Here is a 71754-nt window from a genome sequence, read left to right on the forward strand (position 1 = left end):
TGATACTTGGTTTTGCTCTATGACATACAGTATCAAGAATTTGTAAAGCGTAAAGAAAATGATACATGTGTTTCCAAATGTTTGCACATTTGTAGGACCACCTTTGCTGCAATGTGTCAAGGAAATGCCTCTATAATACAGTTTTACAACTCACCAATATAGCAATGAGGAACATGTTTCCCATGCCCAGGTGTCAAGAAGTTTCCTGGAGTGTGTGTCTGTTGCAGTGTTCTTAATGTATCTTTGCAAGACTAATATTTTCTTTAAATTCCACCTTTTCTACCCCCCAATCTTTGCCCATGGTGCCTGCAATTGTCTCAAAAAAGAGACAAATGCAGGCACAAAGATATAGACTATATAGATGCTTATATCACAGGCAACCAGAGCCAAAGATGCATACTGTCCAAAGACAGAGCAGAAAACAAGCACACAAGGAAAGCCGCTGACAAAGATACATGTGCCCCAGTTGCATACAGAAGCGTCATTATCCCCTTGAAAATGGATCCTAGCCGCCTTTAAATTGGGTTGCTTTCTGCTGGACTTGAGTGGCCTATTGGGTTAGGGTTTTAGTACAATGGAACCTGTCAACATGTCAACATTAAAAATGACCAAAGGAATCAGATTTCCTAAGCAGCAAAGCTCCCAACAGTTCTGACAGCCATGCAGGTCTGACTACATAAAGGCTACATTTGTGGAAACTGGCTTTTCCTGGCTTTTTATATTTATGATCTACTAGCTGTAGCTCACGGCATTGCTGCCATAGTAAATAACTGCTCTTGGCTACAACAAAATAGAATGGGTTAACAAAAAATATTTTATATGCATCTATAGACTGTCTCTGACCATCTCTGTCGCCGAGTCTCATTGCAGTGACTGTCTGTCCCTGGCACTCTCATTCCAGTGACTGTCTCTGTCACTTTGTCTATGGGGAGATTTATCAGAAGTGTCCGAGAGCAGAACTGCTCAAGTTGCCCATGGCAACAAATCAAAGCTTAAGTTTCATTTTTCCACAGCTGTTTATAAATTTACAGCTGATCTCTGATTGGTTTCCATGGGCAACTGGAACAGTTTTACCTCAGACATTTTTAATAAATCCCCCCCCCCCCATTTCTGTATCCCTATCCATCTTACCTCACACATAAGCGTCTTATACTCATTGCCTATAGCAATGATGGCGAACCATTTAGAGCTTCAGTGCCCGAACTTCAACCAAAAGCCACGTATTTATTGCAAAGTGCCAGCACAGCAATTTAAGCAGTAATTTATTTCTCCTTGTTCATTGACAACTTTCAATTCTTCAGCCTCCTAAAGACACCAACCCAGTTGAAATGAGGAGGGCAAATTCATCTATTATTGTAGGAAGATTCTGCAGGCAGATTCTTTGAGTCCTGTCTGGTGAACTTCATTCTGGGGTGATGGCCTGGGTGCCCACAGAGAGGGCTCCGAGTGCCGCCTCCGGCACCCGTGCCATAGGTTTGCCACCACTGGCCTATAGTAACCGCTCAGAGCTCATATGAATGACCTGTGGCAGAACAGCAACCAACCACGGCTCAGCTTTCAACTGTCACAGCAGCAGCAGTCAATGGCTTCTGTATATGGTGGTTAATAAGTGGATTTTGTTCATTGTAAACACGACGGTACAGATTCCTTTAGCGGACACACAGACACACACACTCCGCTTTATATATTAGATCTGTAAGAAAAATGTGCAACTCAATTTGTTCAAAAGATAAAGTCAGAAATTCATAGCAAACTTGTAGGCAACAAATTAGCCCTTGAGCTTGGCTTAGAATTCCCTTTTAATGACCTGGCCATATTGTTATAAAATTAAATTTTCAGCCAGTTTTTTTTCTTGCATAATAAAAAGCTACACTAAGGATGCAACACCCAGTTTATAAGCCAAAGTTATGATACACATGCTTTAACATGCACCTGTGTGTCGGTTATATTAACAAGATAGAGCTTTCATCCCCAGAATGTAAGGTTTCTACTGCATAACAGCAAGCAGTGATATTGGAAACTGATACAGAAGTATATTGGAAAATGAGGATAAAATGTATATGCTCACAGCAGAAAACCTCTTTAAACTTTTTGGTCTACAGGGACTAACTTGAAACTTGGGTCTCCTCTGCAGAACATGCTGATCAATATTGTGTTCACAAAGTCATGAATCAAAGTAGAAGTATTGGGTTGAGTAACTTCAGACGTGTAATAACCAATTGGTGCGGGGGGAAGGATTTCAGTAACTTGTGGTCGAGAGAGTTTGTTTCTGAATGTTTTAAGAGAACTTGTGGCTACTCACTGACATGACTTCTGTACCAAGTACAGCACAGCACGAAGCGCTATAGGACTTTGTACCAAGGAAATAGGGGAACACAGGATACCAATGTGAGTATAGAGCTCTTCCAGTGCCCTGCTACCATTGACATTGATGTATAGACTGAGGTGTACATGAATTGTTCCAATCCTTAAACTTAAAGGGTTTTATTTACTGAACAGATATGCATTATTTTGCATCCTCGGCTCAAAAAGACTACTTAACTTCGACTATTACTGCGAGTGCAATTCCAGTCTAATGTTATTTGCACATGAACGTGTTCTGCCTGTGGAAATGGAACCGTGCCAGATGCCACTGATTGAGAACCGTGCACTGGAAGGGAGTCCTTGCATCATAGACAAATGTGGTGCAAAAAGACCCTGTATGGTGGACTATTACAGTGCGGGTACTTGGGATCTGACAGCACATGGGTCTGTTTCCATGGGCTAAGCACAGGGTGTGCAAGGTGCCTAAAGATAAATGATTCTATAACAGCACAACTTCTCTGCTATTGCTGCTTTTCTATATTGGTATTGCAGTTGAGATGCTAAGATACACACCTTCTGGATACATTACGACACTTGATATACTTTGATACCATGGCGCAGGAGACAACAATACACGGGACATCAATGTGCAGTATGAAACTTAGATACAATAGACTGTGTTATGCATGAACATCAAAAATTGCAGCACTTGGCTGCTTATACCTGGAGATGTACTGCCAACAACTGGGCATCTTTTGTTTGTTGGTTAAATGCAAACAAAACCTGAACCTGTCTGTATGGAGAATCACACCTGATAAACTTATCATTAGATATTATCACACAGCTCAGTATACCATACTACATATGCTAGGCTTTGCCTTCACAGTCAAATAAAACAGCCAGCAAACAACAGGTTAGACAATAGGCAAGTACAATATACTGTATACAAATATCTTTGCATATTTAGGTGGCATTCTGTTATTTTGGCCAAAAATTGTTCCTTTTACCGAACTCTAAGCACCAGCCTGTACGGTCTGTAAATATCCCCCAGTCACATTTTGCTCTTTCTTCCACAGAGTCACCATGTTCTTTGCTCATATAATCTTCATCCTCATTATAGCAGCAGGGACCTTGCCGGTAAGTCTTCATATACATTTTTTTGTCTTTGCTAGGAGGGGGCTGTTTTTTCTCTTTTTTTTAGAGGGGTTTGAAGATTAGTCAAGAATATACTTTCCATTTAATGTACAATCATTGTGGGGGTGTCAGATCCTCAGAATGAAAGTCTGACTATAAAACAGTGCAAAGGAAGAACAGCTTTATAAGACAATAAAAAGTAAGCTCATACAACCCATTCTATAAAAGTACAATATACAATATATTTGTCATGTAGATATAGATACACTTTATCATTTATGTGTGCTCACAGCTTTTGGAAATAGTTTTCATGTGGCAATGTGCCTGCTAAAAATGCCCCTACCTTCTCTTTCTCCTAAGTGCACTCCCATTAAGAAACTAGACACAAATGTCTCTTAATTCGAGAGGTTACTCCCTACTAAAGGATACAAGCTGGTGCATTGTTGTGATGTCAGTGGATTCTTCAGGAGGTGCTATAGTCATTTAGTGATAAATTGTACACTATATCCAGTAGTGGATTATAATACATAGGCGCTCACGGGATGAGATGATGAGAAAGTTCCATGATTCTTTGGTTTTGTGTTGATTACATTATGTGTTTCCCCCCTTCCTCTTTTCCCCCTATCCTTTCCCTGGAGGGGAAAAACGGCTGGAGAGAGCTGGAGTTGCCATTCTGAATTAAATGGAACCTAGTGACCTAATAGAACCTCTCCCTTCCTCATTCTTCCATACCCCTTCCTTTCCCTGCCCCTCTCTCCTGTGGGTCCCAGACCCAATGTTTGTATTGATGACCCTATGTTGAGGTCTTGTTCTCTTATAAAATTGGAAAAACTTTCAATAAATACAGTTGGAAAAAAAAAACATAGGCGGTTGGGGCGGTAGACCGGGTCTTTTCAGGGGGCCCATGGCCACCCAAACCACCAAATTTTGGATTGAGAAGTACCCTCAACCATGAAATCCTCATACATATATTCCTGCTCTCAGTACACATGTACTTAAGAGCCATTGAAACCACAGATTGAAAGCAGACAAAAGGGACACATTCTCCATTCTCCACAAAGCTTGATTCTAATACCATATGGTGGAAGTGAATTCTGGACTTGTAGGTGCTATAATATTAATACAGCCCAGAGCCCATGGCTGTCTTAATCTTCCCCGACTATATTGTACACTGTATCCTATATTTTATTGCTGTACGATGTCCCTTTATTTTATATATTATCAAGCTGCCAGTGGTAGCTCTTGGTTTTAAATAGCTGGAGACATGATTGTGAGTTTTTGGTCCATGTCATGTACAGATGGCTTCAGTTTTATCTATTATAAAATAGTAATAAAATGGTCTGGACAATTAAGCAATATTGACATTGGAACTCCATCATAGTGATGAATGATCCAAGGAGTCACTTCTTCATCAAAGTTATCATGATAACTATTTGGTGCTGCTGTTCTATCAGGAAGTAGGGACTCCTTGGCAATGATCACAGGTGTAAAGGTGGTGGCACACATCAGCGCTTTGAACCCATTTTTAGTCCGTCTTTAAGCAGTCCGTTAAAAGCTGCATCCGTTTTTTACAGTTTTTGTCCGTTTTTCCCAATTAAAAACGGATGCATTTTCAACAAAATTCTTAAAAAAGGGTTCAAACCGCCACATGTGCCACCTTCCTTACTAGCAGTGGTGTTGAGCCAAACCCGGACTGAAGTACTTGTTCGGGCCTGAACTAGCATAGTTTGGTAGGGACCCAAGCTTTGCGACACGGAGCCACTCCACACTATCTGTTACAAATATTACAAAATATACAGTTACGATAATAGTAATAGTAATAGCTGCGCAGCAATACCAAACCCAGCCTGATGACGGACGTGACAGTATATTAGTAGAGGTAGCACTAGGCTTGCTGTGCAGTATCCTGGAGCATGCCATCCTCTGTGGGTGTGTTAGTGCTTTTAATATGTTAAATGGAAAATGTGACCACTATTTTTTGTGTATTAACTTAGCTCTATAGAAACCACAACACACTTTCAAGGCTTAGAGGGGCTTCTGATGCAGAGTGATTCTGATCATTGATGTAAACCCGCCCTTGGGCTCAGTCATTTCAAGATACAAGTATTTAAGATGGGGGGAAACTTCTGATTGTTGCTCATGTAGCAAATGTATATCTTTATAATATTGTAATAAAACCTTTTTAGTTTAAATAAGACCTAGACTTTTGATACTGGGTCACATTTACTAAGAGCAGTGCAGTCCGTACTGGTTGCAGTGTGCCTGTGTATAGTGCAGAGGGCTCTTCGTGAAACTGGTGCCCTCTGCAATGCCATAACAGAGAGCACCACTTTTTTTTTTTGGTGCACCTTCAACAGAATTCTGTCAGACTGTACATGATGAATCTGGTGCACGGTCTGACTGAGTTCTGGAACCCCTCCTTCAGTGCAGAAACTTTGTTGCAGGAAGAATAGTGCAGCCGCGCCATTGAAGCTGCTCCGTACTATTCTTTACGGTGAAACTGCGAATGGCTCATTAAATCAGTTTTGGTTCCTTAGATGTTACAATGTTAGTGTTATCGGAAACCTCCGATAACGCTAACTAACACCGTTGCGCTATACACTACAAGCGTATTCATGAGGGTCGGGATTGGGGACGGGATTAGGGGCAGTGACTGCCGCATGATGCGCAGCAGTCATCGCCGGCCTATAGAGAGGGCGGGGTGGTCCAGGGAAGAGGTGGATACGCCGAACCGTTTTAAGAGTGGTCCGGTGTTTGTAGTGTACAGTGCATACTAAAGCTATCATTGTAACAGTGTTTTACCCTTGGAGCTTCTTACTTTAGTAAGCAGCTTCTAGTGCCGTTTTTCAGGGTGACACATCCTCCATAAGGTACATATAGATATTATATAAAAAAAATGGTCATGTTTAGATACATGTACTCATTTACTGAAACCTGAATATCCCTTTAAAAATGTTTTTAACATTTTGCCATTTTTTTCACATATAACAGAAATTCATATTCTTTGCAAAACATGACATTAAAGCGAGACTGTGGTCTTACTCTTTTCTTTGAATGTCAGTCTGGGAATTTTACAATGTGTTTTTATCATGTTAAATGTCAGTCTGATGAAGCTGAATGACGCTGTGGTCTGTCATTGGCTTCTTTGACTATGGTGAAACCTTCCACCAGGGCTGAGGGTTATGTACATTAAAGGACTCTTCAGGCTGCTTTCTGGTGACTGTGGTTTCTAGAGTGACACATGTTCTTGAGTTTGTCCTTCTGAGGGAAGAAATAATGATTGAACTCAAAAGCTGCACAAAAGTTAATGAGATAAGTGATATTCCAGAAAGTGTAAGCTCCTGCAGCTGCCGCCTCACTTATTTCCCCCAGCATTATGTAAAGCACTTCTTTACTAGTTATCGCCATGTGCACAACCGGGCCGCATACAGGGGAAAGTTTATGGCCTGTTTTGGCTGTGTGACGATAAGGGGCTTCTCAGTAGGAAAAAGCAAAGGCAACACCACAGATTGTGGCACGAATAGGATCTGCTCTACAATTGTGGCGCAGTCGTCCCGCTAGGTCATAGTGCAGTGAGATATATAGGGTTTGTGAGCTAGCTGCCATTTTTGCAGCTAGCACACGGCCCTCGTTTATGATCGTGTGCATGCAGCAAATTGTTTTTGTAAGGTGACATTGACAACTGAATTTCCATATATTTTATAGCATTATTTATCAGATTGAGAGCAATGCGTCCATGTAAAGGGATTTGTACTGGGGTTTTCCTGTTTGTGCTGTTTATGTCCAGTCTTGATGATAGTGTACTGGAAATGTGATTGCTATCCGTGTTTACTGTAAGCAGCTCTGGTCTCCACATCTCATTCATTCCTGAAGCTAAGACCGGTATACTGGTTACTTGTAACATTTCTGATATGATCAATCTGAGCTCAAAAAGGGAGTTGAGAATGAATGTACACATGTACCTGCATAGCAAGGCTGCTGACACAAGTCCAAAGTCATTGCTGGTCATGTATATTCCTGGGTCTGAACATTGTGGCTCTGCAGTACGTACCCCAGCAGAGTATCTATAATGTCATAACTTTTTGCATTCATTTTGACCATACTATCTTACATGACATAGAGGAGTAAAATTGCAAAATTGAAGAATTCAAGCATTTATCAAACTAAATCCAACATACAGAATGCATTGAAATCTTTATGAAAAATAAGCGGTGAGAGTACACCCAAGACAGCAAATCAGTTTACTTACACAATATGACAATGTTACACAACTCTCTAAAGTCTAAACTGATCTGACACACTAACCTATATAACAATTTGACAAGAAAATGAACAACTTAAATTGCAGTCACAGCAGAAAAGCTGTATATGTGCCGAGAACCGAGCAGCAAGAGAAGTGGCTCTATAATTGTATACAATGTCATTCACATTCAACAGGCATATCAATTCTTTAGGGATAAGGCCTGATCATACAGCAGGGTTTTGGTCAGTATTCTGTATTGGGAGCCAAAAACAGATCTGGGTCAAGAATACAGCAAATCTTTTCCTAATATGGTCTCCACTCCTGATTTTAAAACACTGCTGGAAAATATTGACCAAATTGGTAATGTTTTAATATGTCCTAGGGATTATATTGACTCATCTGTAATATTGTGTCCATGTGCTATACATTGATTCCCTGATAGTATCTGGACAAATTATTTTTTTGGGCTCATATACACGGCAGGTGTTTACACAGCCTCATGTTCAGAACAGGACCTATTCCTGCCCATGTTTCCATCTCGGGAAGTTACAATACAGTTGCAATTCCAGTGATGAGTCATTTGTCACTTGACCAAAACCATCTCAGAATACTTAGGATGGTTTGGGACTATACAGGTAGTCCTTGATTTAAGGACACCCGACTTACATAGGAACCTCTGGATGCTGATAATTTACTGTAACTTCGCCCCAAGTTGTAATCAGCTATACGACTTAACAAATGTGTCTGCAATTAAGCTTCATTGTTAATACTTGTGCCCATGACATCCCAAAATGTTAAAACCCAATTGTCACAGGGATAAAAAAAAATTTGGTCCGGAGTTACAATTATAAAATAAACCTGTTCTGACTTCCATATAAAATCAACTTAAGAACAAACCTACACAGCCTATCTTGTATGTAACCCGGGGACTGCCTGTACAAAGCTTGATTGCTTTGTTGACTATAGTACTGTATACACAATAGGTAATAGGTGTAGCTCTTTTGTAAACTCCATGTGGCTGGATATCTTTAGCTCTCAAAATCTCACCCCCAATCATCCAAGTAATACCTACATAACTTAGTCTTCCTTACCAAAATAGCAAATCTAGTAGAATCGGGGACCTTGCAGTAGAAGACAAATCTATAGATTACAACTCAATGTGAAAATAAAAACAAAAATTACCTTTACAAATGACATATAAACAAATTCCCCTTGAATATTTTGCTTATCACTAGAACATTGTTATGACTGCTTATCACTAGAACATTGTTTTATTTTAGGGAGCCACTGGTCAACTGAGATGCAGAGGAAAACAAAACTACAACAAGGAGGAGAATGACTGCTGTTTCACATGTCCCAAAGGTCAGTCTTAAACGGAATCTGTCACCAGATTTTACCCCATTAAACTACTAGTCCCTTCAGGTAGGGTATGTTCTTACTAAAATTCCCATTTTATGTGATATCTCCCCCTTTGGCCTATAAAAATATAATTCAATGTAAATGAGCAGAGAAGAGTCATATTTTACCTGAGATGCGTAAGTTTAGAGGCTGGAGTGTCACTTCAGATGTCCCTCTTTATATAGTTGTAGTACTGAGAAACATGCCTTTGGTGTCATATTAAAGATAATAATCCCATAATTCACACAGCATCTGGCTTGTGGATCTGAACCAAAGATGCAGAGAGTTTCTAGGCATGGCAGTTTCTCACTCATGCAGACACACACACGGATACAGGAATGCACACGTACATGCAGACACATGCATACAGACATGTACATGTACACATACATACATACATACAGTGGGTACGGAAAGTATTCAGACCCCTTTACATTTTTCACGCTGTTTCAATGCAGCCAGTTGGTAAGATCAAAATAGATTTTTTTTTGCTTATTAATGTACACTCTGCACCCAATCTTGACAGAAAAAAATAAGAAATGTAGATATTAATTGGTAATTTATTAATCAATTGAAATATCACACGGTCATAAATATTCTGCCTCTTTGCTCAGTATTGAGTAAAAGCACCTTTTAAGCTAGAACAGCCATGAGTCGTCTTGGGAATCATGCAACAAGTTTTTCACACCTGGATTTGGGGCTCCTCTGCCATTCTTCCTTGCCTATCCTTTTGTAACCTTAGCCAGATTTATGCCTTGCCACAATTCTTTCTCTGAGCTCCTTTGGCAGTTCCTTAGACCTCATAATTCGTGTATGCTATGACATGCACTGTCAGTTCTTATACAGACAGGTGTGTGCAGTTCATAATCAAGACCAGTTTTATTAAACACAGATGGACTCCAATGGAGGAGTAGAACCATCTCAAGGAAGATCAGAAGGAAATGGACTTCATGTGAGTTAAATGTGAGTATCAAAGCAAAGGGTCTGACCATGTGATATTTCAGTTTTTCTTATTTAATAAATTAGCAAAGATATCTACATTTCAGTTTTTTTCTGTCAAGATGGAGTGGAAAGTAGAGCAAAAAAAGTTTTTGTTTTTTTTTATCTTAACAATTGGCTGCAATGAAACAAGGAGTTAAAAAATTTAAAGGGGTCTGAATGCTTTCAATACCCACTATACATACAGACACTTGTATACAATTTTGAACTCTATGTATTTAATAAAGGCTATATACTGTGCATTTATTTATTCACACATAAACATTTCTCAGATGTAACGTCTAGCAGTGAAGTCTGTTAAGCCTGCAGTCTCGTAAATGGATTTATAGAGGCAGAGGGGCACATACAGAGCACTGATCCCTCTTCTTGACTGAAGCTGTGTGTATGTGTGTAGGAATAAAGTTTCCATGCACCAATGCAATCACAGTCCCTTCCCTCTACCACAGTGATGGCGAACCTTTTAGAGACCGAGTGCCCAAGCTACAACTAAAATCCACTTATTTACTGTGAAGTGCCAATGTGGAATTTTAAGCAGTAACTTATTTCCTACTAGTTCTTCCACATATTTCAATCGTATCAGCCCCTAAGGCCACCAATACAGTTGAAAGAAGGGGGAAAATTCAGACTCTCATTGTAATTTTTTTCCAGAGAAAGAATGAAGGGTCCAGCAGGATGACCTCCAAAGATAATGCAGCCCCTTCCACACCTTCTTACTTTCGTCGCAGTTCCAAAGAGCCAATGGAGTGTTTCTTTAAAATAGTGCTGAGAGCAGCATCTCTTAATTTTCCTGGGACTACAGGAAGATTTGATGGATTTGTTCCTGTCTGGTGAACTCTGTCCTGGGGTGAGAACCTGAGTGCCCACAGAAATGGCGCTGAGTGCCGCCTCTGGCACCCGTGCCATAGGTTCGCCACCACTGCTCTACCATGTGCCATTTCCAATACACACACTTTTTAATAATAATAATAATCTTTATTTATATAGCGCCATCAAATTCCGTAGCGTTTTACAGATTCTGGGGAACATACAAATAAAATAAGACATTACAGAGTAACAACAGTCATGGGAAACAATAGGAGTCAGGGCCCTGCTCACAAGAGCTTACAGTCTATGAGGATGAGGGGGTGACACAAAAAGTATAAGAACTTGTATAATGGTCCAGCCATTTTTATCGGGGAATGGAATAAAAATAATGTAATAAATAAAAATGCTGCTGCTTCAAACAGCCATCAGCCGCATATTATATACAAAGCCTAAGGTCAGTTGGACTGCAGAGAAGCATTTTCTGGATAACAGACAGGGAGTACCCAGAATTGGTTAATAGAGTTATAGTTGAATGCAGTTAGCAAATGTGATAGGACTGCCTAAATAAGTGAGTTTTAAGAGAACATTTGAAGCTTTGGGGATTGAGTATTAGTCTGATAGACCAGGGTAGGGCATTCCAGAGAATTGGTGCAGCTCTGGAGAAGTCCTGTAGACGTGCGTGGGAAGTTCGAATCAAGGAAAAGAATAATCTAAGATCACTAGCAGTTTGAAGAGCACGGTTTGGACGATAGACTGAGATAAGAGAGATGGTAGGGAGGTGCAGCATCATGCAGAGCTTTGTGGATGAGGGTTATTAACTTAAACTGTATTCGTACGGAGACGGGCAACCAGTGCAGTGACTGGAATAGACTGGAGGCATCCGTGTAGTGTTTGGTCGGAAATACAAGCCTGGCTGCGGCATGGACAATAGATTGTAGAGGAGAGAGTTTAGTAAGTGGAAAATCGATTAGTAGGAAGTTGAAGTAGTCTAGAAAAGAGTGAATCAGAGCGACAAAGTGTTTTAGAGATTTCAATTGTAAAAACGGCCTTATTAGAGAAAATTTTTTAAGTGCATCCTGCAAGAGCAAGCAACAGGTTGAATATACGGTGCTAAGGAGAGGTCAGAGTTCAGCACAACCCAAAGACAGCATGCCTGCTGCCTCTGGGTTAGGTCAGTTAGTAGATGATGGAAAGACAAGAAGTTCCGTTTTCAAAAGATTCATTTTCAAGAAGAGAGAGGCCATGATTTTAGTGATGGCAGGAGACAGTCACTGGTGTTCTGCAGTAAGGCAGGGGTGATGTTACGTGCAGAAGTATACAGCTGGGTAACCTCAGCATAAAGATTATACTGACAACCATATCTGCTGATGGTTTGTCCAATGGGGGCAGTATAGAGGGAGAAGAGTAGAGGACCTAGGACTGAGCCCTGAGGAACCCCGACACTGAGATGAAGATGAGAAGAGAAAGATCCAGAAAAGGAGACACTGAAAGTGCGGTCAGAGAGATTGAAAGAAAACCAAGAGAGTGCAGTGTCCTTCAGGCTAATGGAGCGAATCATCCTGAGGAGGAGCTGGTGGTCCACAAAATTAAAACACTGCCGAGAGATCCAGAAGGATGAGGAGAGAATAGTGCCCTTTGGATTTTGCAGTGAGGAGATCATTGGAGACTTTAGAAAGAGCAGTTACAGTGGAATACATAGAGTGGAAACCAGATTGTAGGGGTTCAAGGAGGGAGTTAGCTGAGAGATAGCGGGTTAGTCAAGAATAAACCTGGGGTTCTAGGAGTTTGGAGATCAAAGGGAGATTAGAGACTGGTTGGTAGTTAGCAGCACAGGATGGGTCTAGGGAAGCTTTCTTTAGTAATGGAGTTACAACTGCATGCTTGAAGGAAGAGGGATAGACACCAGAAGAGAGAGAGGTTGAAGATTTTAGTAAGGTGAGAAGTGACCACTCAGGAAAGATACTGTATAAAATGTGAGGGGATGGGGTAACTAGTGCAGGTAGTGGGCCGGGCAGAGGAGAGGATCCTGGACACTTCTTCCTCTGTTACTACCTGAAAGGAAGAGAGCGAACAGTAGCAGAGGGAAATGGATTAATGGAGTTGGTGGATTGGGATAAGCTTTCCTGTCAAATATACTTAATTTTATCTTTAAAGTAGGTGGCCAGGTCTTCAGCCCCAAGGTCTGTGACAGGTGGCTGCACTTTTGCCATTAGTAAGGAATGAAGAATATCGAAGAGCCTTTTAGGATTGTTAGAGAGAGTGGATATTAGATTAGTGAAATAAACCTGTTTGGCGAGATTTGGGGGTGGTATTATAAGTTCTAAGCAAGATTTTGAAGTGCAGAAAGTCTGCAGATGTGCGTAATTTTCTCCACAGACGTTCGGCACTCCTGGAGCACTGCCGAAGGAAACGGGTTTGGGGTGTGTGCCAAGGTTGCTGACGACTGTGTTGAAATGTTCGGACTTCATCCAGGGCACTTTTAAGGTTGGGATTATAATGGTTAGTAACTAGGTTAGGACAGGAACATACATGAACTTAAGACTCGAATTGACAACACAGAGTCAAGAGTAGAGGTGGTGGAGAATAAAATTGAGGTGTTAACCGCAAAAATTAAAAAAATGGAAAAGTCTGAACAGGGCCTAAAAGAGAAGGTGCTAGACCTTGAAAATCGCTCAAGAAGAAATAACTTACGCATAGTGGGATTCCCGGAAGGAACAGAAGGGAGTATTATGGCCAAATTTGTTTCAGACTGGATTGAATCCACCTTTCCAGAGGGGGTACGCACAAAAATGTTTATGGTTGACAGGGCACATCGTATTCCAGCAAGACCCCCACCCACAGGAAGCAGGCCCAGGAATATTTTGGTGAGATTACTATCCCCAAGAGATAGGGACAATATACTGAAAAGCATAAGATCCTCACCCCCACTACAATATAACAACAACCCAATCATGATTTTTCCAGATTACCCGCAAGATATCCAAAAAAAAAAGAATGAGTTATGTAGGGATAAAAAAAAGACTACGAGAAAAAGGGATTGTATATTCACTAATGTACCCGGCAAAATTAAAAATTATGTATGAGGATAAGTCTAATTTTTTTGAAAACGCTGAAGAAGCAAATGAGTGGATAGAGAGAGTTTTGAAGACATAAATTCATTGATTTGGTATCCTTACTCCGGTGCGGAATATGCTCCGGGAAGAGTCTAGGGATGTTCAACCCTGGACAAAGGTATGGGAGGTTCGGGGGTGGGGAGGGAGGGATTAAGTGGTTGTCGAGGAAAACGTACTTCAGGAAACATTGGGTAGGAATAATGTACACTACTCTTGACAATGGTTAAAATTATATCTTGGAATGTGAGAGGGCTAAATGATAAATTAAAAAGAAAGGCAATTTTCGATCTATGTGGGTCATACTGTCCGGAGGTAATATGTTTCCAGGAAACACACCTTGTGTCGGATACTTGTAAAGCTCTAAGCAAGGCTTGGATAAGCCGATATTATAATTCTACCTTCTCCTCGTATGCTCGCGGAGTGAGCATTTTGATCCATAGAAAGGTGTGTTTCCAGGAATTAGAGATAAAAATAGACCCTCAGGGCAGATATATTATACTTCATGCCATACTAAACGGGATAAGATTAGTGCTGGTAGGCCTATACCTCCCACCAACAGCTTGTCTGGAAGTTCTAGTTAGCATAGCAAAAAAAGTCGAAAAATTTGATAACGCCCCCATCTTTTGGATGGGAGATTTTAATCATGTATACAACGAGGGACTAGATAGAAATAATCGACCTCCCACTCAGACAATCTCGGTATTTGGCAGGTTGATGACGGAGCTGGGCCTTAGAGATATCTGGAGAGAACTAAACCCGAATAGAAGAGCTTATACATGCCACTCTAAGTCATCTAATTCTTTATCTAGAATTGACCTTGTGTTAGTAAATGACACAGGGTATGAGCTAGTGGAAAAAATAGATATGGGAGCTAGAGGTCTGTCCGACCATCTACCAGTGTGGTTCTCGGTGAGGGAAAATGGGGTGACTGGTTTGGTTTTTTACAAAATTAAACCTTTCTGGTTTGACTTGGTAAAAGATGATAAAGAGATCCTCAGGAACATTCATCTGTTTCTGGACATGAATATAGGATCCCAGGACATTGACATTGTCTGGGATGCCCTGAAAGCAAACCTGAGAGGACTTGTGAAATGCCAAATCAGCCGCTTCAAAAAAAAGAAACAAAAGAGGTTGGAAGAGCTCCAAGAAAAAACCATTGCCCTGGAAAGGGAATTTATTAATTATCCCACAGATGGGAATAAAAAGCTCTGGTTGGAGGCCCAGCAATGCCTAGAAAGATATTGCACAGAAAAAGCGGTTAGGGACAAAACAATACAAAGTCAAAAATTGATTTTGGGACAATATACTTCAACAAAAAGATTAGCTAATCTAGTTAAAAGACAAGATGAGAACAACACTATTAGAATAATTAGAGGAAAACAGGGCACACTAGCCACAACCCAGGAAGAAATCAGGGAAGAATTTAAACAATATTTTGAATTACTCTACACCTCAGAGAGGGTAACAAACTTAGAGGAGATCAAGGATTCCCTGACAGGGATTGGGATCCCTCAACTGTCCCATGACGAGGCACATTCATTAGATCAACCGATACTGTTGGAAGAGCTATCAGACGCCCTTAGAAAGATGCCAAAGGGTAAAGCGGTGGGAACAGATGGGATACCGCCGGAAGTGTTATCCCATTATGCCGAAATATTGCTGCCTCTATTGTTGAGGGTTTATAATCATTCACTCACTAAGGGCCAATTACCTGACTCTATGAGGGAAGCGATTATTATTTTAATCCACAAGAAGGAAAAAGACCCACTGGACCTAGACGCCTACAGACCGATCTCCCTGCTGAACACCGACTATAAATTGTTAGCAAAAATCTTAGCAACAAGGCTACTGAAAGTAGTCAGGACAGTAGTTCATGACGATCAGTCGGGGTTCATGCCGGGGAGGTCGGTCCGGAACAACATTTTACGTCTATGGTGGAGCATACAAACACCAAGTGACGCAGAAGGGGAACGGATGGTGGTCGCACTCGACGCGGTCAAAGCTTTTGACCGGGTCGAGTGGGACTTCATCTGGTGCACCCTGGAAAGAATGGGCTTTGGACCCCAGTTTATTAACTGGGTGAAAATCCTCTACAAGGGGGTATCGGCAAGAGTAAGTGTTAACGGGCGGGCCTCCGCACCATGGCAGCTATATCGGGGCACAAGACAAGGATGCCCCCTTTCCCCACTACTATTTGCATTGGCCTTAGAGCCGTTGGCATGTGCTATAAGATCATCCAACCAGATAAAAGGATTTAAGTGGGGGGATAGAGAGTCCAAGGTTCAGCTATACGCGGACGATATGTTGATATATCTTGATAACGGTAGGGAAGGTATAAAAGAAATTATCACTCTAATAAAAAAACATGGCAATCTATCAGGCATATGTATTAACTGGAGCAAGTCCGCATGCCTCCCTCTAGAATCATTTGGCCCCCTAGGGGAAACAATAGACCAACTCCCTGTAGTCGAGAGTATGAAGTATCTGGGGATAATTGTAAGTAAAAATCTAAATGACTATATCTCTCTTAATATCAACCCCCTGATTCGTAAAATAAGACAGAAAGTAGCAGTATGGAGGAAAATGAATTTACCTATGGCAGCTAGATTAGTTTTATTCAAGATGATTATTCTACCACAAATTCTCTTTAAGTTTCAAAATAGCCCAGTAGTTATACCAAACAAATTTAGTAAAATAATTAATGCACTATTAAGGGAACTTTTATGGGATGGGAACAGACCATGTATAGGTTTAGGAAAATTATATTCACAAACAGATAAAGGAGGACTTGCGATCCCGGATCTATCATCCTACTTCATTGCAGCACAGTGGCAAAATTTACTAGATCACGATATATATATGATAAAACACATACTAGCGGGAAATTACAAAATTTTAGGGGTCTATGACATTTGGTCACTATTAGAATCAGGGGTTTTTTTGAATAAAGAATTGAAAACACCGTTCCCTATGTTAAGGCTAACACAATGGATATGGGAAAGGACTAAGGATAAAATGCACTACAAGGGTTATATGGACACAACACCCTTATGGGGATTCACAAATAAAAATTTAAGATTAGAAGAGTATTCTAAGTTTTGGATAGGGAAAGGGGTATGGTTCCATAGTCAAATATTGAAGCAAGGACTATTAAAATCTTTTGAGGATCTGGCTGTAGAGTTCAACCTGCATACAAGAGATTGGTACCCTTATATGCAACTTAAGAATGCTTACAAAGAGTTTGCTAAGAGGGAAAAATTTACCCTGGAAGATCACCCATTAAAGCCATTTATAAACCACGAAGTAGCTAGAAAGGGTTTAATGGCACGTGTATACAAGCTACTTACTGAAAATCGTTCGCTGCCTCCGGCTAAAGAGAGATATATACAATGGAAGAAAGAGATCCCCGAATTATCTAAGGAAACATGGGTAGATGCTCTGGCAATGGTAAAAAGCAGCACTAAAAACATGTCACATATAATTTCCCAGATATTTATAATATATGGTGTCCACTACACGCCAAAACGGCTGAATCAATTTAAGAAAAGCAAAGAGGAAAAGTGCCCAAAATGTAATTTGTTTGATGCAGACCTGGTACATATGCTCTGGCGATGCCCGAAGCTTCATATATACTGGGTTAAAGTCATAAGTAGATTAGAGACAACATTTAACTGCAATATCCCAATAAAAGAAAGTGTCTGCATCTTAGGATCAAAAATGGGTGTGAAAGGTTCAGTGGGGGCGGTGATGCATGTAATGAAGGGCTTATTACTGGCAAGGAAAGCAATCCTATTCAAATGGAAAAGTAAAGCAGCTCCGAGTCTGCAGGAGTGGGAAGGCAGAATGGACCTACTCTTATACGCAGAACAACAGGAGGGAATAAGAAAAAATATAGAGGCCGAAAAAATAAGGAAATGTTGGTTTGAAATACCAAGCCCAGAATAGAATAAAGTAGAAATAAAGCCCACATCACAAGACATGGTAAATTAGGGGATTAATAATATCCCAACTATTGACCCCAATGTTTCCCAATTGTATATGTTCTTTATAGGCAACGTATCGACAACCACTCGGGGAGGGTTGGGGTGGGTATTTATAAGGAATAAAATGTTAAATTATATATGACTGTAATTATAAATTGTGTAACCAAGAGCATTTTATACGATTGTATATTGTATGTTAAGTTAATTTTGCAAATAAAAATATTTAAAAAAAAAAAAAAAAAGGTTAGGACAGGAAAGAGAGGAGATGGGGGACAGTAATGACCGCAAAGTTTTTGTGAGACCTTGAGTATCAATGGCACGTGGGTTCCGGTATATCTGATAGGTGGGCATGTCCTGTAAAGGAGAGCAACTATTAACAGTAAAAGAGAGAAGGTTATGGTCTGAGAGTGGAAAGGCAGAATTAGTGAAGTCAGAGACTGAAGAGGGTTGAGCAAAGACCAGGTCTAGGATGTTTCCCTCCTGATGAGTAGGAGAATCAGAGAGTTGTGAGAGTCCCAAAGAGGGTGTTAGTGATAAAAGGTAAGAGGCTTAAGGGGAGATGGGGGTGTTTATAGAAATGTTAAAGTCTCCTATGATAAGCGTTGGGATATCACAGGATAGAAAATGAGAAAGCCAAGAAACAAAGTGGTCAAGAAACTGATACGGTGAGCCAGGAGGACAATATATTACAGCCATATGAAGGGAGAATGGGCAGAATATCCTGAGGATGTGGACCTCAAAAGAAGGGAAGATGAGAGGGTCCCGGAGGAATTACCTGGAAGCTGCACTGTGGGGAGATGAATAATCCTACCCCTCCTCCCTGCCTATTGTCAGGCCAATATGAGTGAGAAAACTGCAAGCCAAATGACTTTAAAAGAAACGGATCATGAATAGATTTAAGCTTATTACACACAGCTTATTAGAACATAGCGACATACAATTACTAAGTATATCAACATAAAACCGTTATTTTGCAAATAACATGGTGATCATAATTAGAGAACAGCAATGACTGTAGCACAGAAAGAGATAATAACTACATTTTCAGAAGGTTACATCAGTCACCAATCAGTAGAAGTGTACAGGCCTTCAACACCGGCCACAGGACATCACTGGTCACTCACGCTGCTCTGCTGGGATTTTGGTCCACTCTTCTTCCAGTCTCTTCCACATTTCTGTGAGTTGGGGGTTTCTTGGTCATAACTTTGTCACCAAGGATTTTCCAGAGGTTTCCTATTGGGTATAGATCAGGACTCTGGGCTGGCCATTTCATTGTTTCAATGTTTTTTGTTTCAAGGAAGTTTTACCTGTTTTGCTGTGTGGTAGGGGGCATTGTCCTGCATGAAAATGGCTGGCTGGCTGATTGAGTGAAGAGAGCAAGGAAGTAACCACGTGTTGTTGAAGAAGGTTCTGATACACACACCTTGATATTTAGGAAATTGTGTGTTGTTCTTATTTTGATCTACAGTCTATGTCTTATGAGGTTAGGAAGGCTTTGGACTCATATAGCACCTCTAATAGCAAGACCTGATCCTTCTCCCAATTTCCAACTTTAATTATGCATGCTGATCACCTGAAGAGCACCGAATACTGAAGCCAAAACTTGTTGTGTTTTTTCAATTAAATTCACATCTAAGGCCCCATGCACACGTTTGCATCATGGCAGCTGTGAGCCAGCCACAAAACGGGCAGCTAGCTCATGGCTGCCATAGACATGCATAGCATGCAGGCATGGTACAGTAAGCACATTTTTGTCTCACTGCATCGTGTCTAAGCTGGACGGCTGTGCCGCCAGTCATAGACCAGGTCCTATATCTGCACATATTACGGCGCGACCACTCGGCTTCCCTATAGAGTGGAGCACCCCCTCCTTCTCTTCGTGCGGCTCACAGAGCACGTCTGCTGCTGTGGACGTGTGCATGAGGCCTAACTGTGTTATCATCATCATTTTAGACGAAGACAGTGCCACTCTGAACACCCAGGTTTTCTAGAATCCTACCTATTAATCAGCTAATTAATACCTGATATAGAGAAACATATAGTAGTATAAAAAATAAGCACTATACTGTTGTGAGTTGCATATTGTTTTGCACATTTCACTGTAACATGTGACTGTCCCATTCAATAGGCAATCGGTCTGTGAGGAGATCTCTTTGATTTGGTACTTTTTCGTAACCTTCTTTTTGTTTTGATGATTTTTTTTTTTTGTCATTACCAGGTTATGTGACGCACTCTGCATGTGTGAAAGACATTAATAAAGAATGTGCAACATGTCCTGAACCCAACAATTTCATTAACTGGTTACAGAATGGTCCTAAATGTGAGACTTGTAGAAAGTGCAAGAGAGGTAATTGGCAACAAAAAGTAGATATATGGAATGCTTAATATCATTACAGCCAGCCTGTAATTTTACAACTTAAATAATAGAGGCCATGAAATATCTTTATAACTATTCCCTATTTTATTTATAAAATGGCCCATTTACCTGCCAAAATTACCTTCAAAATCAAAGCACTCAACTTCTTATACCTCTTCTCCTACAGTATAGAGATCTGTAATTTTTGTGCACTTTGGAAGCTGAGATTCTCATTTTTATAGGAATCCTGAATCATGTTTTGGTTTGTCCTTAAATCATTTTTCTTCTTTACAATTCTTTAGTTTATCTTACCTTGCTCCCTCACAGATTCCCTTGCTGAGTCCCAGCCTTCTGCTCAATTGCATCCCTCATCCCTTCAGCGTCTCCCCTCAAAACCCTGCAGATGACGAAGTGAAATTTTTTACTACCGTACCTAAAAATCCACAATTTATTGTCTACACACAAAACCACATTACCATCAATAAACAAACACGTGCTACACTTCATACAAGATGACCTCACTTGCAAGAAAGGAACCCCCTCCTTCGAGAAGGAATTGACAAAATTCCCACATATGTTGGCCTGGGAAAAGCTGCGGGAGTTAAATCTCATATGAGATGGTACTTTATACCATCCCGATTATATAAAATATACACCACAACACCTCCTGGATGTTGGAGGTTATGTGGTCAAAAAGGGACATTAGTACACACTTATGGTCCTGTCCCAAAATTAAATGTTTCTGGGAGAAAGCTTATAACCTAATTAAAAATGTGAGCAACGCAAATGTTCCTTTCACCGCAACCACTGCCTTAGTCCTGATAGATCTTACTGAACTCCTAAAACATAAACTCCCACATTTTAATGGCTACAAAATTAGCAATCACAAGATTCGAGAAGGACACTAGTAGCCCCAGTCTTGGGGGAAGTGATAGCACACATTAACAGAATTTGTAAGACTACCTGGCACCATGTCAGAAAGAGCAGCGAGTCACAAGGGGCATGTGTTATTCATGCGAGTCACTTTGTGACTCAGCCCCTGTCTCCGACATCTCCCTCATTAGACTGACGTCATCTTCTACTCTGTTGAAGGGAAGAGGGAATGAGGGAGATGCTGGAGACATGGGCTGAGTCAGTGACTCACATGAATAGCACACGCTTCTTGTGACTTTCTGCAGCCAGGGCTATAGCTCTAACCACTGGATCACTATAAAATGTTTGCACTAGTTTTCTGTCTGACTGTGCACTTAAAAGAATGTGAAATCTGCTTGCAGTGTCAGTTTTGTGTCACTGCTGCTCTGTGTCCGACAAGACAGAAAAAATGTGTACCTAGAGGAGCGTATTAGTGCTTTGTCGGAGTTTGCGCCACATTTATTACTGACATGCGCCACAGTTCTGCAGCATGAACAAAGTTCACCAAAAGTAATAAGGTGCACACTTCCAGAATAGTGCGGAGTGCACCAGATTAATGAAGACCAGGAACCACAATTCATTATTCTGACGCACTCTGCAAACTCCATGGGCTCACAGTGCAGTTTGCCTTAGTTTTGATAAACATGGGTCTCTGTCTTCATGATCAGATATCCACTCCATTTTTACCATAGATACATTTTTATATGCTAAATCACATTGGAAGCTGCTAATTTGACATCTCAGTGAAGTCACTTAATGTTTAATTTGTCAACCTAATAGATGCATCACGGAATTAATAATAAGCAAATTTGAAGTGAGAAAAAAAGACGAGTACTACCAGTAACGAAACCAGAAATCTGCACGGAAATTCTGTGTTATCTATTTATATATGAACGGTCACAGCTATAGATGAGTCAAAGCATTTATATAGATGATTATTTGTTGCAGTTCTCAGGGTTAACTATGAATTACAAATGAGTGTACAGTAGAAAACATAAGATTAAAATAAAATTTAATAAAATTAAAAAAAACTCCTAAAACATAACAAAAAATTAAACAGAATTTACTTCTGACTTTGACTCAGAAAATCTAATGAAAATCTACCATAAAAATTGCTCTGTGTGAATAAGCTATTGAGAAAGTGTAGAATATGTAACATTTTGAGCGTTGCACATGCATATGTGATTGTCAAGTATTTTCTGTCATAGACGCTAGGTAACAATGTTTTACTTCTACATTCCCAGAATCATCCCTTGTAGAGATCCAGAGCTGCTCCCTACTCACTGAAGCGATTTGCCAGTGTAAAGCTGGCTTCTACTGTCACACAGCTGTGCCCAACTCATGTGCCCGCTGCAATCCCTACAAACACTGCCCCCGAGGCCAAGGAGTAAAGCAAAAAGGTACTTAGATCTTAGAGGTTTACACATCTAGGACTACACAGTGACTAAAGCTGTGAGAATTGCAGGGTATAAACCTGCTATTGAAAGTAATTACTGTGCTACGATGATAGAAAAAAGAAGTATCATGTTTGGATTTTTTTCTGTTGGGGTACTGAAGTTATGACTTGCTAGTTTTAACACTTAAATTGCAATGAATGCACACAATTTGGGGACTTCTAGGCCCCTTCATCTGGCGGGTGGGAGTGGTGTCCTGTCATACGTGAAAAGTCACCAGCTGCACTTATTTCTATGCTATGTAGGACCTGACGTACAGCAACACGCCAGATACATCAAGAGGTCGGCGTACGATAAATACGCCCCAATACCTTACAATAATGAATGTCCAAAGTTGCTGCATGGACAAATTGGTCAAGGTTGCAGTCTAGCTTAACTCTGGTTTTTAAAAACATTCATATACTCTGAACACTTTATCAGTCATATTAAGTCATGAATATATGTATATACATTTCACAGGCTCCCCCGAAAAGGACACAGAATGTGAACCTTGTCCCAGTGGGACCTACTCCAATGTGACTTCAGACACAGAACCATGTAGACCACACACAGAGTGAGTGCCTTCACAAACCGAAGATAAAATGACCATCATACCATATCGTATCATGGGGAAGAAAATTATAAGGACCCTTTCTTTATTTACAAGTACAATGTGGTGTGTGGTGAGATGACTGAGGGAACCTCATGTAGCTTGCTACATGACGTACACTCACCGGCCACTTTATTAGGTACACCATGCTAGTAACGGGTTGGACCCCCTTTTGCCTTCAGAACTGCCTCAATTCTTCATGGCATAGATTCAACAAGGTGCTGGAAGCATTCCTCAGAGATTTTGGTCCATATTGACATGATGGCATCACACAGTTGCCGCAGATTTGTCGGCTGCACATCCATGATGCGAATCTCCCGTTCCACCACATCCCAAAGATGCTCTAATGGATTGAGATCTGGTGACTATGGAGGCCATTTGAGTACAGTGAACTCAGTGTCATGTTCAAGAAACCAGTCTGAGATGATTCCAGCTTTATGACATGGTGCATTATCCTGCTGAAAGTAGCCATCAGATGTTGGGTACCTTGTGGTCATAAAGGGATGGACATGGTCAGCAACAATACTCAGGTAGGCTGTGGCGTTGCAACGATGCTCAATTGGTACCAAGGGGCCCAAAGAGTGCCAAGAAAATATTCCCCACACCATGACACCACCACCACCAGCCTGAACCGTTGATACAAGGCAGGATGGATCCATGCTTTCATGTTGTTGACGCCAAATTCTGACCTTACCATCCGAATGTTGCAGCAGAAATCGAGACTCTTCAGACCAGGCAACGTTTTTCCAATCTTCTACTGTTCAATTTCGATGAGCTTGTGCAAATTGTAGCCTCAGTTTCCTGTTCTTAGCTGAAAGGAGTGGCACCCGCTGTGGTCTTCTGCTGCTGTAGCCCATCTGCCTCAAAGTTCGATGTACTGTGCATTCAGAGATGCTATTCTGCCTACCTTGGTTGTAATGGGTGGCGATTTGAGTCACTGTTGCCTTTCTATCAGCTCGAACCAGTCTTCCCATTCTCCTCTGACCTCTGGCATCAACAAGGCATTTCCTCCCACAGAACTGCCGCTCACTGGATGTTTTTTATTTTTCGGACCATTCTCTGTAAACCCTAGAGATTTGTGCGTGAAAATCCCAGTAGATCAGCAGTTTCTGAAATACTCAGACCAGCCCTTCTGGCACCAACACCCATGCCACGTTCAAAGGCACTCAAATCACCTTTCTTCCCCATACTGATGCCCGGTTTGAACTGCAGGAGATTGTCTTGACCATGTCTACATGCTTAAATGCACTGAGTTGCCGCCATGTGATTGGCTGATTAGAAATTAAGTGTTAACGAGCAGTTGGACAGGTGTACCTAATAAAGTGGCCGGTGAGTGTAAAGGTCTATGTGGTTGGCATGAAGCTGGTGCATGGCTGTGGGGCTACCAGATCATGGGCACTGCGTACCAAAAAGCAAATTTGTCTTGGTCATGGAATATTTACACAGGGTAAGAAAATCAAACTATAAAAAGTATATATGGCTGAGGTATTAATACCCTATATCAGTGATGGCTAACCTATGGCACTGGTGCCAGAGGTGGCACTCGGAGCCCTTTCTGTGGGCACTCAGGCCATCACCAGAGATGACTCCAGGTACCTTCCTGCAGTCCCAGACAGCCCAGGGCTTGCTGTGCACAGAGCTATTTTAAAGTGACAGCTCTACCTGGGACTATTTTCTGCTTTATTGGTGTCCTCAGAGTGCTGGTATCAATGAAAACTGTGACAGAGAAGGGAGTATAAATCACAAATTAAATTTCTATGTTGGCACTTTGCGATAAATAAGCGGGTCTTTCTTGTAGTTTGGGCACTCGGTCTCTAAAAGGTTTGCCATCACTGCCCTATATCAACACAGTAATGACAGGTGTCTGATAACACTGTAGAGAACAGAAGTCGATGCATCGTTACTGGCAAACATGTGGATTGTCACTCTGCTTTTTCACTCCAAATAGCTAAATAGCATATTTAATACCCTGATACTGAAACTTGTTCTGTAAGGACCCTACCGATGTATTCTTCTTAATTCCTATTACTCTGAATAGTTGTAATAAATTAAACCGGATGACCACTAGGAGTGGCAGCGCTACCGAAGATGCTCTGTGTGGAGGACCCATAGATCAAGGTCTCATATCAAGCCAGAACTTCACATATAAGACATACACAAGATCCCAAGCTTCCTCCGACACCACAACCCTTTACACCATGACCTCTGGGACCATCACTAGTACTACAGATGAGGGAGCAAATGAGTCAGGTATGTTTTTTCAGATTTATAAAATTCTGGGAACCGGAGATAAGAAGAATTATGCTAGCAACTAGGAATAAGAGCAGCGTCATGCAAATAATTAACATTTTGCAGTGCTGAGAACCCATTATGAATGGGCCATTCTGACCCAAAATATTCAAAGGTCACCATAATATATAATAAAGAGAAGGGACCACCTATGGTTGTGGGTGGAGGTAACTTGTATGCTATATCATGACTGTTGCAAAAAAAGTCAGCACTTTCAGAAGTTTGTTAAAAACAAGGTTTAAGCTTTATTCGCACACTTGGGAAATGCACTGATGCATAGAGAATAAAACAACATTGGCTGATGCGTTTCTGACCTTACTGGTCTTTAACCATAGATCTATTATTAAAGACCAGTAAGGTTCTGAAACGTATCATGTGCATTTCCTGATTGTGAGAATAAAGCTAAAACCTTGTTTTTATCGGACTTCTGAGAGCTCTGACATCTTTCTTTGCAAATGTGTACATAAGGAGTTGTGCTATAGATCTTGCACTAGAGCTGATTGCACGTGTTCTCTATTTTCCATGTATCATGACTGTACATTATTAGTCCTAGTTTGGGTTTTGCATAATATACCCATATGACCCATATAAAAGAGAATTTGTCTGTGCTGCTTTGTTTAAACTGGTTTCCCTGTATATTACTCTGTGGATTTAGTGATGGGAATTCTTCTGTCCTCTGGTAAGGTGTTACTCGTGTAAATGTCTTGCAGATGAGAGCAGCCTGGTGGTTATTTTGGCCGTCATCATCTGTGTCATCTCATTGCTCATTGCCTTCTTCCTTGCCTGGAAGCAGAAGATGTGCAACCTCAAGCTCTGGAAATGTAAGTACCTGCCCAGGGAGGAGAGTGACGGGGAAGATCTAAACATGGAAGGAAACAAAATGAATTGTCAATGGATACAGAAAAATCTTAACCTTTTCTAGTAGCTGGAATGTGATAGGTTGCCACAGTAGTTATAAATTCAATTGAGCAATGTTTTCAATACATTTTTTGTGTTTTTTTTTCTAGATTTTATCCATCCTGGTGCTTCTGGAGTAAGTATATGCCATACAGCTGATCTCTTTTGTTATGCTGTGTAGTCTCTAGAGGAGAGCCTTGAAGCGGCCCTGGGCAAACTTGAAAGTAAAAAAAAAATGGCTGTTCAGACATTTGGGCGCTTTTTTCCGTTACAGGGTTCACTGCCATGAATGACCACTTTTATATTTTGAAAGATCAGGACTTTTTGGCCATGGAATTAACTAACATGTTTATGGGGTTTTTTTTGTTTATTTTTATATCACTTTGAGGCAAAGGGGGTGATTTCAACTTTTATGTTTTTATTTTTTTAGAATCTTTCTTGGTTCTGGGAGGTTTCTAGGAGTGCTTTTTTCACATATTTCATATTGCAGTGTCTGCTGGGCACCGAGGGACCAGCTGGGGAAAAAATTTAACACTGTCATGGAAATGTCAATCTTAATAAATCCCCTTCATGTATTTAGCTGGTAAACAATGCAAATAAAGTGATGATTGCAAGTTTTTAGGTTTGAACGCCTCCCTGCTGTACTTCAAATGTGTTTCCAAACGCAATTCTAAAACAGTTTGCGTACATAGACTAAACTTTTTTTTTTATAATTACAGCAATCTATGTTACAAGTAATGGATGTTAGGACCTGTGTTAGAGAATGCTTAGGCTCCCTTCACTAATTACAGAGAAATCGTTCGTTGTGCAGCCTGCAGATTACTAGTGTGAAATGAGTCCTTGCACATGCACAAGTTGCCTGACAATAACGAAGCTGGATGGAGGGGTGCATATTGAGTGGCAGGGGACATGAATAATTGGTTAATGGTGGAGCCATGAGGCGCTCAGGTGACATGAGGCTCATTTACATGCTTTTATAAAGTTGTTCTCTGCGGAATCCAGAAGCTCTGGAACTAACTAAAGACATTGCATCATCCCCTAGAGCAGTGATGGCGAACCTTTTAGAGACTGAGTGCCCAAACTACATCCGAAAGCCACATATTTTCAAACCTATTGGTGTCCTGAAGACAGCAGTACAGTAGCAAGATGGAGAACTTTGGATTATTATTGTAGCTTCCCTCTAAGGTCCCCTTAACAGGATGAATCACAGGCCCTGAGAAGGGGCTTCAATGATAATTCAGCTCTGTCCACTCCTCCTGTACTTCAAGTCACTTTAAAATCGTGCTGAACATGGCACATTCTGTGCTGCCTGTGACTGTAGGAGGAGTCCTGAATGGTGACCTGTGTGCTCGGTGATGGCCTGGGTGCCCACAGAGAGGGCTGTGAGTGTTCGCCACCACTGCCCTAGAGGTAATGAGCATGCTTAAGAGGACAGTCTACCATCAGTAAACTGCTGGTAGAAGTCCTTTAAAGAGCAGGGAAAATGTTATTGGGACAAACTGTTTAATTGAAAGGAGATTCTACTATCCAGTTGGACATTTTCTAGCCTTTGAGCATGAAGTTATAGAGGTTCCCTCATGTAACCTCATGTTCCCTCATGTAACCATTGCTCCAAAACCTCCTAACATCCATTTCAGAACTAAATAGTGGGCACTCCTTTGAAATAACCTTGCTGCTTCTATTAGTCCATTAGGTCCATCAACTAGGCTAGGCATATCTTTCATTGTTGACTACTAGAAATACCTCTACAGCCAATCTATCACCAAGAGATACCCTACCTAAAAGAAGCTTAATATAGGGCAGTGGGGCATTTTGCTGCTTTTAAGAGGCAAAACCAAGTGTGTTATCATCCCACACTTGTAATCATTTACATATCATTTTAGGTTATTTTTTATTATTATGCTATTATGCTTGTAAAAAATTAGACAACCGGGACAGTACTTATAAGATGAGTTAATTAATAGAATATTTTTCCTTCAGGTCCCACAGAAGACAGTGATTCCTAGCATGACTGAAAACATGGAGGACCTACTGAAAAAGGGGAATGATGGGCCCCTTGAGGATCAACATCTAATACAGCCAGGAAGAGACCAAATGAACAATAGGATTGGTGAGAATTATATACTGCCTTATAATAATAATTCCTTTATTTATATAGCGCACACAGATTACACAGCGCTGCACAGAGCTTGCCAAATCGGTCTTTTCTTAGTTATTATATTGCTCTCCTATGTATATTTCCTATGTAAATCCATCTCCGCTATATCTAATCATGTATATCTCAAATTTATCTTGTATTACAGGCATAGCCATGCATCTACTTTTTTTTTCTTTTGTAGAAAAGATCTACATCATGAATGCTGACACTGTCCTTGTAGGCTCTGTCTCAGAAGTTCCTACTTGCTGGAGATCTGTGACCACAGAATGTGACAGTCAAGAGAGAGGGCCACTGGAGTCACACTACCCAGTGCAGGAATCCAGCAAATTGTCAGCAAATGACCTTATGATTTCCATAGAAGAAGAAGAAAGAGAGTCCTGTGCAGCCAAAGCTCTACTGGAAGTGTGATACCAGTACGGGACTGCACCACTTTGCTTACAGACTACAGCTATGGAGACTTGATGGTATGGTGACAATCGTGCGTTACCTACAGAAACCACTCATCTGCATGGAGCAGAATTTGATCACAGGGGTCATAGACTTTTACAATAGTGACCATGAGACACTGTGTGTGTTAATTGTAGATAAATAACGAGACTTCAGGATCTGGTACAGAATGGACTATGACATGTGGTATAGGCGAAAATATTAGACGTGTTATCAGACTGTAACACAGTTAAACACAGAGAACGCAATTTTGATAGTAAAATCATAGAAACCTAATAAGGCCTTTTGGCCTATTTACATGTTAAAGTTTTTATGCAGACTTTGCAACAAAAACCTGCTGTTAATTGAAAAAAGGTCATATAAATCACCAAGACCATTTATACAAAAATTCTTCACTTTTATATAAACAGATATAGAAAACATCACCAATCTTTGCTTAATAGAAAGCAATAGTCCATAGTGGCAAATGGTTACAACATTGCATCAATGGATTCACCGCGACCAAGAACGCTCAAGGGGATAAGTGCCCCCGCACTTTATAGCTCATTAACATAATTTTAATTTTCACAGTGGCTGGATCTATGAGTAAGCGCCCCTCGTTTATCACACTTGATGGTAGATTTCCTTTAAATGTTCATGACTGTATATTAATCAAAGGACTGGACAAGTATGGCTTCTCCGGAAGGTTTGGCAGCAGAAAGTTTACAGCTTCACCTGAATAATCCACAAAACTTCTGGAACAATGTTCTCTGTTCAAAAGAAACCTAAGTGTAGATGTTTGGCCTTATATGCTGTATTTGTTTTTCATCTAATGTGGTGCTGTGTATTATGGCACCTCATACCTATAATTATTAAGCTCTGTGGTGGAGGAATACTCCAGGCTTGCTTGGAGACACAGTCAAATCTAAGGTAAATCTAATCTATGAGTGGGATTTAACGAGACCCTGTTGGGCTCCAGTGCATACATTGCATTGGGGCCCCACATACCTAAACTCTCGTTGCCATCCCCATCCCGCACATTATACTTGAGAATATACATATATGCTACACTGACATACACACACATCACCATACAGTTATACCATATATATGGCAGCCTCCCTTCACTAATAAAATGTGCAGCAGCAGAAGGCAGCCCCTTATCATATAAAAAAAAATCAGCTCTCATCCACCCATGCTCTGGCGATCTTCCTCTTCGCCCAGCGCAGCAGCAGCAAGGCTGAGGTCAGTGTGCTCTACTCCTAAACACTCCCACAGTGTAGAGTTCACAAGTAATCAATTGTATGTATGTACCAGCAAGTACCCCATTCATGTAGCAGCTGTCAGACTGCAGGCCCCATCAATCCCATTGCGCCCCTGCTATCTAACAGCTAAAGCTAGCTCAAAAGTGTGTAAAGAAATAAGGCAATTATCCCAAGCACAGCACCAAATCAACAACAGAATGGCTGAAAAAGTATATATTCAAGGTGTTACATTAGCCCAGAAACAGTCCAAACCTCAACCCAATTAAAAGGCTGAGGTTATACCTTCAGAGAGCTGTACTTAAATCTGGGTGCACAAACCTCAATAATGTATAGAAGATTGTAGCTTCAAGCTATTGGTGGTGAAGATAGTCCTGTAAGCGCTTTGATTTCCCCTAATGGCTTTTACATTTTGGTGAATAAATAATGACATGATAGTCTCTGTTGATAGTCTCATTGTAGAGGTCTGTATCCAATTTTAAGACCTTCTAAGGACCAGGTATATTATTATATCCTGATTTGTAAAACCATATTCAAAGACAAGGGGCGTTTATCATGACTACAGGGGTAGCAGCCATAGCAGCTGCTATGGGGCCCATCTATCCTAGTTAAGCCCCTGGAAGTAGCCCATTTTACTGTACTAAGCATTATTGGGAAAATGTTGTATTACTTGTCAGTCCTGTAAATTAAAGGAGTAACCATGTAATTTGTATGTGTGAGGAGGTATCACACTACAGCTTTCAGATTCTATTTTACTAGTGCAAAATTACGGAATAATGTTTTTCTTTTTCTTTTCTTTTTTTTTTTTATCATAGAGCTTTCAGCCATTTAGTGTTGACTCTCAGCAACCACGACCACTGACTGCCTTGTTCTCATGTACTTTATGTGCCGTGGATGTGATACATTCAAATCACCACTAGATGGCAGATCATACACATCAGCCTTAGTTGTATATATAATCTGCCTTCTAGTGGTTAATTTTATCCACCACAAGCATGCATACAGTGAATAATAGTGGTATATATGCCATGGATTGTCATCTATGTGTATGGTCACAAAAAAAAGTGTACAGAATCTCCCTTTTTATGCTGGAACTACAAGGGGACAGTTCCTGGTTGCATTTCCAGATGCTTTCCTGCCTCAAAATACTTACTGCATCATGAAAGTGATTTGTAGCAGGGCAGCAATGGTTACCTGTCTAGGCCCAACAATTGCAACCAGGTCCGCCATCCTTGTACACCTCTGACAACAAAACAACTCACCTTGAACTATTTCTGTGTCACCTCAGGATATAGTTTCACACTGCACATGAACATCATCATATGAGCATCATGTGTTCCAGAGACGATGAATGGGTAGTTTTAAAGGCTACAGGTACCACTAAACTGTATACAGTACACGTGGCAGGAGGTTTCACATTTAAAACTTCCAATAACATTCAACCATGATTTACTCTCCTGCTTATTCCTTCAACACGTGGAGCTCCTTACTTACCGCGTTTCAAGCTTATACTATTGAAAAGCTCTCTACAAGCTTGAAACGTGTCTCCCCGCGTTATATCCATAGGGATAACCTGTAGACTAGTATTAGTCTAGTCAACAGTCTAGTATTAGATTATTTATTTTATTTCTTTAACTTCATTTTTTTAAACAAGAAAATATCCTTCTTTTTTAAATAGTATGCAGGGAAAAAGTGGATTTTTTTCCCTTGCTGGGGACTAAAGGATATCTACCACCCGGATGAAGGATTGTAAACCCAGCACACTGACATGCAGGTGTGTGCCCCCTCTGGTAGGATTCGTTCTTCTATTCATTTCTTATGCCCTTGATTTACAGGAAAAAAAAGGCTTTAAAAATTATGCAAATGAGCCTGAGAGGCTCGGCTCCATAGTTGTTAATGGTGCCTGGATCCTGCCAGAGAGGGCACACATCAGTGTGTCAGTGTGCTGGGTTTACAATTCTTCATCCTGGTGTTAGATGTCCTTTAACAGAAATAAACCATGGAGTGAGAGGGGCAGCATCCTGGTAATGACAGAGAGAGGACTCTGAGATTTGAAGAGACTCTGAGCTGTCAGTCTAAAGAAGGAGGTGAGGTTCACTGGCAGACTGGAGAAAACTTGACTCTTCTCTTCAGAAGTTGACGCATGTCTCATTTGCATATCAGAAAAATGGCTGTAATTAAGGTACATTGACTAAGAGCTTTGAACAAGCTTTCTTATGGACTTTGCACTTTCTTTTAGGTGTAAACTGCTTGCACAGGTATTTAAGAAGTGTTTGCACAACAAATGTGTCTTTTGCAACCCCTTTGTGGTGCAGCTGCACTAGCCTCCATGTGACACAAAATAGGGGGCACACCAATACAATATGCAGAAATGGGTTTTTATTAGGACATACGGCCAAAATTCATGCATGACCGTTTTCGGCTGGCATAGCAGCCTTGATCAAACGCATAGACCTGCAGGAAAAAAAGGAGGATTGCTGTGTGATGGTGCCTTGGGATAGTACAGCAGTACTCCAGGAGAAAGTGGCAGCTTAAGTGGAACCTGTCATCAGGAATGTGATTTTTAGCTGATAGCAGGTTCCAGTAGTCTATGCTATGCTGATTTTAAAAATTGCCATTGTCTGAACAATTTCAGTAGTTTATATAAGATTGATTCACATTATCTGGTTCCCTGCTAGAAGCATGTGGTAATTCCTGGGAGGAGGGGCATCTGCAGCCTTCGACTCCTCCTGCATTCTTACTCTAATCCATCCCATTCCCCTCCTTGCTCAGTGCACATGACAGGAAGGGGCGAGGGAGCTGCGTGAGTGTGGAGGATAGTGATGGGAAGTCCGGCTCTTCTTAGTGAGCTGGCTGATTAGGCTCCGCTCACTAAGAAGAGACGTCTCTTTTGGCTCCTGAACGGCTCCTTATTAAATATATAACAGGGAGCTGCAGGCCAGTCAGTCACACCACACCACTTTTAACCGGATTTTATCGGGTTAAAGGGGGCGTGGTGAGCCGTTTGGGGCGGGGTTAAGTGAGTCGCCTCGCGTCATTCATGTGAACGAGCTGGCTCTTTGTGCAGGCTCGTTCTCGAACTACCCATCACTGGTGGAGGAGAGGAGACTAAGACAAAGGCTGCGGCCAGAAACTCACTACATGCTGCTGATCCAGGTAATGTAAAATAAACTATTATGAAGTACTGAAATTATTTAGAATGCTGACAAAGGCATTTTTAAAATCAGCATAGCATAGGCTATTGTAACCTGTCACCAGGTATGACATTCCTGGTGACAGGTTCCTTTTAGAATGCTGTGTTTGCTATTATCGACTACTAGTAGAATAAAGTACATTTTAGAATCCTTAATAAAATTACTTCTCCCAGATCTATCCTGTTTTGTGGCACTCAAAAGGGAGGGATCCATATACAAGTGTCTAGAGAAATTCTTGTCACCTCACAGTCCCAGTCTATCGACTTTACTGGGTTAACTGTAGACATTCAACATGAGGACCCAACACTACTAGAGTTCTGATCTTCCTGCGTTTTCATTTTTCACTCCCCACCTTCAAAATCTATAATTTTTTTTATTTTTCCATGTACAGAGCTGTGTGCTGGATTGTAATCTGTGGGACAAATTGCACTTCAAAATGATGGTATTAAATATTCCATGCTGTGTACTGGGAAGCGGAAAAAATTCTAGCATTGAAAATCTATTGCAGTGAAATGGTGAAAAAAACGCATTTCCTTGGTGCAGGTGCCAGAAGCGGGATGTAATACTATGTGCAATGTCAGAAAGGGGTTAATGAATCTGATGAGCACCATAATGCTAAAGACGGACATAGAACTGTCCCACTATTATTTACATAAAAACTACTTTTTATAGGTCAAATAAAGTCACCTTCTTGAGATTGTGATACCTTTTAATGGCTAACTGAAATATAAGATGGTTATACCTGCCTGATGAAGGGACCGAAAGCTTGCATGTAACGTCTTCCTGAAGTGACACAGCACAGAGAAGTAATGCAAAAATAAAAATGTAAACAAAAACACAATGGCAACAACAAAGTTGAGACGAGAGGTCCTTAACCCCCTTTCATTTTTCACTCCCCACCTTCAAAAATCTATAACTTTTTCATTTTTCCATATACAGAGCAGAACTAATTTTACTTTTCAGTGACGTTTTTTATTATTCCATGGCATGTAGTGGGAAGCAGGAAGAAAATTCAAAATGTGGTGAAATTGGTGAAAAAACGCACTTGTGGGTTCAGTTTTTATGGCTTTCACCGTGCGCTTCAAATGACACATCTGCTTTCTTCTTCTCATGGTGATACCAAATTTATACAGGTTTTATTGTTTTTTTTAAAAACATTTTCAAAGATTACATCAATGTGTAAGAAAATTTTTTTTTGCCATCTTCAGACACTAATAACTTTTTCATACTTTGGTGTACGGAGCTGTGTAAGACGTAATTTTTTGTGAGATGAGTTGACGTTTTCATTTCCATCCATTATAGCAGTGATGGCGAACCTTTTAGAGTGCCCAAACAACATCCAAAATCAACTTATTTACTGTGAAGTGCCAACATGGCATTTTAAGAAGTAGCTCATTGTTACCTGTTCTTTTAATCTTTTCATTAGCCACCCGGAGGCCACCAATACAGTTGAAAGAAGGAGGGCAAATTCAGACTATCGTTGTAGCTTCTCTCCAGGGTCTCCCTGTACAGGAAGAATGGTGGGTCCAACAGCATGACCTCCAAAGATCTTCTATCAAAACCTTTTAATTTTTCGTGCAGTTCCAAACAGTCAATGAAGTGTCGCTTTAAAATAGCGCTGAGAGCAGTCGTTTGGGACTTCAGGAAGATTCTGTGGATTTGGTCCTGTTTGGTGAACTCTGTCCCGGGGCAATGGCATGAGTGCCCACAGAAAGTGCTCTGAGTGCCACCTCTGGCAGCAGTGCCATAGGTTTGCCACCACTGCATTAGAGGATTGTGCAACCTTGTGATCACTTTTTATTACATTTTTTATCTGATGTAAAATGTTGTAAAAGTGGCGTGCTATTTTCCGTTTAGCAGTTCACCGCCTGGAATAACCGTTCTTATATTTTGATAGATCGGGCCTTTTGGGATGCGGCGATACCTAACATGTTTGTGATTTTCACATCCTATTTCGTTTTATATCAGTTCTAAGTGAAGGGTGGCGATTTGAATTTTAAGGTTTTTTTTTTTAAAAAATATTAATTTTTTCAACTTTTTAAAATTTTTTACTATTTTGTAGGTCTGATTCATCCTACCATATACTGCAATTCTCCTGTATTGCGATATATGGCATTTTAAAGAGGACCTGTCGCCCCCCCCCCCCCCACCAAAAAATAAAAAACACCACCAAATATGTCCCCTATAATCCTCCCCCAGCCCTATTCTAGCAATAAAATTTAAAAAAAAAATGTAGGTTGGCAGTGTTAATCAATCCAACCTCTTATCCTGTCCCCTAGCAATTGGCCGTATTCATGAGGGGGCTGGAAGACTCACCACCTTCACGCCCCTGCCAGGGGACCTGTAAGAATAGCCGGCAGCAGCACATATATTGCGCAGTTGCTGCCGTCTCTCACTGCAATGCGGCGTGTTTATTCACAGCGCCGGCCGAATGTTATGTATTTGGCTGTGAATAAGCCCCCCTGCGACTGCATCGCAGAGAGCAAGCAGCGACTGCGCCATATATGCGCCGCTGCCTGGCGATTCTTACAGGTCCCTTGGCAGGGGCGTGGAGGTGGTGCTTCTTCCGGCCCACTCATGAATACGGCCGACCTCTCATTTGGTAAGAGGTCCGATCAATTAAAACTAACTTTGCCACCCTAAAAATGTCAATGCTAGAGTAGGGCTGGGGGAGGATTATGGGCTACATATTTGGTGGGGGTCTTTTGAGGGGGTGGTTGTTAAAAGGTCCTCTTTAACATAGAATTCATTAATAAGTCCCACTGGCACATAGTAACGAATCTCCAGAAGCTATACGGCCTCGGGTCTGACGAAGACCTGCGGCTGTCATGGCAACCAACGCGACCTCAATAAAGATGGCGGCGCCCACGCACAGCCGTCTTGTAAATGCCGTTGGCAGTGATTAAGGGGATGATACTCGCGGGTATTAGCCCACCTTTTTATGATGAGCTCACCCCGTAAGCCTTCTTCATAAAGTCTTAGTGTAGGGGTTAATTAGGTTACTTGGGTGATCGTTTATTGCCTCTGATGACCCACTATCTCAGGATAACATTTGTTAGATGTTGTAGTTGGTCATGAATCTCTTTGATAAATTGAGTCCCCTGTGACCGGAAACTACCCTTTAATACTAGAACCTTCATATCCATGGTATAATGGCCAGTACTGCAGTAAGTCTTTGTCTACAGGATGGGTTGAGGGTATCCTTAACCCCTTACCGATGTAATAGTACTACATCGCGGGAGGTGGGTTCCCGTAATTTGCAGTACTATTACATCAAGCTTCTGGCACCGGCTCCAGAAGCTGCGGGTGTCGGCTATATATTATAGCCGACACCTGCCTCTAACACCCGCGATAGGAGATTTCTCCGATCGCGGTTGTTAACCCAGCGTGGGGCTGCGTGATCTGCTTCTTGGTGCCGGGTCCCTGCCTTCTGCCAGGCTGTAACACACTGAGCATGCGCAGCATCTGTATTACACTGTGTAAGGTGAAGAATAGCTTGAAGAAGCGATCAGTGGAAGTAAAAGTAAATAAAAAGTTAAAAACATTAAATAAAAACAATTTTTAATAAAAAGAATTAAAGTTAAAGTCCCTTAAATACAAATATTCCCTATACACATGCAATAAAGTGAAAAAAAAACCCTGGACCCCCTGTAAAACAATTAAAGGGTTAACAAACTTCATAAAAGTTGTTTTACGTACGTTGAGGGGTATAGTTTCTATAATGGGCTAATTTATGGGGTTTTACTTTTATTTAGGCCTCTCAAAGTGATTTGAAACCTGAGCAGGTCCCTCAATAGCAGGATTTTGCGTTATGAAAATGTGAAAAATCGCACCCACGTTTAAAGGCCCATAACATCCTACAAAAATAAGAGTATGTATAAAAAAACATGTGCACATAAAGAAGACATTTAGTGGATGTTAGTTATAAAGTATTTTTGCGGTTATGACTATGTATGGAAAAAGCAGAACATTTTGAAGTTGTAAAATCAAGATTTTTCCAAATTTTTCCAAAATATCTGATTCTCATAAATAAATGCAAAACATACCACCAAAATTTTTCACCTTACATGAAGTACAAAGTGTCACAAGAAAACAATTTTAACCATTTAAAGTGACACAGGGCAGATTTGAAAAAAATGGGCTGAGTCACGGAGGTGAAAAGTGGCTTCAGCGTTAAGGGGTTAAACCACTAGTGAGAAATATCACCAGCTCCCTCCAGGACACCACAGACTCACTGAAATTTTTTTTTCCAGAGGTCCTCTCCCCAAGGGCAGTATCCTGGCCACCCTGGACATGAAATCCCTATCTTCTAAGATCCTACACAAAGATGGACTAAATGCCTGCCAAATTCATCAAGGCTCATGGGATTGTCTCAATTAATTCTGCTTTGGGGAGCAAATCTACCTACAGAAGACTGGAATTGCCAAGGAAACAAATATGGCACCACAATATGCCAAACTAGAAAATAACTTCAACACATCAAACCCTCAGCCTACTACCAGTGTATTGGTGATATTTTGATCCGGACAACAGGTAATTACTGTATATACCTGAGTATAAGCCGAGGCCCCTAATTTTACCACAGAAAACTGGTAAAACCTATTGACTCGAGTATAAGCTGAAGGTGTAGTATACAGCCTGCCCCCCGCAGAATACTCACCCTCTGGTGTCCCCAATGTTCGTCGCAGCTCCTGCTCTCTTTTATCTTCTCTAGAGGGTGAGTATTAAAGTTTTTATTTTTTTTATTTTTTATTAATTGACTTGTATATAAGCTGAGGTTTCTCGGCACATTTGAGTATATACAGTACATTTCATGAAAATTTCAACAAATTCTATCCTACAATAAACCTTCTATTAAACTTCTCATTCAGTGAAATAAACTTCTGGGACGCAACGATGAAAATCCAAAATAACTGTATCTAGTAAGACTAGAGGAAAGATATTTACCACAGCCATGTAAAAACAGAAAATATCCCTGCAGGACATTAGCATAATGAATAATAAAAACTGCCAGGAAGTTTATATTTTGATAAATCAGGCAATCTGGGACACAGCTATAACCAACATATGATTTTTACTTTTACATCAGTTCTAGAGAAGAGGGGGGGGGGGGGGGGGGGGGGCAATTTGATAGTTTTTGTACAATTTTTTTTTGACCATCTAGCGTTTAACCCTAGATGGTCTGGTCATTCCTACAATCTACTGCAATACTCCTGTACTAGACCCAAGGCTGTCATGAAGAGCTGTGATCTTTAAGACAGCAGCACCCAAGTGCCACTAGCCAGCGATCAAAGGATAATACTGTTAACACTGGATTGTGGGTATTAACTGCAACATGCAGCAAACCACACCTCTGAATGATGACTCACTGCTTAATCTCCTGAGATTAACTTTGTTAGAAAACAAGCCATCAACCAGTTCCACAGCCAAAAAAGTTAAATGTTATACCACTTGGAAGACAAATGCAAAAATGATATTTGCCCCACATTAGGGTTTCATTTGGCAAATTTAGTAAAACGTAAGAAAAAAAAAAATTCAAGTATGGCATCTCCGTAGTTGTATTGACCCATAGAATAGAGATGATTATTAGGCTATATGGTGCTCCTTCACTTCTGCATGCCCATAAAACAAGTCATAGCCACATATTGGGGGGTGGGGGATCTCTACTCGGGAGAAATTGCATGGTGGGTTCCCTTTTGAAAATGTAAGTTTTAGGGCTAAATGAACATATAACTGACAAAATTTGACCTTTCTAAATTTAACCTCCGATTTGATTACTATGAAGATCTGAAGGGATTAACAATCTTCTTAAAAGCTGTTTGTTTGAGGGGTACAGATTTGAAAATAGGTTAATCATCAAAAACCCCATAAGTACCAAAAGTGTAATTCAAAACAGTATTTATCCAAAATAGTCAGTTTGGAGGAAAAAAAAACGATTTGTAAGCAGTGTGACAAAATAAATTATCCAGACATTTAAAATTATGAAAGTGTAAAGTAGACATATGGGAAAATGTTGTTCAGCAACTTTTTTTGGTTGGCAAATCTATTTTTAAAAATAGATTTTTGTAAACACACAAAACCTATCCACAATTTACCACTAAAATGAAGGACACCTGAAGAAAAAAAAAAAAAAAAAAATCCCACACAAATCACAGAATAGCTTTTAATAAATGTTCAAACATTATCATATAAAGCATCGGAAGTCAGAATACAAGAATGTGGCTGAGTACAAGCTATACAGTGGCTGTGCCCTTAAGGGGTTAATCAACCTCAATAGTGGGCCCAGATGGAGCACCACCTGCTCCTGGGAAGCCACCAGGCATACCTCCTGGCATGCCACCAGCACTCTGGTACAGCTTAGTGATGATTGGGTTGCAGACCTTCTCAAGTTCCTTCTGCTGGTGTTCAAACTCATCTTTCTCTGCAGTCTGAAGAAAAAAAACAGGAAAGTCAGTGAACAACCACATACAAGTCAGACATATGCACATATGATTGTCGCTCAGACATCCAAGGAAGGTACTTTGGCCATCATGAGCCTCGCAGCTCTGGTCTGGTGGAAACTACGAATGGCTTTGGAAACAGTCATCACAGCAGGATAATTAGAACCCCTTCCAAATAAAGTCTTCTACCTTAATCATTTGTAATTGTGATCTTGTTCTCCTTGCCAGTGCTCTTGTCCACAGCAGACACATTCAGGATACCGTTGGCATCAATGTCGAAAGTCACCTCAATCTGAGGAACACCACGAGGAGCTGGAGGAATGCCAGTCAGCTCAAACTTTCCAAGCAGGTTGTTATCCTTGGTCATGGCTCTCTCACCTTCATATACCTGAAAAAAGTGAAGGCATTCAGCAAAAACACGCCTAAATACCACAAACAGCTATACCCCAAGCATGCATTTAGTTTTTCCCTTACCTGAATCAAGACACCAGGTTGGTTGTCTGAGTAGGTTGTGAAGGTCTGAGTTTGCTTTGTGGGAATGGTTGTATTACGCTTTATGAGGACAGTCATGACTCCACCAGCAGTTTCGATACCCAGAGAGGTGTGACATCAAGCAGAAGGAGGTCCTGCACGTTTTCAGATTTGTCTCCAGACAAGATGGCAGCCTGAACAGCTGAAAACAAAACAGAGGTTCATTAGTTATGTTTTTGTTTTTAAATAAAGTCAATTCACAGTTGAGCAGAGACGCTCAGACATCCAAGGAAGGTACTTTGGCCATCATGAGCCTCGCAGCTCTGGTCTGGTGGAAACTACGAATGGCTTTGGAAAACAGTCATCATTGCGAATTACACCCAAGAGATGTGACAAGTATACTGCACACATGCAGAGTACAACTAAGACCATTTACCTGCACCATAAGCCACAGCCTCATCTGGGTTGATGCCCTTGTTCCGTTCCTTTTCTTGAAGCAGCTGAATACAGGTGGACCCACCAACCAGTACAATATCATGGATCTGTGACTTTCCTTTCAGCTCCAACCTGTAAAAGGAAGACAGACAAATACATAAGACTAGAAAAACCAATGTTAGTTAATTTGCAACAATGCATTGGTCAAGTTAATGGGGAGTGTCGCTCAGACATCCAAGGAAGGTACTTTAGCCATCATGAGCCTTGCAGCTCTGGTCTGGTGGAAACTACGAATGGCTTTGGAAAACAGTCATCACAGCGACTACATATAACCTTGCATTAGGTACAAACATACCTGGTTCTTGTCCAGCCAAGAAATAGTCTCATTGCATTAATCGAGGATCTTCTGTTCTCACCGATCTTTCCTTGGAGTTTCTCATCTTCAACAGTTGCCTTCATGTTGAAAGCATAAGATTCTAGAGAGTTCTTGGAAGAAACCTTGTCCCTCTGCTTCTCATCCTCAGCCTTGGATTTTTCAGCATTTTGAACCATGCGTTCGATGTCTTCCTTGCTGAGGCGACCTGTTAAAATAATCCACATTAATGAAGCTGCACAGGCACCACCCACTTCTAGAAATGCATTTCTAAAACATTAACCGCTCAGACATCCAAGGAAGGTACTTAGGCCATCATGAGCCTCACAGCTCTGGTCTGGTGGAAACTACGAATGGCTTTGGAAACAGTCATCACAGCGGCCAAGAGTAATAAGACAGAATAAGACACTGCACCACAAGTTACCTTTTTGTCCAGTCCATAGGCAATGGCTGCAGCAGTTGGCTCATTGATAATCCGCAGAACGTTGAGCCCAGAAATGGTACCGGCATCCTTTGTAGCCTGGCGCTGGGAATCATTGAAGTAGGCAGAGATGGTGATGGACTGTAACCAGAGCAGTTAAGAAAAAGTTAATACAAAATGTTCAACTATTACTTATCTTTTCAACTCATCTGCCCCCCAATTTATTCCAATTTACCTTCTGCAGTCTCCTTTATCTTCGTGTAAACCATGGAGAACACTTCTAGGGAGAATCATTGTTTCTCCTTTTTATTCAACTTTGACCTTGGGTCTTCTACACAGGAGTAGGTGGTGCAAAAATCAATACCAATAGCTGGTCCCTTAGACATGTCTGAAACAAGAAAAACAGCAGTTAATATCAATAAAATGCATCAGATTAAACTTATATTCACCAAGTCTACTCCCTGCATCCTTGCAGATCCAAGACATTAAAGATGGCCTGGGCCTTAACATATTCTGTCAGCTAAGACACAGGTCTGTATGGCTGTGCAGACGCTGTGTATACAGGGGCACAAGGATCAGCCATCTTTAAGCATGTGCCGTCATTACATTAGAAATAGAAATCAGAACTCTACAACAAGTATGAAGGATTGTAAACCAAGCACTCTGGCAGGATCTGCTTGTTTAGCTTATGCTCTTGTTTTGACACACACAGCGCTGCTGACCCCCGGCCCCCCTCCATAGGAATATAAGGCACACGGTGCCACATGTTGTGAAAAGATAAAACATGACCTATCTTTTCACGGGGTTCGGTGGCGCACCGTACCGCTCCTGCAGGGCACCGTGCACCAAGTGCCATCTATGAGGGACGTATATCAACTGTACATACATCCCCATGCGACAGTGTGAATGTAGCCTAAAATGGAGTACCTGAGGCTCATTTGCACAAATTTAAAGCTTTATCAAATAAAGCCATGCACGTCCCCAGAAAGTTTACAGAAGACGAAGTCTTCATAATCAGATTACAAAGATGCTTAAAGCAAATTAATGTGACTATAAAAAGTTATACAATTTTCCAAGATACTTTCTGTATCAATTCCTTAAAGTTTCACTGCTTGCTGGTTTTCTATTGAAAGCTAATAGGTTTGCCATTAGTGAGAAGAAGTCTGACCATGGACACACAGCTCCTTATAATCACAGTTCTGATTACTGTCTGATATAGCGAGCTGTGCACTTGTCTGACCATGGTCAAATTTCTGTCCACTAGTACCACACATAAAACGCATTGTATATAATGACAGCAAGCAGAGATCTAGAAACCCGTGAGGAATTGATAAAGAACAGTGGAAAAATTGTATAACTTGTCATTAAAACAATTATTCACTGAAATGGTAACACCCTATTAATATAGTAAGCTCCTCGGTATTGTACAGCACAAGATAACCAACATTACATGCCCGACTACTCAAAGGTGCAGCACGTGTCCACCATCATAAGTACAGACCCACCATATACTACTTCCAAATGTACGTCACTAGCTTCATAAGCCTATTCAGGAAATGCAAGGTAAGGGAGAAGTACAGGGTATTAGAGCCCGTGTCCCCCATTACCTGCACTGGAGAGATAGGTGCTTGCTCTCCGTTGAGCTGCTCGCCGTCTCCGAGCTATTTGCTGGTGAAATGAGGTGGAGTAAAGCTGCCGGCGCCCTTTTATACACATGTGACTTTATCGCTTTACGACTAATCGCCGCGCTGCATTTGGTCATCTGACACAGATCTACGTCATCTTCTGGCATCTGCATTGAGCCGGCTTTTCTGTTCTGTGGGAGTCATCGCGGCCGTACGGGTCGCGGATCACAACAAAAACACAGGACGAGGCGGTCATTGTACAGTAGTTCAATATATAACATTTCGTACTGATTATATGATAATTTTGCTAAAATTGTTTTTTCCCGGACTAAAAATGGAAAGTAATTTTGTTGTAGGCGGGATTCAATGCAACAGCTATGATTGGCTTGTCGAATTACGTGTACGCATCACGGGAAACAGCAGCCAATGAGCGGGGCTTGTTAACACCTTAAGGACACAGCGTTTTTTCATTCATTTTTCACTCTCCACCTTGAAAAAGTTATATCTTTTTCATTTCTTTGTGTAGGCTGCGATCACATTGCGATTTTTTTCACGCTTAACTCATGTATCGTCTGAAGAAAGCGAAACGGATACATGAAACAGCTGAAGAGGAGATTTGCCTAATTACATTGTTGTCAACATTGTGTTTACAAAACGCAAGCGTTAACACAAAGATTAATGCATTGACAACAATGTAATTGGGCAAATATCCTCTTCAGCTTCTTTTAACGCAAATAAAACGTGACCTGTGCCCGCAGCCGCACAGAGCTATGTAAGGGCTTATTTTCTGCGTAACAAATATTACTTCTTGGTGATGTTATTTATTATTCCATGTCGTGTACTGGGAAGCTGGAAAAAAAATCATAATTTGGTTCACGGCCGGGAATACAGGCGGTCCCCTACTTAAGAACACTCCACTTACACACGACCCCTAGTTACAAACGGACCTCTGTATATTGGTAATTTATTGTACTTTAGTCCTAGGCTACAATGATCAGCTATAACAGTTATCAGATGTGTCTGTAATGAAGCTTTATTATTAATATTGATTCTTATGACAACCCAACATTTTTAAAATCCAATTGTCACAGAGACCAAAAAAGTTCTGTCTGGGATTACAATGATAAAATATACAGTTCCGACTTACATACAAATTCAACTTAAGAACAAACCTACAGACCCTATCTTGTATGTAACCCGGGGACTGCCTGTAACCATTTTTATAATTTGATAGATCTGGCGTTTTGGGATGCGGTGATACCTAACATGTTTGATTTTTTTTTTTCTACTGTTTATTTAGTTTTATATCAGTTCTAGGGAAAGGGGGGTGATTTGATTTTTTTGTACAATTTTTTTTCAACTTTTATTTTTTAGACCATCTAGGGTACTTTAACCTGATCGTTCCTACCATATACTGCAATACTCGTGTATTGCAGGATATGGCATTTTTACATGGGATTCATTACGCTTTTACAATGCCGTCTTTTAACCCCTTGACGACCTGGGCCTTTTTTTGTTTTTTAATTTCCATTTTTCACTCCCCACATTCAAAAATCTATAACTTTTTTATTTTTACTCATAAAGGGCTCTGTGATGGCTTTTTTCTGTATAACAAATTGTACTTCATAGTCATGGTACTAAATATTCCGTGCCGTGTACTGGGAAGTGGGAATAAAAATCAAAATGGTGAATAAACACATTTGCACCGTTTTCTTATGGTCTTGTTTGTCAGATGTTTTTATTACATACATAATACAAGTGCAATCATATTATGAGTAACAAAAGGTTTTATTGACAGTTAGAATGAGTTAATACAGCAAGTCAATATTTGCAGTGTTGACCCTTCTTCTTCAGGACCTCTGCAATTCTCCCTGGCAGCTCTCAATCAACTTCTGGACCAAATCCTGACTGATAGCAGTCCATTCTTGCACAATCAATGCTTGCATTTTGTCACAATTTGTTGGTTGTCCACCCGTCTCATGATGATTGACCACAAGTTCTCAATGGGATTAAGATCTGGGGAGTTTCCAGGCCATGGACCCAACAACTCTATGTTTTGTTCCCTGAGCCATTTAGTTATCACCTCTGCTTTACAGCAAGGTGCTCCATCATGCTGGAAAAGGCATTGTTGATCACCAAACTGCTCTTGGCCGGTTGGGAGAAGTTGCTCTTGGAGGACATTCTGGTACCATTCTTTATTTATGGATGTGTTTTTAGGCAAGACTGTGAGAGAGCCGATTCCCTTGGCTGAGAAGCAACCCCACACATGAATGGTTGCAGGATGCTTTACAGTTGGCATGAGACAAGACTGGTGGTATTGCTCACCTTGTCTTCTCCGAACAAGATGTTTTCCAGATGTTCCAAACAATCGGAAAGGGGATTCATTGGAGAAAATGACTTTACCCCAGTCCTCACCAGTCCACTCACTGTACCTTTTGCAGGATATCAGTCTGTCCCTGATGTTTTTTCTGGGGAGAAGTGGCTTCTTTGCTGCCCTCCTTGACACCAGGCCTTGCTCCAAGAGTCTCCGCCTCACAGTACGTGCAGATACACTCACACCTGCCTACTGCCATTCCTGAGCAAGCTCTGCACTGCTGGTAGCCCCATCCCGAAGCTGAAACACTTTTAAGAGATGGTCCTGGCGCTTGCTGGTCCTTCTTGGGCACCCTGGAGCCTTTTTGGCAACAATGGAACCTCCCTCGCAATCTTTCTAGCTGCGATACTCTTTCCTGTTAGGCCAGTTGTGTGCAGTGCAATGATGACTGCACGTGTTTCTTTAGAGATAACCATGGTTAACAGAAGAGAAACAATGATGGCAAGCACCAGCCCCCTTTTAACCCCTTATCACCGACACTAGTTTTCAGCTTATTACCCAGACTGGATTTTTCAAATCTGCCCTGTGTCACAATAAATGGTTATAACTTCAGAACACTTTAACATATCCATGTGATTTTGAGAATGTTTTCTCGTGACACATCGTGACACATTGTACTTCATATTAGTGGTAAAATTTAAGTCATAAGTTTTGGGTTTTGGTCTGAAAAAAAGGGAAAATTTGGCAAAAGTTCATAAAAATTCTTCATTTTCCAAGTTTGAAATGTTCTGCTTTCCAGACAGGAAGTAAAACTGCCCAAAAAGGTTGATAATTAACATTGACAGAATTTATGTTGAGATGATATTTTATGCATCCTGTCATTTTTAGGATGTTATGAGGCGCAGAACTTTAGGTGCATTTTTTTCTCATTTTCATGAAACCCCCCCCCCCCCCCCCAAAAAAGCCGATAGGGCGGTCATTAAGGGGTTAAAGTGTCCAGTGGTGTGATTCCTACTTAATCATGAAAGATTGATCTCCAGCCCTGTCCTCATCAACACCCACGCCTGTGTTAATGGAGCAATCACTGAAGCTGCTTCTTTTAACCCCTTACCAACATGTGACGTTGTAGTACCTCACATGCCGGGTGCGGGGCCATGGAGAGGGCTCACGGGCTGAGTCCTCTCCATAGCCGGTAAGTCTTTGCTGCATGTTGTAGCAAAGGCTTACCGGTAACACCACCGATCGCAGGTGTTTTCCCGCTGATCGCAGCCTGCAAAGCTTCCGGCGGCTTCAAGAAGATGGCGGTGCATGGACGCCAGAAAACGACACCACCCACAGCTCCGTACAACCAGAGTATTAAAAAGTTATTACCGCCAGAAGATGGCAAAATCCCCCCCAAAATTTTTGTACAGGAGATTTTCATTTTTTTTAAATGTATGAAAACATTATAAAACCTATACAAAATTGTACCTGTAATCGTACCGACCCAAAGAATAAAGTAGACATGTCATGTGGGGCGTAAAGTGAAATCCGTAAAATCTAAGCCCACAAGAATACGGCACAAATAAGTTTTTTTACTAATTTCACAGCATTTGGAATTTTTTCCCTGCTTCCCAGTACATGGTACTATTACAAGGGTTTTGGGCGTTAAGGTTACGGTCACACGTCGCGTTTACGCATGCATTTAAAAACGCATTGCAACAGCTGAAGGGAGATTTGCCTAATTAAACAGCTGTTAACACTTGAGTTTGCAAAACGCAACCATAAACGCATTGTTAACACAATGTTAACACACATGCATTGAAATGTGTTTTGGGGGAAAAAGTTCATTTTCTAGGAAAATATTGACTTTGCAATTAATTGCTGTTAAGCCAATCACTCATTCTGGAGTATATGCAAATTGCCATTATAAAGCCTGATTATATATATATAGAACGGGCAATTTCGGACGTTTGTTGCTGTTTATATTTATATAATGCGGATTTTTACACCTCATTCATTAAGGGCGCGTTCACATGTTGCGTTTTGACCTGTGTTTTCATAGTGTTTCAAATGCATATAAAACAGCTGAAGAGGGGTGATTTGCCTAATTACATCAATGTTAACATTTCCGTTTACAAAACGCATCATAAACGCAATGTTAACGCATGTGTTAACATTGCGTTTACAAGCGTAAACTGTAATGTAATTAGGCAAATCACCTCTCATCAGCTGTTGCATATGGCCGTGGTCACACGTACCGCTAAGCGTCCATCATAATGCGACGCTAGCGCACAGGGGGAGGTCCTCGGCCCGAACGCACATGCGTTTCCAGAGAAACGCATGCGATCGGCTTAACAATCGCATACGTTTCCCTGGAAACGCATGTGCGTTCGGGCCGAGGACCTCCCCCGTGCGCTAGCGTCGCGTTATGGCCTTTGCGTTTCAAACTCAATGAAAACGCGACCAACACGCAACGTGTGAACGCGCCCTAAAGGACGCGGTCACACGTACCACACGTACCTGTGCGCTAGAGTCGCGTTATGAACCGACGCCTAGCGGTACGTGTGACCATGGCCAAAATGTGCAAATTGCACATTGTAATGAGTGGGTTAAAACGAGACGGCCTCGGGTCTTCTAAAGATGACTTCACGGGGAGCTACAATTGTCACCAAGGTGACGGCGCTCATGCTCCACCATCTTTTTCAAGACGCCGGCAGCTTTGCCGGAGGCGATCGACGGGATAACAGCTGCGATCAGTGCTAGAACCGATCATGGGTGTTACCGGTAAGTCTTTACTGCAAGTAAGTCGTGCGTGCCAGTATTTTGCTATCTTATATATTTGAATATACTTGTTATGTCAATAAATGTGGCTTTTATATATATATATGTATAGACCTTTTTGTCCTACGCGGCGCATGTATATCTTCATGATATTACGGTTCATCTTCTCTCGGCATTCTTTACTTATTTACTTTGATCATCAGTATGATCGTCGTAATTATACATTGGCGCTGCATTTTGTCATATGTACAATAGGCAAAAAATTCCGATTAGCACAGCCCATAATACAAAAGAAAGCCATGTGCTACTAACATATATATAACACTAGCAAAAAGAGTGTGAATAATACGTGTGAATTATACAATTGATTTTATTGAGAAACCAAGCAAAACACAAAGACATAAATTTAAAACCAATTAAAAAATATAATATACAATGATTACTGAGCGGTGACCTGGGTAGGGACACCGCTCAAAACCAGCGCCAAATCCTCAAGTGAGGGTGTAATAGCTCTCTGTATGCCTAGTAGGTCAAACAACAAGTGTTGGAAAAACACATGCAAATCCTAACTCCACAATATTAAAAGTGCAAGTATTCAAGTCTATACCTTTTAATTCTATGATCATAATCTGCAGCAGATAGCTGAAAGGTGAATATTGCACTACGCCCAAAAGGGGTATTTCCCTAGGTAGTGTTACGTGTCAAGGGTTAAACAAATCACCAAATAAATACCCATAACTTCCCTAGAAACGCAGCTGCAAATTGCTGGTAGGACTGGCATACAGGCAGAGAGTATCAGGATGCGCTGGCAGGAAGATCCCCATCGACTTCCTCAGGGGTAATTTTGTCATATGATGATATGATGTCATATATTCATCACAGATCAGATGTTCGTATATACTTTGTTCTGTAATAGTGGTCTTACTAATTTGATACTTTATATTGCGCCACATTTTGTCTACAGCGCATGCCCCTGCTTCGGATGCTGTGTTTACTCTTATCCCAATCATGTGACTATTCACATGACTCAGCACTCTTTGTACATGCGGGGTTCAACAGACTACAGTTTAGTAATGGCAACCGCCGCAGGTAATCACCATATGTTCTTTTTCGGGTGGGGGGAGCCTCCAATATATAGACGGGACATGCATCATTGTTGTTACTAACCCCTGGGGAAGTCACCATTTGGTGACGATACGCGTTGGGTCTACCTACCTCCCCCACTCTCTGACCATGCCTTCATGCCACTTCCACATGGCTACATTGTATTACTTTGGCATGCTGATGGCTTAAATGCACTAAGGGTTCTACATGCATCAGCAACCCCCTTCTTTTCATGTGTAGTGCGTTCTTGTTTTTCTTGCATACTGGTGTATTGTTTTTTTGCATGGTATACTATTGTATCGGCAGATTGAGATAGGAAGTTAAGGATCCATGATTGGTCCTTGGTAGCCATGTACTATACACCTGTCTTGTGTACTTCTTAAATGTTTTTATTTTATTGTTGGCATGTCTTCTTATGTTGTGTTACTATTATTAATTAATACATTTTGTATTACGGTATATTGCTAGTCCTGTGTGCGCATCCAACTTTCCTTTGTTTGTGCATTCGATGTTTTAATTTTTGTAAATGTATGAAAATATTATAAAAGCTATACAAATTTGATATCTCCGTGATCGTACTGACCCAATGAATAAAGTAGACATGTCATTTAGAGCGCGCAGTGAATTTTTTTCCTGCTTCCCAATACACGGCATGGAATATTAATACACGGCATGGAATACACGGCATGGAATACACAGCCCCATTTTTTGTATTCTCACTTGTGTCGCTTTATATGGTTCTAACTTTTGAACACTGTTACTTAACAATTATTTGAATTTTCAACGTTTTTTTTTTCCCTGTCTAAATTATTTACCTCTTTCTGAGGCTGGGGTGCCATGTAGGAGATGACCAGGATAATAAGTCATGGAACAGTTAAGAGAATATATCAGTGGCGTCACTACCGCCGTAGCAACCGTAGGAGTGATGCTAATAGGCCAGCCCAGGACCCACAGCCAAACCATAAATTATGCATGCCGTGTACCCAGGGGGGCTTGGCCCTATTGACCATAGCTGCCACAGCCGCAATGCTAAGGGGGTGCCCGGGCCCAGCAGGCGTGGTCAAGTCCCTCTATGTCCCTGCTGCTGCCCGTCCCTAAGCCTGCCTCACTTGGCCAATCCATCTGTGTCCAGGCGGTGGGTCGTCCTATCTTTTTCCTGCATGAAGATGTCACATGACATATTCCGGCCAGCGCTGAGTGGAGGTCCAGAGCGCCTACTCACAAAGGATACATCTTCAGGCTTCACTAAAAGCCTAGGGCCAGGAGAATCATCAAACCAGCCTATCATGTTCATTCTTGATGGCCACGATATCGTCCAGGAGAACTGCAGAACTCCAAGCACTGTCCTTCAAGGATTCCTAACTTTCTGCCCGAAAGCATCATGTTACTTTCCTGTCCAGCTGTCATCCAACGATTTCTACGGCCTTCAGAACAATTCTTTCAAACAATAAAATTTAAACTTTAAACCCTTAACGACTTGGCCTTTTTTTAGTTTTTTCACTTCCATTTTTCACACCCCACCTTCAAAAATATATAACTTTTTTATTTTTCCTTATAAAGAGCTCTGTGATGGCTTATTTTCTGCGTAACACATTGCACTTTGTAGTGACGGTATTTAATATCCCATGGCGCGTACTGGGAAGCGGGAAAAAAATTCCAAATGCAGTGAAAATGGTGAAAAAACACATTTGCGACGTTTTCTTGTGGGCTTGGATTTTACAGCTTTCACTGTGTGCCCCAAATGACATGTCTAGTTTATTCTTTGGGTCGCTACAATTACGTAGATACCACATTTGTACAGGTTTTATAATGTTTTCATACATTTAAAAAAATTAAAACCTCCTGTACAAAATTTTTTTTTTTGATTTTGCCATAACTTTTTCATACTTTGGTGTACAGAGCTGTGGGTGGTGTCATTTTTTGCGACTTTTGATGGCGTTTTCATTGCTATCATTGATAGGACTGTGCTACCTTTTGATCACTTTTTATAAATTTTTTTATATTTTCCAAAATGGCAAAAAAAATTTTGACTTTGGACGCTATTTTCCGTTACGGGGTTAAACGCAGTGAAAAACCGTTATTATATTTTGATATATCGGACATTTTCGGACGCGGTGATACCTAATGTGTTTATGATTTTTACTGTTTATTAATATTAATATCAGTTCTAGGGAAAGGGGGGTGATTAGAATTTTTAGGTATTTTTAATATAATTTTTTTTTTTAAACTTTTTTTTACTTTTACTTTAACTATTTTTCAGACTCCCTAGGGTACTTTAACCCTAGGTTGTCTGATCGATCCTACCATATACTGCCATACTGCAATATGGCAGTATATGGGGATTTTACTCCTCATTCATTACAATGTGCTGATAGCACATTGTAATGAATGGGTTAAAACTAGACAGCTTCGGGCCTTCGTGAGGTCCGATGCTGTCATGGCAACGGATCACCGCTCCCCGTGACGTCATCGGGGAGCGAAGATCCGCGCCAAGATGGCGGCGCCCATGCGGCCCCATCTTTTTGAAGCCTCCGGCAGCATTGCCGGCGGCGATCGCGGTGAAAGCACCCGCGATCGGTGCTAGCACCGATCGCGGGTGTTACCGGTAAGCCTTTGCTGCAATATGCAGCAAAGACTTTCCGGCTATGGAGAGGGCTCGGGAAGGGGTTAAAAAGGGGGCTGATTGTCCACATGGTTCATTCCATCCATGAGATGCTGTTGAGTCTCTCCGGTCATGAAGTTCCAGACAAGCTGAGAGTCAACTCTACATCAATTCTACAGAGCATCCACGTGGTCCTCTCTATCCTTATCTATAGATCTGTGAAGGATGGACTTCTCTGCTTCCTAAAGCTTCAGCCTTACACAAGGTGGTGCTGCAACAGGTGACTAAGATCCCTCCCCTGCTTGCTAAGTCCCATATGTGTGCTGCCAAACAGACGAAAAGGAAGGAGGAAATTTGCTTACCGAAATTTCCATTTCCTTTAGTCCATGAAGCAGCACAACTTTCCTGCCCTTAAATGATGAAACATTATTGCTATATACCATACAAGGGTTGTGTGTGTGCTCCAGCCTTATATAGGTGGAGTCAGCCAAGACACTAATTGTTTAATTGTTGTACCTAGGTGAAGAATCCCAAGCAAATTTCCTTCATTTAACATCAAAACCCCCCTATATAACCAACCCATTTTCAAATCTGCACCCCACCCCTCAAACTATCAGAAACAGCTTTTAGGAAGACTGGTAACCCCTTGAGATCTTCATAGTAATTACATCAAAATGGAGGTAACATTTAGAATGGTCAAATTTTGTAAAATTTTGGTTATAGGTTCATTTAGCCCTAAAATTTACACATTTCCAAAAGATAAAAAGAGAAAACCCACCATACAATTTGTTATGCAATTTATCCAGAGTACAGAGACCCCTCACATGTGGTTGTTACTTGTTTTATGGGCGCACAGCGAGGTGCAGAAGGGAAGGAGCGTCCTGCAGCTGCCACGATTTTAGTTTTCTCATTGGCCGCTTTTGTAAGCTATAGCATTTTCGTTTTTTCGTTAATGGGGCCGTGTGATGGCATTTTTTTTTGCGGGATGAGACGCTTTTTCCAGTGTTACCATTTTGGGGTTGGTATCCCCTATTGTTGAAAATTTAGGAACTTGTTTTTAAGGGCAGGAGTAGAACATTTTTTTTTCCGTGTTCACCATATATATATATATATATATATATATATATATATATATATATATATAACTCTACCTGGTTGTGATGTCGGTAGTTTGGCTTTGTTGTAAGATACTAATGGGGGCGGGGGGCATTACTTATGGCTAATGGTGGGTGGGGGGAAGATTAATTATGGCTACTGGTGAGGGGGGGGGGAGATTAATTATGACTACTGGTGAGGGGGGAGATTAATTATGGCTACTGGTGAGGGGGGCATTACTTATGGCTAATGGTGGGTGGTGGGAACATTAATTATGGCTACGGGAGAGGGGGTACATTAATAATGGCTACTGTTGGGTGGGGGGGGGGTTAACATTTGAGGCATAAATCCAAAAAATCTGTTAAGGATCAATGCCTCTTTGTGTCTAAATATGTTCATGCACATTTGATGAAATTTTAAAGAACTGGCACATTCTCCAGCATGACCACAAATTTGCGGTACTGTTTAGAGAAACTTCATGTACAAGGAAGGACGATCGTAAATGAATTAGGTCAGACATTAAAAACAAAATTATGTCTAAACAACAATTTTTACAGACACAAAGGAAGGGTACATTTGCCTTTTTATGTTGTTAGAATTGCTCAGCGATTATAAAAGGGAAAGTTGTGAATCATCCTAGTAAAGGCTATGCCATTTGTGTGCGGGGGTTTCTTCACATGTGATAGCCCCCGTGATTTATATGCTAAAATGCTTGTGAGGGCTAGCATATGTGTAACAGATGCTCCCGCGACCAATATCACGGGTCGCAGGCTCACCCATGCCCCTCTGCCCTGACTAGCGTGTTGCCCGTGCAACTTACCCGTCCAGGCGCCTGTCTTGCCGTCATCTGCCGTACGCGCCGGCTTCTCTAGATTTAAAGGGCCAGCGCGCCGTTAATTGGCGCTGGCCATTTTCAGAGAATGCATTTAAGCCTCCTGTACACCCTGCCAGATCTTTGTGCCTTAGAGAAAGTTTTGTCTGATGCCTTGTGCTGTTATTGAGATTTCCCATTGTGACCCCGGTTCCATTCCTGACTACCCTTCTCTGCCGCCTGCCCTCACCTGTTGCTACGTCCCCGACTCTGAACCTGTGCTGCCCGTCTTGACCTCCTGCCTATCCCCGACTACGAGATTGCCTGCCGTTCCTGTACCTCGACCTTGGCTGCCACCGCGGATAAGTCGCGCCTGTGGAATGACCTGGTCGTACCACGCCACAGAAAGTCCAGCCCGTTTTGCGGCGGGCTCTGGTTAAGACCGGGTGCCATCTAGACTCCGGTCCCAGGTGTCGGCTTGTGTCATTGTCCGCGGTGGTTCCGAGGATCCACTACCTCCGATGCTGACAATATGTTGGCCAAACATCCAGAAAGATTAAGGTGAGATCAAATGAACATAAATCTATGATATGGTCTATGATGACCATTTGTATCTAAATTGGGAATGTAGATAGGAAACAACAAAAAACTGAAGTTATGAAATATGAAACTGGCGAAGTACGTCAATTTAAAGAGAAAAATCACACGGTATCAGAACTACGATGGCTTGTGTTGAAACAAGTGGATAGTCAGATGGTAAAAAATAAACTTCTACAAACTCTATTGGATAGAAAAGTTATGTACTTTACGCCTAAACGTGTTAAACGAGCAATGCAATTTTAGTGTCTTTTTTCCTAAAAATAAGGATAGCTAGTTGTTGCAATGAGATGTTCTACTTAGTAATGAGATGTGTTTACTTTGCTATTTTTAAATTCGGTTGTAGTAGATTATCTAATTCGCAGTGTTGTATGTATAAATACATACTAGTGATCGCGCATGCCTGAAGAAGAAGGCGTGGCCTCTGAAACATCGCAGGTGTATGCTATACTGTAGGTGTCCTATACAGCCCGTGTGTCCTGGATTGCATGGAGCGCCATAACGATAAGTAAGGCCCGTTCCACCCTTGCGAGTGTGATGCGATGAACTCGCATCACACTCGCAACGCAAGCTGCCGGGAACCCACGTCCCGAACGCTGCACCGCGGGAGTGAACTCAGCATGTCAGTTCACTCCCGCGGTGCAGCTTTCGGGCCGTGCGTTCCCGGCAGCATGCGTTGCGAGTGTGATGCGAGTTCATCACATCACACTCGCAAGTGTGCAACGGGCCTAAAACTTGCTATTCCAAATTAATTTATGGACATTACAGATCGCACAAAGGCTGTTGTGTTTGACTTATGATTATTGGACCCCCCACCCACCAGTAGCCATAAGTAATACTCCCCCCACCCACCAGTAGCCACAAGTAATGTCCCCCCTCTCCAGTAGCCATAATTTATGTTTCCCCCATCCACCAGAAGCCATAATTAATGTTCCCCCCACCCACCAGTAGCCATAATTAATGTTTCCCCATCCACCTGTTGCCATAAGTAATATTCCCCCCACCAAATAGCCATTTCCTAACTTGCACCTATGCCATCTATCTTACGTTGACCCCCAGACTAGTGCCCCCCCCCAATAGAAACAGGGCTTCATATATTTAAGCAAATTACAAAATAATATTCTTACCTTATTCTGCTTCTCTTCGCACTCTCTCTTCTCTGGAGCCAGCGTCAGCTTAAGTGGTGGTTGGGCGGAGTGGGGGCCTGTTCCCATTTTGAATTGTGGGCCCCCGGATCCAGCGCATGGATCAGAAGCATAACAGTCCGTGTGCCGTAACAGGGAGGCCCACAGCTGTCACAATTTAAAACATCTGCCCACTGTGCTGTGTCGCTTGCTGAGATCTGTCTCTTTGCAAAGCCTGTAGCCACTCCTCCTGCACGGAGCTCACACTGATCACTTCCTGTCAGCACATCATGAAGAGAGGAGCTACAAACTACAAAGAGATAAGTGATCGGTGGAGGCAGGCACACAGGTTCAGTCTGGCCCACTGGGGGGGTGTTGAATCACCCGGTGGGCCCCGACCCCTGGAACTATGGCAGGGGCCTCCGTTTGAACGGAGGCCCCTGCCATAGTTCCAGGGGTCGGGGCCCACCGGGTGATTCACCGGCCCCTCGGTGGGCCCCGACCCCTGGAACTATGGCAGGTGCCTCTGTTCAAACGGCCGCTCCAGTACTATCACTGACTGTAACCATGGCAGTGAGTGCGGCGCCAACGGGTGCTTTCCAGCGCACGCCGCACTCTCAGACCCTAGATGTGCGGACACATTGTGATGTCATCGCGCGGCCGCGTCGTGATGTCATCGTGCTGCTACTCATCTTCAGGGACTGGAGTTGAACACAGGATGAGTAAAGTTTTTTTTTTTTCCATAATAAAATAAGGAGGGGACAATGGGGAGCCTTAATAAAATATGGAGGGGAGAGGGTGGCCTCAATAAAATATGGAGGGGAAAATGGGGAGCCTTAATAAAATATGGAGGGGAGTGGCTGTGATTATGGGAGGCCTTAATAAAATATGGAGGCGGAGAATGACAGTGTGCATGGGGGGGGGGGGCTTAATAAAATATGGAGGGGGGTGGCAGTGTGTATGGGGGCCTTATTAAAATCTGGAGGGGGGCAGTGTGTATGACATTATACTGTAAGTAACTGTGGTATTTTTAGGAGCGCAGTGAGGGGGATCTGCTTCCCAGAGCTGAACACATCTGCCAGAAAATTCTGCAACCAGATTTTACGATGATTCTGGACATGAAGGAGAAGACATGACACCTTGTACTACCGTAGATGCTACTTCTTCCTGTGTCAGATCAGTATTGTATTCACTGACTAACCTTCTAGTGTGTGAGACAGCTCTCAGCTTATGTACGGTCATATCTATAGGGTCAGAGAGACAGGGGTGATGTGTCTATGTGGTGCGGGGATGCCATAATAGGGTTATTGTCATCAGTTCTTATAAAGGTTTTCAGCATTTCTTTATTGTAAGGTTGGTGTGCAGTGCAAACACTTACATCCCTAACCACAGCCCAGTCACCAGCAGAAAGCCCGGGACGCCAGGGGTAACTCTTATACTATCCCTAACCACAGCCCAGCCACCAGCAGAAGCCCTGGAAACCAGGGGTAACTCTTATACTATCCCTAACATTAATGCCCTGAGGTAACATCACCACTGCAGCCCCTGTACACAAACCAAGAGCCGAGCACTACCGGAGAGGAAGGGAGAAAAAGATTAGCTTATCCTTTATTTCACTGCCCCTGCTAGTGCTTAGAAATTCCCTTATCCCATAATATATTATGTAGTAGTAGGTGGGGCCCAGGCACCCCAGTACGACCCTGCAGGCACATATCAGAGATGTAGCAGAGCTTGCAGAGGAACAGTCTCTCAGCCTTTGTCTATCAGCATCTGGATGTAAATACTTTTTTGTAAAAACTACAAAAGTGCTTAAGGAATGATACCTTTATTGGCTAACCAGAAAAAATATATTTGGTGCAAGCTTTCAGGGCACACAGGCCCCTTCTTCAGGCATGGATACAAATGAAGCACAGAGAGAAAAACACAACATATTAGTACATATGGTACTAATGTAGTACACATGTACTAATAATCTTATTGTAACATCCCTCAAATGTTGTGTTTTTCTCTCAGTGCTCCATTTGTATCCATGCCTGAAGAAGGGGCCTGTGTGCCCTGAAAGTTTGCACCAAATATAATTTTTCTGGTTAGCCAATAAAGGTATCATTCCTTAAGCACTTTTGTAGTTTTTACACAAAAGTATTTACATCAGATTTTTCCTGGCTAACACAGTACGTCAACAATTTTCTCAACATTCTATCAGCCTCTTTAATCTCATGCATCTCTGATCTGTCTCATATCTATGCGTCAGTACAATGCCAGAAGTGTACATACACCTGTACCCTGATAATTAACCACATTGCCACCCCACAGAAAGAGATGGATAACGTGTCTGCTTAGAGGTACCGCCCACACCAAGATTTTGCACTTAGCAGCCCAGGGAGAGACAGTGATCCCTTAACATTGGAAGAGCCCCCACCCACCTAAAGTGGAGTGGAGACAGGAGCTCCAATTCATGTGTTGAATGGAGGAGCTGGTGGCCGATGACTCACCAGATCCAGGTAAAGCAAATACAGCCTGGGAGAAATATCAATCGACCACTGCCTTTCAGGATTTATTTACCTAGACTAAAGGAAGCATGGTTACGTATTGCCGATTGAGTACAAGAGTTGATCAAGAAGCCATTCTACATTCCCCTTGTCATGTTAGTCTCCCCAAGTCAGACAGTCAACCATGGAACCAGTAAAATGGGTGCAGGAAATTCTTACTATGATTTCACTTCACATCATTCTAGCCCATTTCTATGGTTCATCTCTAATCTCAATGCGGTTATGCTCAAGTGTTGAATTCCAACAAGACCACCCTTCGCATTTTGGAATCTACTTTACTCACGTTTGTCGTTTCCTTCAATAAATGGATTAAACAAAATTGTAATAAAGCTGAGTAACATTGTAAAATAAGGGTTAAAGTGGTGTAAACATCACTAAGGGATTGAAATGTGAGCATTTTCTTTTGTGGGAAAAACTTTAAAGCCATTGCTGCCCCACTAGGAAATATGCAAATACATTGTCTAAGGTGGGAAATTGAAAAAGCCCCATGAAAAGACAGCCACCTTAACTACAAGCTGGGACAGACTCATAGGTCATGCTTCGTTAAGGAACCGGTCACCACTTTGCATCCACAGCCAGTACCAGGTTACTATACAGCCCAATTAACTGACACGCTTTTAGCCAAAATTTTTTCCATTACATCCCCATTTATCATTTTATATTACATGGCAGAGGGAATGTGTCCTGCTTGGCCAGCTCCTCCCATGCCTCTTTACTATTCAGTGCATGTCAGCTGAGCAGGGTAACATCTCAGGTCCTTTAGCCTCTTAAACATCCCCCCCCCAGTATGCATCTGATCACATGAAATCACAGCAGCCTTCATGGACTTTATCCTCTATGGAGCCTGCTGTAATATCATAGTTTGCAATTGTTAGGCTTAAAGGAAACCTACCACTTGAAGTGGCAGGTATAAGGGGGAACTACCGAGCACCAGCTCAGGGTGAGCTGGTGCCGGAGCCGCACCATGCGCGCGACCGTGCCCGTGGCTCTCCTTCACTTCCTATGTAGCCGCGGGCACGGTCGCGCGCATGGTGCGCCGAGCGCGTACCTCCCTGCGCCGAAGCAGCTTCGGCCATAAAGTTTAACAAGTGTTTTAAACCGCGATACTGCGGTTTAAAACACTAACAAAACTAAGCTCCGGCACCAGCTCACCCTGAGCTGGTGCTCGGTAGTTCCCCCTTATACCAGCCACTTCAAATGGTAGGTTTCCTTTAAGGACCTGTGATGTCACTGGTCACATGACAAGACTAATTCCTTTAACCCCTACGGGACTCAGCATCTTTTGGCCTAAAGGACGCGGCCTCATTTTTCAAATCTGCCCTGTGTCACTATAAGTGGTTATAGCTCTGGAACGCTATGAGATATCCGGGGGATTTTGAGATTTGTTTTCTCGTGACACATTGTAGTTCAAATTAGTTTAAAAATTTGGATGAAATCTTTTGCGTTTAGATATGAAAAAAAAAATGGCAAAAATTCTCTACCCAAATAAATTCATAACTTACATTTCCCAAATGTCTGCTTTATGTTGGATGGTTTTTTAAGATTCCACATATTTTACTATAATGTTATGAGGCTCAGAATTTAGGTATCATTTTTCACATTTTTTGTAAAATCACCAAAACCCGTATTTAGATGGACCTGCTCAACTTCTAATTGACACAGAGGCCTAAATAATAGCTAGACCCGTAAATTACCCCATTATGGAAACTAAACCCCTCAAGGTATGAAAAACCACTTTTAAGCAGTTTGTTAACCCTTTACGTGTTTCATAGGGGTTAAAACAAAATGGAGGTGGAGTCTGCAAATTGTAATATTTTTTCACAATACTCATTTTGGGTGAAAATTAAACATTTACAATGGATTAAATGAAAAAAGGCTCCACAAAGTTTGATACCCCATATGTGGTGGTGACCTGCTGTATGGGCGCACGGACAGGCATAGAAGGGAAGGAGGCCATGCAGAGCAGATCTGCTATGTCCCATTGTACAGGCTATAATTTTTTTTTTATTGTGGACCTATAAGGGCTTATTTCTTTTGCCACATGAGAATTTGGGGGCATCTATAGCTAATTGGTGAGATTTAATCAACTCTGTTGGAGTAAATGAAAATCAATTTTTAGGAAAACCGGTAATTACTCACCGGTAATTGTGTTTCCTTGAACCACGACAGCACCCAACCAGAGAGAGGGATCCGCCTCCAGGGACAGGAAACCCAGACTTCAAATTGTGCGGTACGCCCCATCTCCTTCAGTGGATTACAGAGACTGTATGGGACTTAATGTTCTTGATTAATTCTGACCACCGTATCATTCAGTATCACTTTCAATGAGAGAATCTCACACCTTTGTGACACACACCCAACGCTAACACCCAAGTGTGAAAAGAAATTACAAGGGAGGGAATAACCAGGGTGCTGTCGTGGTTCAAGGAAACACAATTACCGGTGAGTAATTACCGGTTTCCCCCTCTCACCACGACAGCACCCAACCAGAGAGAATAACATAGATGAAATCCTTAGGGAGGGATAACCGAAGAAAGAACCCTTCGCCCAAAGGAAAGTTCCTGTGCACCTGCTACATTTAGCCTATAGTGCCTATAGAAAGTGTGTGGAGAAGACCAGGTGGCAGCCTGACAAATCTGATTAACCGACACCTCTCTAAATTCTGCCCATGAGGAAGAAACTGCTCTAGTGGAATGGGCTTTTAGACCTTCTGGTATCGGCTGACCGGCTGCTACATAAGCGGAGCTAATGGCTTGCCTAATCCATCTAGCTATAACTACCGCTGAGGCCTTCTGCCCCCTATTCTTGCCACCAAAAAGAACAAAAAGACTATCAGATTTTCTCCAATCTTTAGTCCTATCCAAATATAGCTCAATGGCCCTTTTAACATCTAATTTGTTAAACTCCCTTTCCCTATCCGTAGAAGGGTTACTGCAGAAGGATGGGAGCCTGATCTCCTGGGATCTATGGAATCTAGAGACTACCTTTGGTAAAAAGGCCGGGTCTGTCATCAGAACTACTCTGTCATCCAAGATCTTGAGAAAAGGCGCTCTACATGATAGAGAAGATATCTCTCCCACCCTACGGGCTGAAGTGATTGCTACCAAATATACGACTTTAATGGTCAACCATTTTAGTGAACAAGACTCCAGGGGCTCAAAGGGGTCTTTTATCAAATAATTTAATACCAGAGTGAGGTCCCAGGGGGGCACCGTACATCTCCTAAACGGGGTCATACGAGATGCCGCTTTTATGAACCGAGATATCCAGGGATGAGAGGCTAAAGGGGACTCAAACAGGGAGCTAAGGGCAGAAATCTGAACTTTAAGGGTGGCAGGTTTTAGGCCCTTATCTAATCCTGCTTGCAGGAAATCTAATATCTTAGCTATATTTGGATGAGCTAAGTCTATTTTATCTGGAGAACAAAAATCTGAGAATACTCTCCAGACCCTGAAATAGATTTTAGAGGTAACTACCTTTCTACTCCTCTGCAGGGTTGTAATTACCTTGTCCGAGAGGCCTTTTTCCCTCAAGATGCGCCTCTCAAATTCCAGGCCGTCAGATGGAGGTTCGCAATCTGCGGGTGGAATACTGGGCCCTGGGAGAGGAGATCGTGACTCTCTGGGAGGATCCAAGGGTCTGATATCGATAGCTCTCTCAGTACTGAGAACCATGCCCTTCTGGGCCAGAAGGGGGCTATAAGAATAACTCTGGCCTGGTCTTGTCGTATCTTCTTCAGAACCCTCGGTAGAATAGACAGGGGTGGAAATGCATAGGCTAGGCCGAAGTTCCACTTGATTGAGAAGGCATCCAGACTTAAAGATCGGTCTCTCGGGTCTAGGGAGCAGAAGAGCCTGACCTGTCTGTTCTTTCTTGTGGCGAATAAATCTACCTCTGGTTGACCCCAGAGTCTGGTTATCTTGGAGAACACGCTCCGATTCAGGGACCACTCCCCCTGACGTAAGAGATGACGGCTTAGGAAGTCTGCCTGCAGATTGTCCTTGCCCCTTATATGTACCGCCGATATTGATCTTAGGTTGGCTTCCGCTAACTCCAGAATCTGATGCGAGAGGCTCATTAAGGACCCGCTTCGGGTACCTCCCTGGCGATTCACGAACGCCACTGCTGTGACATTGTCCGAGGCAATCTTCAGGTCTGTCCCCCGAATCATCGGCAGAGCCCGTCTGATTGCCTGCAGGATGGCTTCTAGTTCTCTGTAATTTGAGGACTTCTTCCTGGATTCCTCGTTCCATGCCCCCTGGAACAAGAGTCCCCTGACCTGAGCTCCCCAACCCGTAGAGCTCGCATCCGTAATCATGGATAGGGGGTTCTCCTCTCTCCAAGGCCTGCCTGCCTGGAGGTTCTCTTCTCTTAGCCACCATCTCAGGGAATCCAGGATCTGTTGGGGAAGTGTAATCCTCTGGTCCAAGGAGCACTGGTCCCCCCTCCAGTTTTCCAACATGAAGAGCTGTAAGGGCCTTGCGTGATACATCGCCCAAGGCACCGCTGGAATTGCCGCTGTAAAGAGACCCAGAGTCCTCATAATGTCCCTTATGGTAGGGGATGGCTGTCTGTACAGCTTCTCCACCGAGGCTACTATCTTCACCACCTTGTCCTGAGGAAGGAAAGATTTCTGCTGAGTGGAATCTAATGTGATGCCGAGGAATATCTTTGATCTGGCTGGAGTAAGGGAGGACTTCTTCAGATTTACCATCCAGCCCAAGCGATGTAGAATCCTCATTACCACCCTTATCAAAATCTGTAACTTCTCTGCCGAACCTGCGATCAGCAGGAAGTCGTCTAGATATGGCACAAAGGTGCCCTGATATTTTCGTATGTAGGCTCCCACTTCCGATATTAGTTTTGTGAAAACTCTCGGTGCTATCGCCACTCCAAAGGGTAGAGCTCTGAATTGGAGGTGCTCTATCTTGCCGTCCATCATCACTGCCACTCTCAGGAATCTCTGACTGTCCGGATGAATAGGGACGTGGTAATATGCATCCGCTAAGTCTATGGAAGCCATAAAACAATCCTGAAAGAGGAGGTTTACTGTTGACCTTATCGATTCCATCTTGAATTTTTCCACTTGTAGGTAGCAGTTTAGTGGCTTTAAATTTATAATGGTCCGGAATGTGCCGTCCGGTTTCTTTATAAGGAACAGGGTTGAATAAAATCCTGTCCCTCGATCTTGCAGTGGCACCCGCTGAAGCACCTCCTTTCCCAGTAAGGATCTTACTTCGGTCTCCAGAGCCTGTTTTTCTGCTCTTCCGGCCACTGAGGTTATCTTGAAACGCTGTGGGGGAGGGGATAGAAAAGGTAATTTTAGGCCATCTTGTATGATCCCCAAAATCCACTTGCTCCCTGTAATCTTGCTCCACTCCTCCTTGAACAGGGAGAGCCTTCCCCCCACAGGACCCCTGGCGTCATTGCTGACCGGGACGTTTACTGGAATCCTGAGGTCGGGAAAACATGAATCCCTTAGACCTCCTGGAGGATCGCCACCCCTCCTTCTTGTCTCCGGATCTCTGAGGAGATCTAAATCGCCTTGAGGGGCGAAAAAACTTCCTCTCTTGAGGCCTTGTACTAGGAAAACCTCTCTTCCTGTCTGCTGCCTTCTCCAAGATGTTGTCTAGTGCAGACCCAAATAAGAATTCCCCCTCACAGGGAATACTACACAGATGACTCTTAGATGGAAGGTCCCCTGTCCAGTTCTTCAGCCATAAGGCCCTTCTGGCAGAATTAGATAAGGCCACCGATCTAGCTGATAACCTTAAGGCGTCCACCGAAGCATCGGCTAAGAAAGCAGAGGCTTTCTGTGCAGTGGTAACTTCAGAAACAAGATGTGACCTGGACGCCCCAGTCTTAATCTTTTCCTCCAGTTGGGAAAGCCAAACAAAAAGAGACCTAGACACGCATGTAGCCGCGACATTGGGCTTGAATGCGCCTGCTGCTGCTTCCCAGGATCGCCTCAGGAAACCATCTGCTTTTTTATCCATAGGATCTTTAAGCACACCTGAATCCTCCACTGGAAGCGCACTCTTCCTAGAGACTTTAGAAACGGCAACATCTACCTTAGGTGCCTTGTCCCAAATCTCTGTCTCCTTCTCTGGAAAGGGATACTTCCTCTTCATTGCTTTAGGAATGAAAACCTTTCTGTCCGACTTGCGCCATTCTGCCTGGATAAGGGAGGAAATATTGTCATGGATAGGAAAAACCTTTCTCTTCCTTTCTCCTAGACCCTGGAACATAACATCTGTTACAGAGCGTTCCTCCTTTTCATCCTCCAATTCCATAGTTGATCTTACTAATTTAACCAGGTGATCAATATCTTCTATAGGAAACAGGGGTCTGCCTGACCTGTCTTCCTCCTCTGACTCCGATGACTCCCCCGAACTAGGGCTAGAATCTTCAAATTGCCTGGAAGTGCCCGGGGAATTTTCTGACCTGAGAGATCGCCTTATTTCCTGCACAGAATTACGCACCTCCTGCTGGATTAGCATACGCATGGATTCAAACAAGGTCGACTGATCTTGTACTAACAGGCGCTGAACACACTGGTCACAGTTAGGTTTTAAATAAGAGTCAGGCAGATTATCTCCACAGATTCTACATGCACGATGCTTAGACTTTATAGTGGCTTTCCCCTTACGAGATTCTTCCCTCTAAAACAAGAATCACATAAGACATCATCAGAACCAGTTTAAAGGCATGGTAAGGCCACACTCACCAATCAGCGGACTATCCCCCTACTCAAACTTTACCGTAGCGGTGTCCACCGACTCTCTACCACCTTCATTAGAACTCATCTTATCAGTGGTGAGGGTATAGCTCCGTTCCATCCACGACTGGAGCAACTCCTGTGGCTGGCTGTGGGTGCTAGAAACAACACACAGGACTCCTGTGTGGGAACTCCTTTTGAAATTCCCGCCTCTGACGTCACACTCCACGTGGACGCTGAGCTGCGCGCCACTTCCGGTTCCAACCGGAAGTGGAGTCGACGCCATTTTTTAGAAGACCACTGCGGTGGGAAGGACCTGCGCTCAGCCACCTTCCTACACACGCCTCCCTCCAGGATCGGAGGCGCGCCGGAGCCCGTCTGCACCCACAGACTGCGCTGCACCTCGCAGCATCCACATGCGCACCCCGCCGAGTAACCACCCTCCGGTAAGTCTCGGCGGGGGATCTTGTGCAGCCACCTGGGGGTACCTGGGACTCCCATTCCCCCCTTACCGCGACTCCTTGAGCCTCACCGAGACTCACTGGATCCCCCGTCAGGGACAGGAAAGCACTGAAGGAGATGGGGCGTACCGCACAATTTGAAGTCTGGGTTTCCTGTCCCTGGAGGCGGATCCCTCTCTCTGGTTGGGTGCTGTCGTGGTGAGAGGGGGAAATTGTGGTTTTTTGGCCGTTAACCACACTATAAAATAGTATATTATTTTTATTCTATGGGTCTCCACGATTACAAAAATACTTCATTTATATATCGTTTTTCCCCATTTTTACTGAATAAAAAGTAATATGGCTAAATTGTTGATAATTTTAGCATCACCGTCTTTCAAATGCATAACTTTATTTTCCACCTCACAAATCTGTTTAAGGACTTATTTTTTGCGAGAATGATTGTGTAACTTTTTAAAATCACTTTAAAGCATTTTTAAAGGGCATTAATAAAAAATTTCAGAGAGACTGAGGTTTTTTTACGAGGTTCACTTTGCGAATCTAATAATGATTCTGTTTTATTATGCAGATTGTTATGGACGCAGGGATACTAAATATGTGGGGGTTTTGTGTATTTTATTCAATTGTACTCCAAATTAGTTTTTATTCAGAAAATCTTATTTTAGCACCACCATCTTTTCATATGCATAACTTATTTTTGGGCTGACAAATCTGGTTAGGGTGCTTATTCTTTGCAAGAACAGTTCTTTTTAGTGGGCTTATTTTAGAGTGCATAAAATTTTTAAAATCACTTTTTAGAGCATTTTTTTTTATAGGGTATTATTGAAAAATTTCAGAACGTTTTTTCCTCTGGCGTTTACCGTGCGGGTCCAAAACAATTCTGTTTTATTATGCAGATTGTTACGGACGCAGCAATACCAAATATGGGGGTTTGTTTATACTTTAAGTTTTTTTATGGGAAGTGACATTTTAGGGGCTTATATTTATGTATTTATTTTTTATCAATTGTAATGTGTAGTTCAGTGTTATTGCATATTTTTACTTATACATACTTGAACTTAAACCAGCAATCAGAGCATCACTGGTTTAAGTTCAATACACTGTTCTACAATACTATTTTATTGTAGAGCAGTTTAAACATGCTTGACCGTGGTGTGTAAGGGGTTAACACCAGCGATCAGTCTGCTCCAATCATGGGTGTTATAGTGCGGTGTCAGCTGTGATAGACAGCTGCTGCTTCTGGTACCGCCCCCGTTCGTGAGATGGTCCCAGAAGCTGGACGTTATACTACGTCCCGGTGCGCTAAGCATCTAGCCCTGGGGACGTAGTATAACGTTGTGGTGCGCCTAGGGGTAAATTTGTTCTTTTTATGACTTGTTGAATATTGGCAGAGTGCCCAAATTCAATTGGGTGGGGCAGTGATTGGAAGAAGACACTGAGCTGTCCAGTAAAAATAAAGGTGCATGTTCTCTGCCAACCTAAGAGAAGAGTCAGGAAATCTAATTTGCATATCAGAAAAATTGCTGTAATTAAGCTACAGTGCCTCACTGGCAGCTATTTTTAGGCAATATGGGGGGGGGGGGGGGGCACAGACTTGTAACACTATCAGCTGGCAATTAGTGAGTGGTAAAATTCGGGAGACAGGCATTTATAGGGACCTGCCATTCAAAGTAGCAAAATAAGGCATAGTTTTCAATTTCCCACATTTCATTGTAATAAAGACACTGAGCAGCTTCATATGACAGACCTAGCTTTGCCTCAAGTGATTGGGCCCAGACTAATAGTTGAATAACATACAAGATATTTAAACAAGAAAACCAGAAGCCAGTTAAATAGATTTTTATTTCTCTGGACGAGTTTGTTACAGTACAGGTAAAGTGCAATGGCGTTCCATCCGATGGGAGTGAATTCAAGTATTAATGCCCCAAAGTAAACTTTACAGCAGCTTTACTGGGAATTCATCAGGAACAGCCATTAAACAATTGTGTCCTGGGTGTCAGGAATGCTTATCCAGTCAACATTTAATCAACCTCCTCAATAGTGGGTCCAGATGAAGCACCGCCAGATGGAGCACCACCTGCTCCTGGGAAGCCACCGGGCATACCTCCTGGCATGCCACCAGCACTCTGGTACAGCTTAGTGATGATTGGGTTGCAGACCTTCTCAAGTTCCTTCTGCTGGTGTTCAAACTCATCTTTCTCTGCAGTCTGAAGAAAAACCAGGAAAGTCAGTGAACAACCACATACAAGTAAGACATGCACATATGATTGTCGCTCAGACATCCAAGGAAGGTACTTGGGCCATCATGAGCCTCGCAGCTCTGGTCTGGTGGAAACTACGAATGGCTTTGGAAACAGTCATCACAGCGACTACATATAACCTTGCATTAGGTACAAACATACCTGGTTCTTGTCCAGCCAAGAAATAGTCTCATTGCATTTATCCAGGATCTTCTGTTTGTCCTCATCACAGATCTTTCCTTGAAGTTTCTCATCTTCAACAGTTGCCTTAATGTTGAAAGCATAAGATTCTAGAGAGTTCTTGGAAGAAACCTTGTCCCTCTGCTTCTCATCCTCAGCCTTGTATTTTTCAGCCTCTTGAACCATGCGTTCGATGTCTTCCTTGCTGAGGCGACCTGTTAAAATAATCTACATTAATGAAGCTGCACAGGTACCACCCACTTCTAGAAATGCATTTCTAACACATTAACTGCTCAGACATCCAAGGAAGGTACTTTGGCCATCATGAGCCTCACAGCTCTGGTGGAAACTACGAATGGCTTTGGAAACAGTCATCACAGCAGGATAATTAGAACCCCTTCCAAATAAAGTCTTCTACCTTTATCATTTGTAATTGTGATCTTGTTCTCCTTGCCAGTGCTCTTGTCCACAGCAGACACATTCAGGATACCGTTGGCATCAATGTCGAAAGTCACCTCAATCTGAGGAACACCACGAGGAGCTGGAGGAATGCCAGTCAGCTCAAACTTTCCAAGCAGGTTGTTATCCTTGGTCATGGCTCTCTCACCTTCATATACCTGAAAAAAGTGAAGGCATTCAGCAAAAACACGCCTAAATACCACAAACAGCTATACCCCAAGCATGCATTTAGTTTTTCCCTTACCTGAATCAAGACACCAGGTTGGTTGTCTGAGTAGGTTGTGAAGGTCTGAGTTTGCTTTGTGGGAATGGTTGTATTACGCTTGATGAGGACAGTCATGACTCCACCAGCAGTTTCGATACCCAGAGACAGAGGTGTGACATCAAGCAGAAGGAGGTCCTGCACGTTTTCAGATTTGTCTCCAGACAAGATGGCAGCCTGAACAGCTGAAAACAAAACAGAGGTTCATTAGTTATGTTTTTTTTTTTAAAATAAAGTCAATTCACAGTTGAGCAGAGACGCTCAGACATCCAAGGAAGGTACTTTGGCCATCATGAGCCTCGCAGCTCTGGTCTGGTGGAAACTACGAATGGCTTTGGAAACAGTCATCATTGCGAATTACACCCAAGAGATGTGACAAGTATACTGCACACATGCAGAGTACAACTAAGACCATTTACCTGCACCATAAGCCACAGCCTCATCTGGGTTGATGCCCTTGTTCCGTTCCTTTTCTTGAAGCAGCTGAATACAGGTGGACCCACCAACCAGTACAATATCATGGATCTGTGACTTTCCTTTCAGCTCCAACCTATAAAAGGAAGACAGACAAATACATAAGACTAGAAAAACCAATGTTAGTCAATTTGCAACAATGCATTGGTCAAGTTAATGGGGAGTGTGTCGCTCAGACATCCAAGGAAGGTACTTTAGCCATCATGAGCCTTGCAGCTCTGGTCTGGTGGAAACTACGAATGGCTTTGGAAACAGTCATCACAGCGACTCCCTATAACCTTGCATTAGGTACAAACATACCTGGTTCTTGTCCAGCCAAGAAATAGTCTCATTGCATTAATCGAGGATCTTCTGTTCTCACCGATCTTTCCTTGGAGTTTCTCATCTTCAACAGTTGCCTTCATGTTGAAAGCATAAGATTCTAGAGAGTTCTTGGAAGAAACCTTGTCCCTCTGCTTCTCATCCTCAGCCTTGGATTTTTCAGCATTTTGAACCATGCGTTCGATGTCTTCCTTGCTGAGGCGACCTGTTAAAATAATCCACATTAATGAAGCTGCACAGGCACCACCCACTTCTAGAAATGCATTTCTAAAACATTAACCGCTCAGACATCCAAGGAAGGTACTTAGGCCATCATGAGCCTCACAGCTCTGGTCTGGTGGAAACTACGAATGGCTTTGGAAACAGTCATCACAGCGGCCAAGAGTAATAAGACAGAATAAGACACTGCACCACAAGTTACCTTTTTGTCCAGTCCATAGGCAATGGCTGCAGCAGTTGGCTCATTGATAATCCGCAGAACGTTGAGCCCAGAAATGGTACCGGCATCCTTTGTAGCCTGGCGCTGGGAATCATTGAAGTAGGCAGAGATGGTGATGGACTGTAACCAGAGCAGTTAAGAAAAAGTTAATACAAAATGTTCAACTATTACTTATCTTTTCAACTCATCTGCCCCCCAATTTATTCCAATTTACCTTCTGCAGTCTCCTTTATCTTCGTGTAAACCATGGAGAACACTTCTAGGGAGAATCATTGTTTCTCCTTTTTATTCAACTTTGACCTTGGGTCTTCTACACAGGAGTAGGTGGTGCAAAAATCAATACCAATAGCTGGTCCCTTAGACATGTCTGAAACAAGAAAAACAGCAGTTAATATCAATAAAATGCATCAGATTAAACTTATATTCACCAAGTCTACTCCCTGCATCCTTGCAGATCCAAGACATTAAAGATGGCCTGGGCCTTAACATATTCTGTCAGCTAAGACACAGGTCTGTATGGCTGTGCAGACGCTGTGTATACAGGGGCACAAGGATCAGCCATCTTTAAGCATGTGCCGTCATTACATTAGAAATAGAAATCAGAACTCTACAACAAGTATGAAGGATTGTAAACCAAGCACTCTGGCAGGATCTGCTTGTTTAGCTTATGCTCTTGTTTTGACACACACAGCGCTGCTGACCCCCGGCCCCCCTCCATAGGAATATAAGGCACACGGTGCCACATGTTGTGAAAAGATAAAACATGACCTATCTTTTCACGGGGTTCGGTGGCGCACCGTACCGCTCCTGCAGGGCACCGTGCACCAAGTGCCATCTATGAGGGACGTATATCAACTGTACATACATCCCCATGCGACAGTGTGAATGTAGCCTAAAATGGAGTACCTGAGGCTCATTTGCACAAATTTAAAGCTTTATCAAATAAAGCCATGCACGTCCCCAGAAAGTTTACAGAAGACGAAGTCTTCATAATCAGATTACAAAGATGCTTAAAGCAAATTAATGTGACTATAAAAAGTTATACAATTTTCCAAGATACTTTCTGTATCAATTCCTTAAAGTTTCACTGCTTGCTGGTTTTCTATTGAAAGCTAATAGGTTTGCCATTAGTGAGAAGAAGTCTGACCATGGACACACAGCTCCTTATAATCACAGTTCTGATTACTGTCTGATATAGCGAGCTGTGCACTTGTCTGACCATGGTCAAATTTCTGTCCACTAGTACCACACATAAAACGCATTGTATATAATGACAGCAAGCAGAGATCTAGAAACCCGTGAGGAATTGATAAAGAACATAGTGGAAAAATTGTATAACTTGTCATTAAAACAATTATTCACTGAAATGGTAACACCCTATTAATATAGTAAGCTCCTCGGTATTGTACAGCACAAGATAACCAACATTACATGCCCGACTACTCAAAGGTGCAGCACGTGTCCACCATCATAAGTACAGACCCACCATATACTACTTCCAAATGTAACCCTAAAATACGTCACTAGCTTCATAAGCCTATTCAGGAAATGCAAGGTAAGGGAGAAGTACAGGGTATTAGAGCCCGTGTCCCCCATTACCTGCACTGGAGAGATAGGTGCTTGCTCTCCGTTGAGCTGCTCGCCGTCTCCGAGCTATTTGCTGGGGAAATGAGGTGGAGTAAAGCTGCCGGCGCCCTTTTATACACATGTGACTTTGTCGCTTTACGACTAATCGCCGCGCTGCATTTGGTCATCTGACACAGATCTACGTCATCTTCTGGCATCTGCATTGAGCCGGCTTTTCTGTTCTAAGTGGGGGTCATCGCGGCCGTACGGGTCGCGGATCACAACAAAAACACAGGACGAGGCGGTCATTGTACAGTAGTTCAATATATAACATTTCGTACTGATTATATGATAATTTTGCTAAAATTGTTTTTTCCCGGACTAAAAATGGAAAG

At 42.1% G+C, this 71754-nt stretch overlaps 3 protein-coding genes, 7 non-coding genes and 1 pseudogene across 10 annotated transcripts; 1 reads left to right on the top strand and 10 right to left on the bottom strand.

The window, feature by feature from the left end:
* Window positions 1–2318: 2318 nt before the first annotated feature.
* Window positions 2319–30987, top strand: LOC140065782 (uncharacterized). Its single transcript, XM_072113356.1, has 11 exons — window positions 2319–2388; window positions 3381–3441; window positions 8962–9043; window positions 20197–20325; window positions 22491–22646; window positions 23160–23253; window positions 25328–25539; window positions 26289–26399; window positions 26586–26611; window positions 28456–28585; window positions 28815–30987. Exons 2-11 carry the CDS (start codon window positions 3388–3390, stop codon window positions 29039–29041), a joined length of 1221 nt encoding a protein of 406 aa, XP_071969457.1. The 5' UTR covers window positions 2319–2388; window positions 3381–3387; the 3' UTR covers window positions 29042–30987.
* Window positions 30988–39663: 8676 nt separating this feature from the next.
* Window positions 39664–43385, bottom strand: LOC140135263 (heat shock 70 kDa protein-like). The gene is given in 9 exon segments (XM_072156513.1): window positions 39664–39943; window positions 40145–40343; window positions 40430–40554; window positions 40557–40628; window positions 40863–40993; window positions 41217–41442; window positions 41659–41796; window positions 41891–42043; window positions 43263–43385. Coding segments are annotated over 5 exon segments (723 nt in total). The 5' UTR covers window positions 41414–41442; window positions 41659–41796; window positions 41891–42043; window positions 43263–43385; the 3' UTR covers window positions 39664–39943; window position 40145.
* LOC140066400 (small nucleolar RNA SNORD14) lies at window positions 40700–40799 on the bottom strand. The gene has a single exon (XR_011848246.1). It is a non-coding gene; the product is annotated as a small nucleolar RNA SNORD14 (small nucleolar RNA).
* LOC140066389 (small nucleolar RNA SNORD14) lies at window positions 41084–41183 on the bottom strand. Its single transcript, XR_011848236.1, has one exon. It is a non-coding gene; the product is annotated as a small nucleolar RNA SNORD14 (small nucleolar RNA).
* On the bottom strand, window positions 41517–41615 carry LOC140066392 (small nucleolar RNA SNORD14). The gene has a single exon (XR_011848238.1). It is a non-coding gene; the product is annotated as a small nucleolar RNA SNORD14 (small nucleolar RNA).
* Window positions 43386–67241: 23856 nt separating the features above from the next.
* Window positions 67242–71508, bottom strand: LOC140135264 (heat shock cognate 71 kDa protein-like). The gene is made up of 9 exons (XM_072156515.1): window positions 71393–71508; window positions 70008–70160; window positions 69776–69913; window positions 69334–69559; window positions 68979–69109; window positions 68542–68744; window positions 68257–68455; window positions 67821–68053; window positions 67242–67625 (listed from the first exon to the last, which is right to left on the bottom strand). Exons 4-9 carry the CDS (start codon window positions 69528–69530, stop codon window positions 67440–67442), a joined length of 1149 nt encoding a protein of 382 aa, XP_072012616.1. The 5' UTR covers window positions 69531–69559; window positions 69776–69913; window positions 70008–70160; window positions 71393–71508; the 3' UTR covers window positions 67242–67439.
* Window positions 67689–67787, bottom strand: LOC140066394 (small nucleolar RNA SNORD14). The gene has a single exon (XR_011848240.1). It is a non-coding gene; the product is annotated as a small nucleolar RNA SNORD14 (small nucleolar RNA).
* Window positions 68128–68221, bottom strand: LOC140066391 (small nucleolar RNA SNORD14; annotated as a pseudogene).
* On the bottom strand, window positions 68817–68915 carry LOC140066397 (small nucleolar RNA SNORD14). The gene has a single exon (XR_011848243.1). It is a non-coding gene; the product is annotated as a small nucleolar RNA SNORD14 (small nucleolar RNA).
* On the bottom strand, window positions 69202–69300 carry LOC140066388 (small nucleolar RNA SNORD14). The gene has a single exon (XR_011848235.1). It is a non-coding gene; the product is annotated as a small nucleolar RNA SNORD14 (small nucleolar RNA).
* Window positions 69634–69732, bottom strand: LOC140066393 (small nucleolar RNA SNORD14). Its single transcript, XR_011848239.1, has one exon. It is a non-coding gene; the product is annotated as a small nucleolar RNA SNORD14 (small nucleolar RNA).
* Window positions 71509–71754: the final 246 nt, after the last annotated feature.

Source organism: Engystomops pustulosus, chromosome 6 (assembly GCF_040894005.1).
Source record: "Engystomops pustulosus chromosome 6, aEngPut4.maternal, whole genome shotgun sequence".
Classification (NCBI taxonomy): Eukaryota; Metazoa; Chordata; class Amphibia; order Anura; family Leptodactylidae; genus Engystomops; species Engystomops pustulosus.

Bases quoted from the DNA above. Each gene is read 5' to 3' on its own strand.
- LOC140065782 (XM_072113356.1), top strand. From the start codon at position 3,388: ATGTTCTTTGCTCATATAATCTTCATCCTCATTATAGCAGCAGGGACC. The intron at 9,044-20,196 runs GTCAGTCTTAAA...TGTCATTACCAG, and splicing joins CTGTTTCACATGTCCCAAAG to GTTATGTGACGCACTCTGCA. The intron at 28,586-28,814 runs GTGAGAATTATA...TTTCTTTTGTAG, and splicing joins CCAAATGAACAATAGGATTG to AAAAGATCTACATCATGAAT.
- LOC140135264 (XM_072156515.1), bottom strand. From the start codon at position 69,530: ATGGTTCAAAATGCTGAAAAATCCAAGGCTGAGGATGAGAAGCAGAGG. The intron at 68,745-68,978 runs GTAAATGGTCTT...TTTTGTTTTCAG, and splicing joins GGCTGTGGCTTATGGTGCAG to CTGTTCAGGCTGCCATCTTG. The intron at 68,054-68,256 runs GTAGAAGACTTT...TTATTTTAACAG, and splicing joins CACAATTACAAATGATAAAG to GTCGCCTCAGCAAGGAAGAC.